This window comes from Oreochromis aureus, linkage group 3, assembly GCF_013358895.1.
Source record: "Oreochromis aureus strain Israel breed Guangdong linkage group 3, ZZ_aureus, whole genome shotgun sequence".
NCBI lineage: Eukaryota > Metazoa > Chordata > Actinopteri > Cichliformes > Cichlidae > Oreochromis > Oreochromis aureus.
In genome coordinates, this window is record NC_052944.1 from 32,108,167 (window position 1) to 32,180,038 (window position 71,872).

Below are 71,872 nucleotides of genomic sequence, written 5' to 3' on the forward strand. Positions count from 1 at the left end.
CGACACATCACTAGTTGGTTTGTTTTAGTTTGCAAGCTGGTTATTAGATGCCACTCCAGCCTGCCAGAGAATCCCCCGCTCCTCGCCTAGCTGTGTTTGGCAAGCAGCAGGCGGACCTCGCAAACAGAGGCCGCCTTCACTCCGCACAAATGGGCAGCAGAAAACCGATCGGTGCCTATGCAGTCCCCAAAATGCGCTGGCATGATGTCGGGGCAGCGTGGATACAAGCAACCTTTTTTTTGCCGATTCCATGATACCGCCCCCACCACGACGCCGTCCGGGGCAACCGCCTATGTCTCCCATTTTAAAAAACGCTACTGCTTGCACCCTTTATGCAGTTTAATAATTATCTGTTAATTATCAACATATCAATAGACTTAAAATCTTTTCTGTATCTGTTTAACTGCTCAGATCAATAAGGAACTAGTAATACATTTACTTTCAGTGTAGCTGTCACTGTGTATGCTCGAGGATTAAAAATACATCTCACCAGGTCACCAAAACCACTCTGACAATAACACCTTCCATGGTTCAGACATTTTTTTCAGTTACAGTATATCACACAGAGGCTTGATTTCCAGATATTTCAAAACCTTGAACATTGCGTAAATAAATGGCAGATCTCATGAATAGCCAGAGTATCACTCTGCTTCCATATGCCTTGGCTTCAGTCCATATGCAATCTTGCAGCCATCTCTTCTGCAAATGACAGAAGGTCACAATCCTGGTTTTGAAATGTGAAGTTAGAAAGTTTTGTGAATTTTGAATTCTTTACTATTAAGCATTTTTAATTTTGATTATAATTTGAGTTTTGATGTTATTTTGGTGTTATTGTAATGCTTCTGTCGTTAGTACATCTTTAGTTGTTTTGTATTCTAGTTTTTGTTTAGAGTTGTGTTTGAGTCTGTTTATTTCAAGCTTCTCCATTATTCTCTTGTATCTTGTTCAGTCGCCGTCTTTACTCAGCTGTTCTGTTTTCCATCCTGTCTTGTTTTGATGCTCATTTATTTTTTTTCCTCTTTGTATTTAGTTTTATTCCTCTTGTCGTTTTAACTTGATTGTTTGTGGGTGCCACCTGTGTGTTTTCCCAGCTGTATCCACTTCCCCTAATTAGCCATTTGTGTATCGGTATGTATATCGGCTCGGTCATTCATTTGTCCTTGTTGTGACATCTGTTTGTCTCTGAGGAGACAAAGAACAGACTTCTTCAAAAAGTGATAAGAATCATGTATGAAAAAGTTGCTGTAGTCAGAAAGAAGCTTCAGTCTGTTATTATCAAGTTCAACAGTTTTATTGTTTTTCTTATAAAACACACTTAATGCTATTTCATGGATTTTGCTTCCACAAACATGTATTTGTATCAAACTGCATATAAGCACTCAATGACTGCTGGAGTACAGCATTGCTTCCTTCAGCTACATGTGCAGTAGTCAGAGGTCCTCGTGACAAACTGATTGCTCTAAACGAGAGATCATTCCAAGAGATAAAGTCTAAACAGATTTTTTATATAGCTATAAACTTTGCCATCATGTATGTCTAGTTGTATATTGACTGAAGGGTTAAAGTTCTCCATCTAAACCAGTTGCTGCATTGATTAAAACCCTATTTTCTTCCTGTTATTGTGCCATTTTATTATTTTATTATCAGATTATTGCATTTTTGAGCCTAGCCTCACTCCCAACTCTTTGATGTCACATTTTAAGGGCCTGAGTACTAAATGTGCAGATGTAAGTTTGGGAGCTGGGGTATATAAACACAAACCAGGGTTTTGCCAAGTGTTACCAATTAAATTTGTAGGTTATATTTAAGTGATTAAAACCAATATTTTCAGGTGTGTTGAAAATATCAGTACTAATTAACTTGCAAATAAACAGCTTGTAAACATTGCGAGTATTCATTATCACTGTTTTGTTGTTGTATTTGTGCAAAGATCCAAGTTCTACACCAGTTGCTGCATTAAATCTTACCTTGTTTTCTTCCCAGATAAAGCATAGACCTATCACTGTGAAATTTTATTACTTTATTTTCACATGGTTGGAGTGAGGTCAGGCTCAAAGAAGCAAACTCATTGACACAGTCACATTTTAAAGGTTCTGAATAGCCCTTACTGTTTGTATTTAAGCTTGTAAACTAGTTTATTTTAAACTATGAACTTTTCCTCAATCTAACATATCAAATTTGGAGGCTAGTTGTATTTGTCCTACACTATTATTTTCATTGTTTACTGTCATGGTGCCAAACTCTGAGATAAGTAAACAGTCACTATAAGTATGGCTGAAGTAAATCAATGTAGTATAAAAGGCTATACATGTGGGCAAGCTATGCTTCAGCATGGTATGTCTCAGTGGAGCTCTATTGCCAGAGAACTCCTTGACCTTTGTGGGTGTAAAGACACCAATTTTTTTTTTTTTTTTGTAATTTAACAATTTAAAATTTTAGAATTTAAAATAATCTACAAGTTGATTGATATAGTGACAAAATAAATTGCACACATTACTGTGCATAGATAGGGTTCTCAAAGAAAAGAAGAATGAGCAGAGTAGCGTAACCTCAGTTGCTACAATGTTGGAAATGTTCAGAAAGTCCATTAAGTCCAGAATGTCTTTTACTATACATAGACATCATCACATGCACCACTGAGTCACTCTCCCAAGTGAGGGATCCGACAGCAGGGGTAGATCTAGAGAAATTTTATTAGGGTGGCATGAGGGTGGCAAAGAAATCAAATGGGGTGGCAAAATCAAAGCCTTTTTCTTCAAACACATACGCAGGTGGTTACATATGGTTAAAATGATTCAAATGTAGTAAGTATACACGTTTTTCATGTAAATATAGTATATATATTTTTCTATATAATATATTATAATATCCATCCATCCATCCATCCATTCGCTTCCCCTTATCCTTTCCAGGGTCGCGGGGGGCGCTGGAGCCTATCCCAGCTGTCATAGGGCAAGAGGCGGGGTACACCCTGGACAGGTCGTCAGTCTGTCGCAGGGCTAACACACAGGGACAGACAACCATTCACACTCACATTTACTCCCGCATTCACACCTATGAGCAATTTAGATTTTTCAATTAACCTATTCCCACTAATTGCATGTCTTTGGACTGTGGGAGGAAGCCGGAGTAACCGGGGAGAACCCATGAACCAAAATTTAAACCTAATTTTTCATGATTTGTTGGATTAACCCTCTGGTCCAAATTATAACCGGCCATTTTTGACTCCCTTTGATTTTACATTTGTATTTCACCTTCAAATTGTTTCATTTTGTTTTTTGCCCCTTGCATTGTTTGGTATCATTCTTTCTGTTTGTCCACCAAAAGACAGAGGAGAACAGCACAGGGATAAACCTGCAGGCCTGACAACAGGAGGTGTATCCCTCCGCTGGTTTTCTACTTAGTGAGAGTGTTTACATTGCAAATGTGCCTTTGTGACATTCGTAGTGCCCTCACTGACACACAAAACAAAACAATGACTACACAACAGACTAACTACACACTCCATGCTAAACGTCACAAATCTCCCACATCTAAAAACTCTCTCTCTCTCTCTCTCACTCGCTCGTTCTTTCTCGCTGCTGTTACCGTCACCAGTGGCGGTCCTAGCCTGTTTGGTGCCCTGGGCGAACACAACAGTGTCTACTGTTTACTATCATAGCCAAGTGGCTAACAAACGTAAACTGACATTTTCACTATCCCTACTAATTAATATTATCTTATTGTATCTCTGTTGTGGCCAGTGCTATCCTCTGTGCTGTTGCATGCTGGGGCAGCAGGTCGAGGGTCACAGACGCCAACAGACTAAATAAACTGATCCACAAGGCCAGTAATGTGTTGGGGATGGAGCTGGACTCCATTAGGGTGGTGTCTGAGAGGCAGATGCTGTCCAAGATAAGGACAATCATGGATAATACCTCCCACCCACTCCATGACGTACTGGCTAGTCACAGGAGCACGTTCAGTGAGAGACTGAGATTAGCAAAAAGCACCACTGAACGACACAGGAAATCATTCCTGCCCGTGGCCATCTTCCTGAACAACTCCTCCATCTAACACACTGTAAACACTGCAATAGTTACACCCTTTTTACACATGCTCTTTTCTACTCTGGAATATTCTTGTCAATTTTCTTGATATTTATTTATAACCACCTCTGTTAATCCTTGATATTTATCACTGAGTGATCTGTATATATTAGTGCTATTTCTTAAATATGTAAAATCTGTAACATGATGTATTGAAACGCTGGGTCAGCGACCCAGGACCATGACAGTCTCATCCATCCAACTCAGGTGGCGGGGTTAGCGCTGCCACTTCAGCTTGACTAACATTGGATTCATTACTGTGCAAAGTAAGTCAAGACAGGTCGGTCCTAGATAATCGATTGCTATGAACTGGTGAACTATGAACTATTTGTGTGCAAATAAGTATAACTACATATATGGGAAACAAACAGCTTCACTCTGCATTGTCATGTTAAATCTATTAATTTTTTCTCTTACAAAAAAACAGTGAGAACCATTTCATATCTGTGGTTTCCTTTGACTTCTCTATCATGAAGCAAAACTCTAAGATAAGTTAACCATTACTGACAGGGGATTTCTAAAAATCACCCCGCAGTTCTTCAGCTAAGACACCTGAGTTAGAAAACACAAACACTGCAGCTGTCTTTCACTCGCGAGGGCAGTCATGGACGCAAGACCTGCGTCTCATTACTGTCTGCGTGGTTTATTTATACTTGTCTGTGTGTGTGTGTGTGTGTGTGTGTGTGTGTGTACAAAGATAACAGCGTCACTCAGAGCAGCGGGTTTTTCCCTTTTCTACATCTGAATGTTCTCTGAAAACAGGAAGCGGTTAGTAGCTGAATAAGTTCATCATCACAAGAGTTATTAGGTGAAAAGTCACGTAGACATGTGGTTTGCTTAGTGATCCATAAAAAGAGCACATTTCATGTAGCTGATCACATTATGTACAATTTTCTTTTAACAATTACTTTAATAACATCAGTGTGGATGTGAGCTGTTAACCCTTCATGACCTATTTAGTATTTGATTAAACAGGTGGTTTCATGAAGGACCCTGGTCTGCTGCTTCCAGTAAAGTGGTACCTCTTAGCTCACAGTAGATGCACCTGTGGTATGAATTTCAAAATCCTATGTTGTGTCATTCTAAAGTTATTGCATTCACAAACTTGTGTGTCCACACACCCAACGAGTTGACTACAATACTCCAGCAGCCTTTTCTGGCTCAGTGTAACAATCAAACAAACAAGCAAAAAAGCTATTCATTTCATTTCACCTGAGCTCACTGTCTTTGTGACAGCTCCGCCTCACTGGATTCACATTAAACTATGAAAGCATAATTTTCACCGTTGCTGTTGTGTTATCAGTTTCTTTGGAGGTTGCATGGAGATAATGTCTATTAAGACATATACTATCTATTCACGGGCACGCTACAAGATAACATTTCTATTGCAGGTCTGTTTTTAATTGTAGCTGTGGGTGAAATGCTCACATTTACAAGGTGACATGGTGAGGTATAGAGCAGTGACTTAAACAAAGTATTGAAACAAAGGATTTTTTAAAATCAGGTTATTCTAGCTCAAATCGTTGCAGCCTATTAGCCTAATTAGTAGTGCAATTGCCTGCGGCCAGGGGGTGGCTGGGTTTCTCCTTTGATACACAACAAGCACCTTCAAAGATACTGCCTTGTTGCTGTGTAATATATTAGTCACATGTTTGTAGATTTTATAGCATGTTGTTTCTGAGTGGAAATCTCAGTGGTTGGAGCTTTAAATACTAGTGGATGAGTCGCTCCCTCTACTGGAAGAAGGGCACATTGCATGACATACATAAACCATTAATCTTTTCTTTTGAGATCAGTCAGTTGTTGTTTTAGGAACCTCTGCGCTTGAATGCCCAAGAACCCAACAGGTCCTACCGACTTAAAATACAAAATCATTTAGAATCATGAAGGCTCTCATGTTTTGATTTCTTAGGTAAACATGACATGACTATGTGATAACAGATGTTTATCTGTGAAACCAAGTTTTAAAAAAACCCGCAAAAAAAACCTTTGTGATCTGAAACAAGAATTAATCATGTATTTATTCATGTCAGCTAGACTGTATATATATTCTTAATTGAGCTGTTTAATTATTTTTTTTGCTCCTAGTAAAAATGGACACAAAACACACCATCCTGCCTCCACTTTGTAGCGTTTCATTGTAGAGCAGCATAAATCATGCTACTGGCGTTAATGTAATGCTCTCAATATTGCTGAAAGATGCACTACAGGCAGCAGCAGGTATACTGAACCAACTATTTATTACGCCTCTTTTTTTACAATTCTCTTGGAGTTACTATTTTCTGGCAACTGTAATAGGTCAACAGCCACTTTTGTAGGTGTAATCCAAGCATGACTGCATCTCGTTACTTTGAATTGTTACTGGTTTTCCTCTGAGACAGAGACACACCAAATCATGTTTCAGTTTTATCCTGTTTTCAGAGATAGGAAAAATGGCTTTTATGAATCTTCCCCGTGAACTGTTTCCAGACATAATGCTGTTCTTCCAATAGCTATAAATAAATCAAAGACAAGTTTGTACTTGTACTTGTACACATTTAAACAGTCTTTTACTATTTTGACCAGCATTAAATCGTTTACCAACACAAAAGTGAAGTAAACACCATGTTCAACCGTAGGTATGATTTAAATGTGTTTTATTGGAGCACACACAAGAAACACTGCAGCTAAATACAACTTCAAAGACATGTACATCTATTTTTAATTGTTTTGTTTGACCAAAAATCCACTGAAATTTGTTACTGTGCCGGATCTATAGACATGTGAATTTGCCTTTAAGCGCACATAGACTGTATCACCCTGCTGCAGCTGCAGGAACACCGCATTTCCTCCATTATCAGCCCCGTCAGCTGACTGGTGATCATGGATGTGCAGTATCACCTCATTGTTCTTGTACAAATGCAGCGATGTTTTACGGACACCTCCAGAATGACAGAAATAGGTAAAATAGTACACACCTGAAACAGGTGCTGTGAAGATACCTGGTGAAAAAAATGAGAAAACTCTTTTAATTTTTTGTGATTTTCTGAAGAAGCAGGTTTTACACGTGCAGATCCAAGAAACACCTCAGTTAAACATTTATAATATCTTTAAATCTGTTTTATTTTTCAAAATCTGCAAATGTGAACCTAAATTTCTTATTATTGACTATAAACATGCAAAGTTACACAATACATTTTTCTTTTTTGGCTTTATTTACTTCACTTACACAAACATCAAGAAGAATCTTACCTGTGAGTTCGTTGTAGGCATTTCCAGTGTTTATAAACACTTTATCGTAGATTATAGTTTGGTCTGTGTCAAAGGGACCCAATGGTAAACGTCCCCCAATTCCAGCACTGAATATGACCATGTTTCTCTCTAAGGAAAAAAGAAATGCTTATTTCAGATTAAAAGTGTAAAATTGTTTATTTATTTTCTAAAAAAAAAAAAGTGTAAGGTCACAAAAATAAACTTCTGCTTGAGTTTTGTTCTTTACCCTTTTGTTCCACCTGCAGAATGCGACTTTCGTAGCCTGTCAGCCTGTTTTCAATGTTCATCATCTTGGTTTCCAAAGAATGTATTTTTTCTCTCATGGCACCAAACTCTTTGGCGTTATTACATGTGTCAACGCATGAAGGTGATTGTGTTTCGATAGTGTCCTGGGCCAAAGTCAGACCACAACACAACAAAATCAGCAATAAACTGCTGGGATTCATCGTCCAAATGATCCAATTTCACCACTCAACAGAATTCTGATGAAAGATCTGCTTTGGTTTCTTATATGTCATCTCCTGATCAGCTATTAATTATTAACATCTACACGTGTGCTTTTTTTTTTACACGTTTTTCTAAGTATATGTTATCTAACTATGTCAACTAAGATCAATGAAAGAAATCAATGAAGAAAGAGTGACACGTTTACTCATAAGAGCATGGACTAACTTAACATAACATGAACCATTGCCGTTACTTTTAAAATACATACGCTTTCTTTTAAGTATCATCAGCTTTACTTCAAATTGATCTCTGCTACACTGTGACCTACACTGTTCTTTACTTTAAATCCAACGCAGCAGAGCAGTGCTCTCATGCAACCTTTACATGACACAGTTGGTTTGCCTTAGTTTGTTTTGCAGCACGTTTCATAATATGAAAAAACATGTGAAATGTACAAAACCAAGGTCTGATTTAAAAACTTGTAGGACGACACACAGCCTGGACTTCTTCTTCCACATGAAGGCCAAAGATCATCAGACATTCTGACCAGTGAAGACAAATCATATGTCAAATCATATGTAGTTCAAGGTTCAAGGTTCTTTATTTGTCACATGCATAGTTATACAAGTATAACACACAGTGAAATGTATCCTGACATGCTCCTCGACATGTGCAAAAACAGGGGGTGTAGAGGAATAACATTATAAATATATATAGTATATACATTGGGTGAATGTGCAGTAGAAGCCTGTACATGTGTGTGTGTGTGTGTGTGCGTGCGTGTGTGTGCACTTATTGTCTTGCACTGAATTCATAGTTAAAACATTGTATCTCTGAGACACAATAGTCTGGTTCTTCTGATCTCAGACAACAAAATGGCAAAATACAACTTTGTAAACTTGATCCTGTGTTACTCACTGCCCTCATCTCTGATTATTAATAGTTCAAATGGCTGCATTTATGTTATTCATGATCAACTGTTAATTATTATTATCCCTGTCAACATATGAAACTACAGTATGTGCAGCAGAGCAGAATTTTGGACCATTTTAACATAACACAATATGTTTACACAAAGCAAAAAATGAAAGCATATGGATTTCTGCGGACAAGAATCAAGTCAGTTATTGCATAAATGTAATTTGGATTGCCATGTTGTCAAGAGTGAATATTATGTCTATGCAAAACTAAATTATGTGCTACAACAACTGAGTAAAATTTTAGATTTAATAATTAAATATATAATTGGTACCCTACAGTCATATAAATGTGTAGATAATCATTCTGTACATACGATAATTTTTAATCCCACAACTGTTTATAACTTACATAGTTCACATTCTGTATAACTGTATATCTCAGATTTCTGTATAGTTTTTATTTCATATTTATACCCTGTTCATAGCCTGTACATAGCTTGTACTCACTACAGCCTGTACATACTTATAGTTATAGAATATTCATAACATACTTCACACTGTGTACATTATAACATACCATAATAGACCCATTTCTGTAATATACTTACACATCTCTATTATTGCTAATTTATATTGTAATATATCTATATCACGACTAAAGCACTTTCTGGATGGATGCAAACTGCATTTCGTTGCCCTGTACCTGTGACATGTGCAATGACAATAAAGTTGAATTCTATTCTATTCTATTCTATTCTAAATTATCTCCCTTCTGCAGAAATTCAGTTTCTTTCTGTGTCAGAGTCTTCTAGCATGATCAGTGACCTTGAACTTTAAGTTATATCAACAAACTGTTTACTATAACAAAGAGCAAGCACAGTATTTTAGCAGCCAAAGCAAACAGCTAAAACATAAACCATCTACTAGACATGATTCCAGTGGGTTATACTGGTGGTGAAACAGCTTGAACAGAGACCATTTTTTCTACTTAGAGAAAAATGTTCTGTTTGTCGTTTAGGGTTGTTATAATATAAGTAATTCTTTACAGTTTTAGTTACTTAATACCATTTGTCATCTGGTATAATGTTCTCTTTTAGATTAACTATTGATAATGTGGTGAAATCATTATTATTTTTAAGCAGGATGCCAATAAAGAAGTATCTAAAAGTAACATTTTAAATTCTTTGCTAAGTTGTAGTATTAGCTGTTAGTATGAACTGTATGAAGCCTCCCATAATCTTTAAATGATCTCCATAGTACTGAAAGTTACAAAGACACACCAAAGATTTAATCTGTTTTTGGTATGTGCTGTGGCGTGTCCAGCGGGGTGGCCTCAATCAGACTGGCCACCCCAGGTGCCACCCCGAAGCCAAAACAATAAAATCCAATGAAATATCAAATGTACGATTATGTCTTCACAGTGAAGCTCAGATATCCGAGTGTAAGTGAATGCAGCATCGGCTTCTGCGCTATGAGCATCATGTTAGCAAAGGTAGGAGAGCCAAGCACGAAAGACAGCGCCACAGAAAACAGTTTTTCGGCGAAAGATTAACAGTTTAACATAGCTGGACTGGCCATCGAGCATGGCGGAGCTTCCACGGCGGCTAGCAGGTGGATGAGGGAAGGGTAGGCAGGAGGAGGAGAGACCCGAGGCAGCCGCCAGTCCGAGTGTCAGGTGAACTGAACTTCAGGTAAGAAGTTATGACCTGCAGTCTATCTGGGTCAGATATAAACCAAGTTTTGGTGGAGTTTATTTTCGTTGTGCTGACTTTTTACAGTCAGTTACAATAACTCTTACTGCGTACTAGCTAGCATGACGGAGTTTCTATACAGCTGGGTGGGTGCTATGATGTAACCAGTGTTGGGTAAGTTACTTTAAATTAGTAACTTAGTTACATTACTAGTTACTTCTCTAAAAAAGTAACTCAGTTACTTCAAGTTACTCGTTACTTTCAAAGTAACGAGTTACTAGGAAAGTAACTTTGGTTTTACTCAGAATTCTCTTGTTAATGTGTTGCTTCCGTAACTGGATACCCAGCCAGACTGCCAGTCTTCTAGCTTGCTTACTTGCCACAAGTGCACTGTGCCACCTACCAACAGAAAGGAAAAATAATGTGCACATTTCCACGAGAGAAATCCCACGCCTGGACTATCGTTGACTGCCGCCATGATTCTAGCCTGCTTTTACATCCAACACAAAAACTGCAGTCGTGGTGCTTTTGATTGTACTCAGAACTTGGAAATTCTGCCTTCTGAATAGGAAGATGTAGGTAACACCAGACTGCAGATGAGCTGCATACAGAGCTGGACTGGGACAAAAAATCGTCCCCGGCATTTTGACAAGAGACCGCCCACCATTATAGGAAAAATCATAAAGCCTTTGAATGAAAATAAACACTGTTGTGACAGTGATGTACACTGTTCTGATGGTATATATGTATCAATCTATCAATCGTTTGTTGTAAGACTCAGATAATTATTTTTTAAAAGCGAGACATTTTCAATGAGAATAATAAAGAAAAGTATTTCCTTGTGCCCCCTTTCCTGTTAATGCCCTACCTGGCCCCTGGCAACACTTTGCTAGATCCGCCCCTGCACAGTTACCAGCTGTCAGCTATGTAGAAAAGGATCCTGGTGTTATTTGTCTCTCAGAAACAGTTCATAACGTCCCTTCAACTCATCCATGTCACCTAAAAAGGTAAACCTGTTTCTCCATCATCTGTTCAGCTCTGATGATTCAGTAAGGACATCTCCTGATTTCATCTGCATGTTTCCCTCTCACCAGATATCCAAACCAATATCATGACCAGCAGCTTTACAGCTGTGGCTCCAGCAAACATCAGCTGATACTAGAAATTAATATTAAATAAATTCTAACAACAGCTGATCAAGCTTAAACGTGCTGCTGTTGTTTAACGCGACATCCGCTGGTTTCCTCTTTCTGGCGCAAAGTGGGCGATAAATAAACAAGAGAGAAAGCCGATCAGCTGATCATTGATCAGTTTCATGATTGAAGTAGAAACGGGAGAGAATGAGAGAAGAAGAGGCAGCTGTGCAGCTTCAGCTTTGTGTCTTTTCATTGTAGCTGAAGTCCGGGACAAACTGTGTTCCTTTTCACCTCAGTATGAAAGCGCGTAATATTTTCTCTGAATACGAGACGATTCTGTTTTTAGGGGACGGTTGGAAACTCTAATAATTAACCGTATGAACAAAATAAAGTTCAACATCAGTAACATAGCACCCACACAGCTGTATAGAAACTCCGTCATGCTAGCTAACACGCAGTACGAAAATGTCAGCATACCGAAAATAAACTCCACCTAAACTTGGTTTATATCTGACTCCGATAGACTGCAGGTCATAACTTCTTACCTGAAGTTCAGTTCACCTGACACGCGGACCGGCGGCCGCTTGGTCTCTCCTCTTGCCTCCTTTTCCTTCATCCACCTGCTGGCCTCCACCACTTGCTAATGTTATTGAATCTGTGGAAGCTCCGTGATATCCACCACCACAAGTAACGAGTAACGAGCCTATCTAAATCCCAGTAACGAGTAACGCGTTCCTGGTTTTGGCATAATAACTAGTTACCGTGCTCGTTACCACAATAATAACGTAGTTACTGTAACGCGTTACTTAATAACGCGTTAGTCCCAACACTGGATGTAACTGATGTTGAACTTTATTTTATTCGTAAGGTTAGTTTGTAGAGTTGCCAACGGCTCCTTAAAAAATGGAATGGTCCCTCATTCAGAGAAAATATTACAGGTTTTGTCTTGAGCTGAGAAGAGACGCAGTTTGTCCCGTACTTGAATGAAAAAGACACAAAGCTGGAGTTATTCTGTCTTTGCTGCACAGCTGCCTCTTCTTCTCTCATTCTCTCCCCCTCTCTCTCCTGTTGCTACTTCAATCATGAAACTGATCAATGATCAGCTGATCAGCTTTTCTCTCTTGTTTATTTATCGCCCACTTTGTGCCAGAAAGAGGAAACCAGCAGATGTCGCGCTAAACAACAGCAGCACGTTTAAGCTTGATCAGCTGTTGTTAGAATTTATTTAATATTAATTTCTAGTATCAGCTGATGTTTGCTGGAGCCACAGCTGTAAAAGCTGCATAGAAAGTATTTACTTGCTTTCATGTTTCATTCAAATGTTAGTCTTTTCATTTGTTTCCCCACTTTTTTCCTGTTTCAAAATCAAACACCAATTTGTGAGAAGATTATCTGCCTATTAAAAAAAGAAGATAAAGTTTTGCATTGGCATTGGCTAATTTGCCAATTGTATGTTAAAAATGTTTGTATTTTAATATTCAAAAATGTTTGTGCCCAAACATATGTGCACTATATGTCAGTAAAAATACTATGCAAATATTGCTGTCCTTGAATGCTGAGTAAACACTGACAAAGCACTGATTGTATCTCTTGTACTTCATCAGCGTAGTATCTAAAAACTTTGCACCGTAGTGGTTAAAACCTCATTCTAATAAGAGTCAAAAGCAAACTCAGTTATTAGGTTTACAAGGTTATTGAATGATGGTTAACTGTTGGTAGAATTTTTTTTAACATTATCTGCCAATTACATCTGCCACCCTTCTCCAAATCCGTGCCCCTACCTGGCCCCCCCAACAAAAATTTTCTAGACACGCCACTGGGTATGTGTCCACCAGGTGTGGGGGAATGCCAGTTCTCAAAGGTCACTGTCCTGCACATTTTAGATGTGTCTTTGATCCAACACAGTTGATTTAAATGGCTAAATTAGCTCCTCAACATGTCTTGAAATTCTCCAGAGACCTGGTAATGAACTAATCATTTGATTCAGGTGTGTTGACCCAGGGTGAGATCTAAAACCTGCAGGACACTGGCCCTTGAGGCCTGGAATTCTCTGCCTCTGGTGTAGACACTACACTGATTCATCCTTTGAATTAGGTACTTTTTTATGGTTATAATGGCAAATGGACAAAATATAACTTAAAAAAAAAAAAAATACAACCTTTTAAGGGACTGAAAAAGTCTCTAACGTCGCTCTGCTTTTTTAAAAAAAAAAAAAAAAAGATACATCATCTATCAATAATCAGCCTGTGGTCTGTAGCACAAACATTCCCTCCAATTTAAAAAAAAAAAAAAAAAAAAAAACCCCAAAAAGCCAAAACAAAACCATCTGGGAAACACTGCAACAACTAAAACTTGGATAAGCAGCATTTATATATTTTTTTTAATATTTCCTTTACAGCTTGTCTTAATGTCTTTTGTCTTATATACATCTGCCTTCCCTTGGACTGTTCTGATTGGCTGTTGTTTAGGGAGGATGTTTGGTTGTGATGAAAGCTTATAAAAGAGGAAAAGAGAAATGGAATTTTAACAGACTACAGCCCCACTTCATTTCCCCAACACCACATCAAAGAAAGGTAAGCCAACTTTTCTGTCTCTTATTCTGTTGCTCTACATATTCATTTAATGTTGTTTATGATTCGTCTGTGTGTGTGTGTGAATGTGAAATTTTTTTTTTATTTTCTAAATGTGCCTCTTCATTAGGAACACTTGGAAGTGCTGTCCTACTTTACAGGAATAATAAAAAGCAAATATGGAAAAGGAAAAATGACTGACTCAGTTATTACAAAAGTTCAGTTTTCATCAGCCCTGCTTGTTTGTCTCAATGTACAAATAATAATGATAATATCAGATGTCTATTGTAAAAGAATAACACAGACTAGTACTGCTATTCATCATCCCAGCTAAATTGATTTTAAACACATTACTCGGTCAATGTTGTTTTCTTTCTTTCACTGTAGACAAAATGAACATTGCTGTCTTGACTGCCATGGTCACTGTAGCCCTTGTCCATCTGGGCACTACGAACTCTTTACCTTGTCAAGACAGAAGCTCCCGAAGTCAATATGACGAATTTATCAAGAGACACATCCTTCAAGATGAATTTAACCGAAGTATGCCAAAAGAGTGGGAGAAGTGAGTTAAAAAATTAATAGTTCCCTCCTTGTAACGACCAAACGAATATAATATGCAGACAGCTAAAAAAAAAAATAACGTGATGATGATGATTATTATTATCTTTGTTGTCATCAAGAGGATAACTGATTTGCGATTTAACTAGGTCACGTGAAGATGTTTAATGAGTAATGTGTAATGTATCCTGATTACTGTGTAATGGAATACTGATTTTACAGATATTTGAAAAAGAAAGGCCTCTGGTGCAGAACTCCAGTGCAGTCCTTCATCGAGAGCAGAGATCGGGTGAATATCGATGGGATCTGCAGCCGAAATGGTCGACGCCTAATTAATGCCTTCCCAGATAACTTGTGCATCAGCAGTTCAAACATACTGGTACATGACATCCAGTTTCTAAATGGTTGTGAACTTAATGTGATATCACAGCAAAAGCCTGTGATTGTGGCCTGCAATAATGTTGAAAACCGCTGCCGCCCTGTGCATTTTGAGAAATACCAACAGCAAATGCCAAGCAATATGCCCTGCATGTAGCCACAGTTTTGCACTAGTTGATGTACTAATTAGTCAATTGGGCTTTTCAAGTATAATCTCAAGCTCAAAAGTCAAACAAATGAATAAATGTATCCTACAGAGCTTGCTGAATGGGGCAGCTCTGAGTAGCTGTCTTCCTGTTTATTAAATGTAACGGTGAGTTCCTGTTCAAATAATTTGAGTAAATGTTCAAAGTCATCATTGTCAGTCATTGTTGTCATTTTTAGAATGTTGGCTTTAGTCTTTGTCAATTTGGTTAAATATTTCAACACAATTAACATAAAGAGTGAATCTTACGCATGTTTTATTGTAATTGGGAAGTCTTCATTACTGTGATTCAGTCTTGTTCTCCACGTGCTGTGCTATAGCTACTCTGGCCTTTAACTGGAATCCATTTTTAAGCACATGTAAAACAATTATAAAACAGTTGTCAGCATTTTCTTGTCTTTCAGCTGTTAATACCATTAAATATAAAACCATCTGCAGTCTGAAGGTGTGATGAAGGTGCATACTTATCTGTAATTATTTTATTAGGTGGTTATGAAGGCCCGGTGTCATTTTTGTGTACTACTGTTAGTATGTGAATGTACAGGGTGTTTGCATATCCTGAAATAAACATATGACACAATTATACTTGTGTCTGTTTGTGCAGTGTGTAGATTTGAGGTTGTGAACTAAGGTGGCAATCAAAGCTAGTACTTTCAGGTGTGGTGGTTGGCAGTCTTCTGTTTCTGACAATTCCACCAGAGTTAACTCAACCCAACTCATACCATGTTTGGAAAAGCCCAAAGGTGGTGGTGGTGGGGGGGGGGTTGCACAGCATGTGTGTAAGACCCAGTGACTATGAGTTATGAGTTTTGCATACATCGGCCTAACTTTGGTGGTCTTGCTGCAGCTGCAGGAAAACTGCATTTTCCTCTGTGTTACATGCACAAGTAAATTATAAATGATACTTTTCCATTTATCTCTCTTTCTTTAATCTTTCAGTTTCACCTTCAAGGCACCAAACTTGTTTAGGACATGTCACACGTTAGGACAGCATGCCAGACTGCTTAATAATTATGAACATCCTGTTAGTCTTTACTATACAGGAATATGCAAAGTCTCAATCAGACCTTCATTTCTTCATGTTTTGATAGGAAAAGGGGAATTTATGAAGCGTGCAAAAATAAATGGAAAATAAAGGAATAAGTAGAATTACAGAACACAGAATACAATTCTTACTATTCATGTGTGCCTTTCCAGGCACCTACCCACATCAAGATAGCTCTACCAAAAACTTGAAACAGTTTAGTCCTGTTGTTTGTGCAGTTCTGGACCTGCCTGACCTCCTTGAAGCACTCTGTGTAACAGTATTTTTACATTTAGAGGCTATGAAAAGTGAAGGTTAAAAGTATACCCTCTCATACCTGATGAGCATTAGCTCAAAGACTTGTTTTGTATCCAGTGGTGTGACTGGCGACCTCTGCAGACTGTATTGATTGATGCAATCAAGAGACTCCTATTCTTAAGAGAGACTTGTCTTGTTTCTGACAACATACCAGATGGCTCACAGACTGGTCTTGTTTTTTCCATGTATTGGTCACAAATTGTCAGACTCTGACTGCCAAAAACCAATGGACTGAGAGACACAACAATCTATTTCTTCCAATCTCTGTCTTTCAGACTCAACTCAAGCCACAGAATAAAGAAATAAGCCTTAAAATGGCAAAATTCATCTTTGTAGCTGATTTTGTATCACTCTCTCCCCTCACTTCTTATTATAAATAATTCCCGTAGCTGCTTTTCTGTTGTTCATGATAGCCTAGTTGTTATTAATATCTCCTTGCACCTTATGTAAGTATTGCTTGTGCAAAATTGCAGACTTTTAGACCATTTCAACATAAGCGATTACATAAAGCAGGAAATGTAAACATAGATGTGCAGTAATCATGACACTGAATTATTAAATAACTGAATAAAATGAAATTTGGTTTGCGATTATGTTGGCAGGTGTAAATATTATGTCTTTGTAAATCTCAATTCTGTGTTACAACAAAGAGATATTGCTATTTAATGTAAAACTTTAAAATATATCTGCAACCGTAAATTGTCATGGTCCTCCGATCCTCACTGGTCGATCTGCCATTGTGTTTTGGTTTTGATCCTGTTGTTCTTCTCTTCTCCCTCTCCATGCAGTTGTGCATGTGTGTGCGTGAGTGGCTGAGCTTCAGTCCATGCTGGATCACGGAGGTGAATGATTTCCTGCCCTTCATTGTGGAGAGAAGGGCAGGAAACTCTTGTTTTGTTTTGCCAGGAGATCAAACGGGAGAGTGTGGAGCACCACTTGTAAATATTCTGAAGGAGTTTTGAGCACCACAGATCGAGGGAGGAAATCACATCACAGGAGTCGGGAAATCATCACAGAGAAGATCACGTTTATTAGAACTGTTTTGCACTTTGCACAAGTTTTTTTCCTTTTCACTGTAAATAAATGCACTGTTGCTTCTCAGGAAGTCCTGCATTTGGGGCCTGTTATTGCCTCAAACTTGACATAAAAACATAAAAATGATCTTCTTTCTGCAGCTCTTCAGTTTCTATCTGTGTCAGTCCAACTTTTATCATTTTCACTGACCCTGAACTTTAGGTCCTGTCAACAAACTGTTTATCAGCAGAAAGAGCAAACATAGAATTTTAGTAGCCAACACAAACAGCTTAAATGTAAACAGTGTATTCGATATGTCTTATCCAGAGGATTATATTGGTTTTGTATATTGAACAATTATACACAGAGGGCAGAATTTTTCCTACTTATAGAAATGTGATAATCAATGACATCCAAAGAGGTTTTAGCAAAAAACCACGGTTTGCCTTCAAATATTTCAAATTAGTCTTAAACTTTCACATTAGCAAAACCCAGTCAAATACACATTTGAAAACAGCATTTGTAAATTACTGGGTGTGTGTTGGTCACTCACATGTGAGAAACGATGAAAAACTGTATATTTGCTTTATATCATTATATCACATTTTAGTCTTTTTTATAATCTTTAGTTTAGTTTTTGTTGTTTAGGATTAGTACTTCCCTGAGACAACTGGGGAAGTACAGTCTTCCACAGGAGCTGCTGATCCAGTTCTACACTGCGGTCACTGAGTCTGTCCTGTGCTCCTCCATCACAGTCTGGTATGGTGCAGCCACTAAACAGGACAGGAGCAGACTGCAGCGGACTGTACGGGCAGCAGAAAGGATCATCGGCGTCCCACTGTCCTCCATCCAGGATCTGTACCTCTCAAGAACCAGGAAATGCGCAGGGAAAATCATCACAGACCCCTCACACCCTGGACACAGATTTTTTGACCTGCTGCCCTCTGGCAGACGGTACAGAAGCCTGCAGACCAGGACCACCCGACACAGGAACAGTTTCTTTCCCCTCGCCATCTCCCTTCTAAACAGTTGAACTGTCACACTGCTCCCACTGCCAGACTGCAAACTGCACCTTATGTACATTCTGTAGTATTCATTCCACCTCATTTCATTTCTGTATTTTATGTATATAAGATTTAGGTTATATACACCTAAATCCTAGGTTATTTAAGGTTGGTTTATACACCTTTGTGTATGTATGTGTGCATGTGTACATATACATATATATATATATATGTATGTATAGAGAGAGAGAGAGTGAGAAAGAGAGATGTGTGTGTGTGTGTGTGTGTGTGTGTGTGTGTGTGTACATTGTGTTGTTTACATATTGTTGTGATTTACATTGCTGTGCTTGAGAGTCACCATCTACCGGAACCAAATTCCTTATATGTGTTTGCACATATACGTGGCCAATAAACGTGATTCTGATTCTGATTCTGTTTGTTTTTGTGATTCTTTGTCATATGTAAAGAACTGCCTCTGTGTTGGAAATGTGCTCTCTCAAGTCTAAGACCTTGCACGATCCCTTATGCTTGAAGATAAGTTTGAAAAATGTGAGACCACAACCATAGCAAGATACCAAAGATGTTAATCAGCAGAATATTTTTATGCAATACAATAAAGACCTGCAATAAATGCAATATGTATATTAATAGTTTCATGACAGGAAAGGAGGCTGACTGCAGTCCATCGATCACATTACAAGTAAATGACTTGATTAGATAGACATAGATTCGTTACATAATTGATCTTTCAGGATTAATAAATTTGAAAATTTAAGTTATGTTTATGTCAGGTAATGATATGTCACTGTTTGGGATTAGAATCTAAAAGAGGTGCCTACCACTTTAAGTATGTAAGTGCAATGGCAGCATGAAAAGCTGTGTGGTTTAGAAAGAAGCGGGGCATGGACAGAGAGGTTAGGATTCTCATGGTTTTCTGACCGTGTACACAGGTAGTCCTGGATAAATTTTTTGGAACTTTCATGCTTATTCAGGAAAAAGTTCATTGTTTCGTCTTCAGTTTGTAATAAATAAACAATCTTCAAGTCATACTTCAACTGGAAGAATTTCTTTTGGAAACCAGGAACATGCGTCAGCCATAGACTCCGTTTTTGAACTTGGTTTATTGGAAATGCAGTTGCTGTGCCTACTACCTGTCTGCACAATCAAACAGAAAATGACAAATTTGAATTTTACATTTCACTACTTCATGAAAAATATTCACTCTTAGTGGGAAGCAGGGGCTGTACTTTTCATTTTTGTATGTTTGTGATGTGTAGACATAACACTAGTTTGTCCATTTATGAGGTACCTTTTTTATTTCCTAAATGATTCAAAGTGAGTGTTACTGTTTCAGACTTTGTAATAATGTTGATGTTGATTGTTGTTATTCATGATTTTGGTTTTCTTTAGTTCTCAGTGATCTTTGTTCTCCCTCCCTTAGTGTTCTTCTCAGCCTCTGTTTAGCCTCTGTTCCCATGTCTGCTCTATGCTTTTCCTGTGTCCCACATTTCATGTCACCCTTGTCGCTATGTTCCCTATGTCTCCCTAGTCCTTGTCCTGTGTGCAGTGTATCTAGTCTTGCTTCCCTCGTTAGGTCTGATTTGTCCCAGCTGTGTTCCTACCTGTTCCCCATCCTCTCGTTGTCCTGCTTGTGTATTTAAGCCCTGTGTTTTTGTCTGTCCATTATTGCACTGTACCCTCACCGTGCTGTGTTTACTCCCTTTACGGTCCTGGCTTAGTTCTAGTTCTCAGTTCCTGGTTTGCTTTCCCAGTTTGTGTTGTTTTATTTTGTAGTTTCCAGTTTAGTCTGTTTCCATGTTCAAGGTTTTGGTTTGTTTTTAAGAGTTTATTTTCTATAGAAAGTCTTCCCAGCAATAAAAGCTGCCGCTTTAAGTTCTCATTACATGTATGAGTCCTGCGTTTGGGTCCTGTTGACCTTGACAAAGTGGCTTAAACAAACAAACAAACAAACAAACAAACAAACAAACAAACAAACAAACAAACAAACAAACAAACAAAAACACATTCTTCTGAATATGGTCAGGTACAAAGATTGGACTGAAAATGAGTGAAAAAATAGCCAATATCCAGTATCCAAAGTTCTGGATTTTTTTGAACTATTGTTTAAGACCACTGTTAAAAATACAAGACAGGAAGCAAAATAAAGAAACAAAGAAATAAGGGATGTCTCAAGACTTTTACACCGTACAGCAAATCCAAGAATTGGTAGTGGTATTTCTGAGATCTCTTTATCACGCTGTCAGACTAGGAAACCTGAAAATAAATTATAACAAATATACTACACATTTAGAGGAAGTGTGACTTCTCAGCTAAAGATACTCATATTATATTTCATGTTTCTTCATAGCTGAAGTCTGTATTTGTGTAAGCCATTGTGATGCTACACTGCAGCCAGCTCTGAGGCTCATCAGAAACTATGTTTGTCATTGAATTGAAATCAATTAAAACTCTTGTGGCATTTCTACACAGTACACAGAAACTACCAGAAGAGGTCAGTATCACATTTGGACCTGCTAACCAAACACAGACGAAACACACAGAGGGAGTGTGACTTATTCCCTAAAGATACCATCTCATATCTCTACACAGCACACGTGCTTTGATACCAACATCAAGCACAGCTGCTGCTCTGTCTTTTTTCACCCACACTGTGACAAAGACAGTGATTATCATACTTACTGAGTCTTCTCACAATCTTCATTTATACAAATAACATTTACAGTATTGGTTGCTAATCACAGAGCTGAAATGATTGAATGACTTTGCATGTTTTGACATGTGAAAAAGGCTTTCATTGTTTTAGTGCATTTTACATAGGTGAGTCTATGAAAAATGCTTTAACTTCATCCTGTTATTGTTATCTTGCATGTATGTTTGCGGTTTCTCACATTTGAGTGACCAAAAAACCACTGAAGGTTGTTTGGCTTTCGGATGCCCAAACACGTGAGTTTGCAGCCATGCGCACGTACACTTTGTCCCCTTGCTGCAGCTCCAGGAACACCGCGTTGCCTCCATTATCAGTTGCGTCGCTGTGTGTCACGTGATCATTTGTCATCACAATCACTTCACTGTTTTTATGGAGAAACAGATATTGTGTATGACTTCCTCCAGCATGATAGAAGAGGGTAAAGTAATAAACACCTGGAATGGGTGCTGTAAAGACACCTGAAGAGTAGAAGAGCAGTGGTCACATTAAAAATAATCTGAAAACTCAAACTGGAGATCATTTGTGCAGTATTTTATTTCCTTTTTATTGTCCTTCAACCAAATATATATGTCACAACTGTCTGCTTTTTAAACTGCTTTGTAAAATTTAATAAACTGATTACATGTGTTATTTTTGCTTTGTGTAAAAAAAAAGAAGAAGAAAGAAATGCTGCATAACGCTTACCTGTTACTGGACTGTAGGCATTGCCAATATTGGTAATTACTCCTTTGTAGACTAGGATTGTATCTGTGTTGAAAGGTCCAGTATGTCCACTGCCACTTAACGTTGCACTGAATATTATCTTGGTTGCTTCTGTGGAAAAGAAATCATAAAGATAATATAATACATTTGTGTAAAGTAAATCTATGATTGTCTCCTCACAAAAACATGTATTTCATCTTAAGTCTCCTGCAGTTTTGTGAATAATGACTTGTCATAAAAAGACAGAGTATCTTAGTATTTCAGTATTTGATCTCTGAGTTTTTGCGTTATGGCATCAAACTCTTTTAGGGTGTTAGCACAACTATTTTCTGCCATACCATCACCCTGAGCCAAACTTAAGAAAAAAACAAAAAAACAAAACAAAAAAACAAGCACTGTAAGTAACACATGGCTGTTGGTCATTGTTATTAAAAGTTGCAATAGTTACAATATCATATCAATAATATCCTTCAACATACTTGTAATTTCATTAAACCTAACTAGTCCATTCACTGATACCTTCTAATCAGTCATACCTGTGAATTCTTGGTAGGGACTAATATCTCATTCTTCTATATAGTAACTGTGTGTCTGTTTTAAAGACCCTAAAGTGTCCACCTGTTCGATCTCCCAGTCCTATTATTAAATTGATTATATCTGATCTTTCTCAAAAAAACAACTTTTCTTGAAACCATTTTCAAAAGATTTCAGTTGCTCATGACAACCAACTCTCTTATGACAAGACACATCAGAAAGGCATGACTGGTCAAGACACAGAGCAGTGAAATTCATCTCACTTGATCTTAAAATCAGATCAGATTTTTAGAATTAAATTTCATTGTTCATTGGCAAGGTAGAAGTACAAAAAATGTGCTGCCAGCTGCAAAGAGAGCATCCTGTGTATATGCATAAAATCCAACTTAATTTCACTGGTGCATTTTGAAGTACATTTGTATAGTACTGGGTAAGCATAATGATAAATCTCAAACAGACAAGGAAAAAAAAAATCATTTTCTGATCATCAGAACTTAACTGTGCTGGAGAAAGTTTAGGATTCTTTAAAGTGGTTTAAACTTGCAGCTTTGGACCTCAGGAGAGTACCTTGAGAATGCAGTTATTCTGTGTCCCACTCTACATTTGCATTGCTGAGCTAGACTTTCAAATTTTATTACTTGGGCAGTAGTTTTCCAGGTTTTGTAAAGATCTTTCAGGGATTTTTTTTGGACTGCTTTTTCATTCATTGTCAGTCCAGTCGTTTCCCCTGTCCACCGCTGAAGTTGCAGTTCGAAACTGTACCTTTATTACTCTCTGGCAATAAACACATTTTCATGCAGCTTCTGTCTCTTCACATTATTCCTTGATGATTACGTAAGTTTCAGTCAAACTAAGGATTCAACCAAAGACAATTATGAAAAAAAAGGTGTTTAGTTTAATCAATACAATTGCCCTTGATGTACCTTTGTGTTGCAGTTCCAAAATCTGGTTTTCACTCTCCTTCAGCCTGTTTGCAGTGTGGTTCAGCTTTGTCTCACTGTCCTGTTTCAGCTGGGTTATAGTCTCCTTTAGGCTCATTTCAGTGTCCTTCAGCCTGGTTTCACTTTCCTTCAGCTTAGCTTCCATACAGTTAACTTTTTCCATTATGGCCCCAAAGTCTACCAGGAATTTGCACATGTCAGGATTGCATGACTTTGTTTCAGTAGCATTATTATGACTGTGGGCTAAACTCAAGCCACAGAACAGCACAATATAGCATATAATGTCAAAATCCATCTTTCAAGTTGATTCAGTGTCACACACCCTGCAGAGATCTGATTAATGTGATTGATCTACCTGCTTTTATGCTGTTTAACATTCACATGTTAACTATTAACAGACTAATAAACTTTTGTTTTTAAATCTTTTGTACGGCTGTTATCAGTCTGTACTAGTTAAACTCAACAGAAGCGTATTGAGGAAATAATAACACATTTACTAGGAAAACAATCTCAGTGTAGTGGCCATTGTCTAAGCTCAAACTCTAATATATAATGGATATATCTATGTTTATATCTATATCTATATGTATATATGTGTTTGAGCCTGAGACTACACACCTTTGGAGTGGGAGTCACGAGTTGGATTCCCACCCAGTATCCAGTAAGGGTCCTGGTAGTCCCCCCTGAAATGGCACGGCTACGTCTGCAGCCTGTCCGCAGCTTGGACCCAAGCATTTTACTACATGTTGCTCTTTGGGTATTATTTGTGTACAAATAAGTATAAATGCATATAATTATCACAGTACTACTAACATGGTACTCCTGTCTGAAGACGAGCAGAAACAACCAGCTCTGTCTGATTTTACCACGTGCTCTTCACACTGCCTTAGTGCTTAACCATTTGGATTAGAGGGGAAATTTGAATGGTTGCTGAAAGATGATATTATTCTATTTTTGTTATATTTTCAGCCAAAATTACAAAACACATGTCCATCAGGGGAGTATAAATGTTGACCGATAAATTGTTATTGGGTTTTTCAGAGACATACAAAAATCTAATTTCTGAAAAGCTTCAGTTTCACATATTTTGCATACATGCATACTGTTTCATACTCAGTGTATTAATATTTCTAATTGTTAATCTACTGTACTCTAAGCAAACACTGGCAGCATGACAGAAGAAGACAAAATAATAAAGAATTTTAGTACATGCTGTAAAGATACTTAGAAAATAAAATGCTGTTCATCACGTTTCATTGAAAGTAATGACTGAAACATCAAATAGTCTGTCAGCAATATCATTCAGTATATGGTTCCAGTTTATTACCTCATGTGTTTCTTTATTGACTTTCCTGGCTGGAAATGTGTTTATAGTTATTCATATTTCAGCTTCTCTTTTGTTGTTTTATAATCAGCTGTTAATCAATAGCATTTCTTAAAACTTTATTATCTGTTTGTGTCAAAGTATGCGTAATAAACAGTAAGTAATTACAGGGAAAGAACAGTTTGGAAATAACAAAGTGTATTTGCAAAGTAGATTTAGTTTAGACAGGTTTTTTTGGGTTAGGTTAACATTTAGGAACATTTTAAAATGCATTATATACGTGATAAAAAGGATTAAGACAAGAGAGAAATGTGTTACTATTGTTACAAAATGACACTTGACATCTTGACTCTAATATTACAGAGTTGTGTTGAACCATCCTTATATGCTTGATAACCCTGTATAAACAATCAGATGTGATATCAGGAAAGCATGACTGTGTTTCAGTAGCACTATGACCATCCTCAACCAAATTTTAAAAAAATATATTCAAAGTCACTTGCTCCCTAAAATTGCTAGTAATGATTTATCTGGTTACTTTTATGTTGTCTTTAACATAGTTCTGTATCTGTTATCATCTTGTATCAGTTGAGCTCAGTTGAAGAGCAATGAGGAAATAATACACCTCCTGCTATGATATTAGAAAATGATTACCCTGTATGACACTTATGCTTTACTTAATATAAGAAAATGTAGGTCAGGCGTAAGATTTCACACACATACTTCTGTTTACTTGCAGCTTTTTGTAGATTTACAGTCTGCATACTTTTTTTATTAATGCAATTTACACTACTCTGTTGCACAGTCTCAGTCTTACTTTTTGCTGTTCTTTAACTTAACCTCATGTTTATTTATTTATTTATTTACTTTCTGTCTATCTAGTTATAAAATATAAAATAACAGACAGAAGATTAAAACAGAAGAAAAGTTAAACTAAAGGTAAAAGAAAGAAACTAAAAGGCAGATACAATGAGCTCTCTCCTCACTGAAGGAGGGGAGAGAACCATGGTTCCATTTGCTTTCCCTGAGCTTATAAGCCAGTAATAATTAGCTTTATTCAGTTTCTCATATTGGAGTAACTAAATATCCACTGAAAGTCGTATGATAGTTTGATCCCCAAACTTGTGAGTTTGCACCCAGGCACACATACACTTGATCTCCTGTCTGCATCTGCAGGAATACTGCATTTCCTCCATTTTTAGATCCATGTTGTTCCGGCTGGTAATGATGGGTCATGGCAATCACATGATTGTTCTTGTACAGTTTCAGCATTCCGTTTCTTCCAGAATGATAAAAAATGGAAAAGTAGTAAATTCCTGCAACAGGTGCTATAAAGACTCCTGAGGAAAAAGCAGAATTCTGATCACAGTTTGTAAATTAAAAGTAGAAAGTTAACATTGCAAATCAACAGTATACTTCAGTACTATATCATTATTTATTACAAGTAATTAAGTCAGCATACAACAGTACTTGTCATTTACCTTTTCAGTTAAATTGAAAAGTATATGTATATGTAAAATAATACTCTCATTTTTTTCTAATTTATTTAGTTAACACAAACAATGTTGTGAGTCGTACCTGTGAATTCATTATACGCATCTCCAATATTTGTAATCACTCTTTTGAAGGCTAATGTAGTTTCTGTGTTGAAGGGTCCAATTGGTATATCTCCTCTTCCTCCTGCTGCACTGAATATTACCTTTGTTCTTTCTGGACAATTATGAACAAGATCATTAGTTCTGGTTTCAGTACCCCAAACCAAAATATGAGTGTATGTTTTACCTCTTGCAGACATAAGTTATGACTTCTTTGACAAGAGACAGCATTCTGTCTTTTGACATTTATCTTGGATGAGTAGTCTTTCATTGAAATTGATTATTTGTCCACAATTTTACCTTTGTATTGCAGCACCAAAATCTGTTTTTCACTGTCTTTCAGCCTGGTTACAGTGTCGTTCAGCCTGGTCTCACTCTCCTTCAGCCTAGTTTCACTGTCCTCCAGCCTGGTTGTAGTTTCCTTAAGCCTGATCTCACTGTCCTTAAGTCTGGCTTCCATAGATCTCACTTTTTCTGTCATGACTCCAAATTCTTTCACGAAATTATAAATGTCAGGATGGCACAACTGTGTTCCAGTAGCATTTTCACAATCACTCTGCGACAGACTCAAGCCACAGAACAGAAAAATAAACCATAAAGCGCTCATCGTCTAAGCTGAATCAGCATCACACTATCTTCAAACCTGTGATTAACATGGTTGATGCTCCTTTTATGCTGTTTAATCTGTTAATCATTAACATATCAATAAACTTGTTTTTAAATCTTTTGTGTATCTGTTTAACTGTACAAGTTGAGCTCAGATCAATAAGGAACTAGTACACTTACTGGCAAAACACTTTTAGTGTAGCTGTCACTGTGTATGCTCAAGGTTTAAAAATACATCTCACCAGGTCACCAAAACCACTCTGACAATAACACCTTCCATGGTTCAGACATTTTTTTCAGTTACAGTATATCACACAGAGGCTTGATTTCCAGACATTTCAAAACCTTGAACATAGTTTAAATAAATGGCAGATCAGAGTATCACTCTGCTTCCACATGCCTTGGCTTTAAGCCATATATAATCTTGCAGCCATCTCTTCTGCAAATGACAGAAGGTCACAATCCTGGTTTTGAAATGTGAAGTTAGAAAGTTTTGTGAACTGAATTATTCAGTATTAAGCATTCTTAGTTTTGATTATGATTTGAGTTTTGTTATGTTAGTTTGGTATTATTGTAATGCTTCTGCTGTTAGTACATCTTTAGTAGTTTTGTATTCTAGTTTCTGTTTAGAGTTGTGCGTTGAGTCTTTGTTTATTTCAAGCTTCTCCATTATTCTCTTGTATCTTGTTCAGTTGCCGTCTTTACGCAGCTGTTCTTTTTTGTATCCTGTCTTGTTTTGATGCTCATTTATTTTTTTCCCCTTTGTATTTAGTTTTATTCCTCTTGTCGTTTTAACTTGATTGTTTGTGGGTGCCACCTGTGTGTTTTCCCAGCTGTATCCACTTCCCCCCATTAGCCCTTAGGTTCAGTCATCCGTTGTCCTTGTTGTGACATCTGTTTGTCTCTGTGGAGACAAAGAACAGACTTCTTCAAAAAGTGATAAGAATCATGTATGAAGAAGTTGCTGTAGTCAGAAAGAAGCTTCAGTCCATCATTATCAAGTTCACCTTTTTTATTGTTTTTCTTATAAAACAGACTTAATGCCTTCGTTGCCACCAGTTACCTCCTTTACATTTCTGTCTGCCCCCTCATATATACCTGTCTAGAGTGCAGCATCGCTTCTTTCAGCTACATGTGCAGTAGTCAGAGGTCCTCGTGACAAACATATTGCTCTAAATGAGAGATCATTCCAAGAGATAAAGTCTAAACAGATATTTTTAATACCTATGAGAGAGTGTAAACATTGCCACCATTTATGTGTAGTTGTATTTCTGCTGAACGGTCAAAGTTCTCCATCAACACCAGTTGCTGCATTGAATACAACCTTATTTTCTTTCTGTTATTGTGCAACTTTATTATTTTATTATCAGATTATTGAGCCAAGCCTCACTCCCAACTCATTACCTCAGGACTCTTTGATGTCCCATTTTAAGGGCTTCAGTGTTCAATGTGCAGATGTAAGTTTGGGAGCTGTGGTATATAAACACAAACTGTGATCTTTTCCTAAGTGTGGCCAATTAAATTTGGATGATATACTTAAATGAAGTGATTAAAACTGATATTTTCAGGTGTGTTGAGAATATCGGTACTAATTAACTCACAAATAAACAGCTAGTAAACATTGCAAGTATTTATCATCACTGTTTTGTTGTTGTATTTGTGCAAAGGTCAAAGTTCTACACCAGTTCCTCCATCTAATCCTACCTTGTTTTTTTCTCAGATAAAGCATAAACTTGTCACTGTGCAATTTTATGATTGTGAATTTTAGCCTGACCTCACTCCCAACTCATTAACTCAGGACTGTCACGTTTTGAGGTTCTAGATAGCCTTTATCATTTGTATTTATGTTTCCTCAATCTAACCAATTAAATTTGGAGGGTAATTGTCACTGTCCTCCAGTATTATTTTCATTGTTTACTGTCATGGTGCCGAACTCTAACATAAATAAACAGTCACTAAAAGTATGGCTGAAGTAAGCCAATGTGGCCTTCAGTTGTTATCAGTTTGTAAAGGAACAGTTATACATGCGAGCAAGCAAGCATGGTATGTCTCAGTGGAGCTGTATTGCCAGAGACCTTGTTGACCTTTACGGGTGTAAGGACACCAAAAGACAGTTTCTGTAATGTAAGATGTTTTACAAAAAGAATTTAAAATAATCTACAAGTTGATTGATAGACAAAACATTGTTCGCATTAGTGTGCATAGATAGGGTTTTCAAAGAAAAGAAGAATGAGCAGAGTAGTGTGACATCAGTTGCTACATCCTTAGAAATGTTCATACACTGCAAGATCATTAGGTCCAGAATGTACATTAAGTTCAGAATGTCTTTTGCTATAGTAGACATCATCTGATGCACATGCAGCACTGACTCACCCTCCCAAGAGAAGGATCCCACAACATGTATATGCTGCTATTAGGGATTATGGTGCTGCTCTCAAGAATCTGTAGTGGTGGGAATGCATTAATTTTGATGTTCCTTCCACCAGGCCAGCAAAAAAAAAAAAGGAACCCAATAGGAGTTGAGATGCTTGACAGATTAAATGTGCCTCAACTCAAAAAAGCCAAATTAATAGCCAAAAAGTTCATAGTTACCCACATCATAATTACGCTGTCTGGGATCAGTCATCATGAGAACAAAGGTCATGCTTGCAATTTGATATCAATTTGCTGTGATAACACTACATCTACTCTAGAATCAGAACCATTCACCTCAACAGTTAACTGATGTGTTGGGTCTGATTAGCTGAACATGGGGGCAGAAGTGAAGCTTGCTCAGTGAAAGTATCCCAGATGAAGGATGTGCATCTGGTGAGTGGTTCAGCTATTCTGAAAGTCTTTGCAGGACCTGTCTCACATGTTGAACATGTTCCTCCAAACTGTTAAAGAAAAGTCTAAATGTCATCATGTGAGTATTGACGGCTGCCTTCCACTCATGTGTTTCTTATTAGTACCAGGTGTTGCAGAGATTTGGCTCTGGGTACTTTTTCTTCACAGTAATGTTAAGTCTTTGATAGTTCATACAGTAAAGACATTTAGAGAGATACAGAAGGCAGGCAGGTAGTGGACAGAGAAGCAGCTGGTAACAGATCTATAATGCAGTCACATGGTTAATGGCGAGGAAGACAAAGTGCTACATACCTCAGCCAAGTCACAGTTTGGTACAGCAGTCAAATCTGGAGTTTTAACTGCTAGTGGACGAATGGCTCCCTCTACTGGAGGAAGAGGAGATGGCATAACATAGACCAACCAGTAACCTTTTTTGAAATTGTAGGTTTAGGAACCTTTACCCATTAATGCTAAGCAACCCAAAAGGTGCTACTGACTTAAAAGGCAAAAAAAATGAAGTGGCTTGTGATGGTTAGAGGACTAGCTGAATAAACTAGACTGTGGTGGGTGACCTGGGCTAGGATTTTTTTTCATTTCAGAACAATATTTCTAATAGCCCAGGAAGTTATTCTGTAGGGGATGTTAATCTGTTTCAGCACGCTGGACAGAAAGAAGGTCCAGGTTTCTGCAAAAGCAACAAGGGCAAAAGGGCAGTAAAGTTAGAAGTAGGATTAGTGTGAAGTTAAGTGACTTACTGAGGTATATTTTAGCTCAGAGGAAAATGACTCATTTTTTAGAAGAGTTGTGGCTGAAGCAGGTTCATCAGTGTCATGTTAAAAATAATACAATTTTATTTTCAGAGACTAAGAACACTTTGCCCTTTTGTGGTTGTTTAACTTTAGCATGATGTGGGACCATGAGGGTAAAAGCAAACTGTTTTAAAATTATATTCCAATTTATAATTTGCATTATACCATGAATGCTGCTGCACATTAAAGAAATAATTCAAAAAATTAGTAGTGTGGTGAATTTACTGCTCCTATAATCAGTGTTGGGGAGTAACGGAATACATGTACCGCCGTTACGTATTCAGAATACAAAATATGAGTAACTGTATTCCGTTACAGTTACCGTTTAAAAAGGTGGTATTCAGAATACAGTTACTTTGTTGAAATAAATGGAATACACGGCGGTACTTCCCTGTTTCATATTGTCGCGGGTCAGGATTGTTTGGGTTTGTTTGACAGCTACGTTCTGTTGTTCCAGGCGGCAGCGTTACGGTTGCCATGGTTACAGGGTGACGCGCTCTCTCTGTGCGTGTTTCCTGGGTGAGAGCGCTTTTTTTGTTGTTGTTGTTGTGCTAAGCTAAAGGCAGAATGCTACAGGCATAGCTCTAAAGCATGTAGCCTGATGGGCAGTGTAGTCCGTGCTGCAGGGAGAATGGACCATACCCGTTATGTGTCTGTGAGCGAGGGAGGGAGAGAAAGGAAAAGTCCGAGCTGTCACGGAGCAAAAACGGGAGCTGGAAGCATGTAAATATAATAATAACCACAGCAGCCAAGAAGAGTGCCTGACGAGCCCAGCTGTAAGTAAGCTATTAAGACTCAACTGTACACTGTGTTCGTGTTTTCCTCCGGAAAAATAAGTTCCGTTGGAGAAGCCTTTCAACGCCTCTCTGTCTCCCGCAAGCAAAGTTGACCCAGACAACAAAGTAAAGCTAGTTTTCGGCTACCAGCCCGACACGAACCCGACGTATTAGCCAGAGGTCCCTTTACTACGTTTCGGAGCCGCGGACCTTCAGTAACAGTAATAAATCACAGCAATAGGACATTCATGTAGTTGTAAACAGCATGATAATATATTAAGTATTCCAAAGTATTCAGAATACGTTACTCTCATTGAGTAACGTAACGGAATACGTTACAGAATACATTTTGGGGCATGTATTCAGTATTCTGTAGTGGAATACATTTTAAAAGTAACCTTCCCAACACTGCCTATAATGCAGTAGCCATTATTCAAAGCAACACAACCCGCCCCCAAAGAATATACTCAAATTACAACAAGAAGCCATGGGAGCTCACTTGCTGGGCAGCATTTTACATTTATTATTATTTTGTATATGTTCATGCTGTTTTCTTTGCACTTGCTTTTACAATTCATGCCTGCACTTTCAGACTCAAGATAAAAATCATCATATGCATGTTTTATCATCGGAGAAGGAGTCCCCTTCAACCAGAAATGAAAAAATGACGTCACCAGAATCTTAACAAAATATGAACCTCTTTCTCCTCACCTGATGTCTTTACCCCTCTGAACTGAAGTGAGGGCTGTAACACAAGGAAAGGTGTGTAAACATGCCAGGACAGGTTTTTGACAGGGGTCCCACACAAACGCAAAGCAGAAGATGAAGCATTGCCAAATATGTTTCCAAGCAAACCTACTTCCAAGCCAAAGACTAGAAAATATGATGACATCTTGCCTTTCGCTTCATCTGCACAGCGGTGGTGCCAAGGTAGGTTTCCCCGGCAGAATTTGTTTCCCCTGCGTCAGGAGCACACACTGGGCTGTCCAAATCACGGACAAACAGTATCCCACGTTCTTGATTTGTAGTTCACATACACTTCTTAAAATGACCTATTACTCCAACAATTTTGGAGATGTAGCTCTTTATACAGTAAAGTTACAGTGGGATACACATAAGATTTTCAAAGATTTTCTTGTCAAACAAAGGGGCGCCTGTTTTGGGGAATTTTGTCATTCAAATGATTTTTAATAGAAAAAAAATATTGAAAGAAAAGTGAATCAAGTGTTTTTAAGATTAATGTCCTTTCTAACAACAGGAATGACAATAAGTTTTAGGACTTTAGGACTGTTTTCTCAACTTATAAAATGCCCTACAAACCTTTTGTTTATCTAAAACTAAAAATCACAAATGTCAGTGGAGAGGTGTTATAATTGTAATATTAAAAGTAAGAGCTGCATAACAAGTGTACTGGAGTATAATATAAAGTTTAATATAGTGCATTTGTCTTGATCATATGAATAATGCATAAAATGGAAATACTTAATAGAGTAAAAATATGTAGAATCTATACTCAGGTAAAGCACTCAAGTTAAGCATGTTATGTTCAAATGATGTTAAATAGTTACACATTTTATGGAAAAATATCAGAATCATTGCAAGACATTAAATCTACACCCAAATGAAAGACTTCACACATACTGGTTGCAGATGCATTGCTTACTTTTATTTAGTGATTTCACATTTTCTTTACATCAGTCTTCAAAGTATCAAATGATTAAGCGAGGTAAGTCATCTTCAGTTGTATAGCTTGTTTCGATGTGTTTACATATCCAAAGAAAAACATTAGAGTGATATAGCACAGAAAACACAAAGTGGTGAACTTAAATCAAATCAGAAAAAATCAAAACACTCAGATAAAATGCAAACGTGAAGGAGTTGCTGAGGCACATCTGAGCTCAAGAGAAGCTGATTCCATCTAATACACTTAACTTTAAATTAGCTTTACCTTTTTAGTGTCACATACATGTTACACATACATTGATTGTGTCACGGTTCTGGGTCGGTTCGACCCAGCATTTTGGAGTTGTTATGTTTTGATTTTGAATGATGGATTATTCCTGTATACTGGTGGTGGTGGTGGTGATTATGATGATGTTTATTATTAGAGTTCCATGTTTCTGTTTGTTCATATTTAAGGATTTGTTCTTCGGTTGTGTCTGCTTAGTATAGGTCTAGTTCCATGCGTCATTTTCTGTCTCTCTCTGTGTCAAGTCAGCGTCTTAGTGTGATTTCTTATTTCTGGTTTCTTGTTCCTGTTTTATTGTGAAGGTCTGCGTCTCATGTGAGTGTGTTCAGTTTTACCCCTGTCTTGTTGATTATTCCCAGCTGTGTTCCCCACCTGTGTGTAATCTCCCCGTGTTTCTCTGAGTGTATTTAAGTCGTGTCTTCTGTGTTTGTAGTTGCTGGTCCGTCTGTGAATCTACCCTGCTTCATCTGTGTACCCACCATGCTTCTCCTGTGTTCTACCTGCTGTCAACCGTCATTTACCTCCGTCCATCCCCTTTCATGTTCATGCCCTGGTTTGTGTTCAGTAGGTTAGTTGTTCTCAGTTTAGATACTCTCCTGTCCCGTTTGCCGTTTCTCTATTTGCTTTGTATTCAATAAACCACCTTCTCACCTTCACGAGTGCCTGCGACTGGATCCTCCTTTATCATCTCCACACGGCCCATCTCACTCGCCGTGACAGATTGCTTCTTACAGCTCAGTGACCAAGGAACCACTGAAAGTTGTCAGCAGGTCACATCCCCAAACATGTGAGTGTGCACCCAGGGTCACATACACATGGTCTCCATACTGCAGCTGCAGGAACGCTGCATTTCCTCCATTATCAGTTGCGTCATTATCCGAATCGTGATCATATGCCCCGACGATGGCCTCGTCATTCTTGTAGAGAGTCAGCTTTGAGTCTTCTTCTCCTCCAGCATGATAGAAGAAGGTGAAGTAATAAATACCTGAAACCGGTGCTTTAAAGACACCTGGGGAGATAAAAGTATAATGTTAACAAAAAATACACCTGAGTACTAGCATCACTGCATTTACCTGCAACCAGAGAAGAACTGAAAGCTTTTTAAACATTTTTTTTAATTTAATCCATTACTTAATTTAACATTTTACTGCAATTAATACTGTCTGAAATAAAAACAAACATCCACTCCAGTCTTTGTCTTATAATTTACTCACAATCTGCAACTAAAACTAACCTGAAAACTTCTTGATGCATTCTCAATCATCCAGGAAAGTAAATCTCCAAAAGTTGAATCTGTTCATCTGGACGTAGCTTTTTGTGGGAGAAACGTTTCGTCACTCATCCAAGTGACTTCTTCAGTCTCAGCTGACTGCAGGTTTCCCCAAACCTTATAAACAGTACATCCAAGAAGTCACTTGGATGAGTGACGAAACATTTCTCCCACAAAAAGCTACGTCCAGATGAACAGATTCAACTTTTGGAGATAACCTGAAAACTAAAACTACATGTGAAAAAAACATTTTATTTAACTAAATTAAGAATATAAACTGGACTTTTGAGAAAAAATTAAACTGACACAATTTTGTGAATTTTGAAAACATAAAAATAAAATTGCATTTAAAATATAAAAATATTATTTGGAAATATTTTTAGCTTTAGTATTTACTAGTTTATTAACACTTTTATGGCAGCTTGCCTGATGAGAAGTTGATGGACGTGTTTATTGAGACTGCTTTTTAGAAGTTTTATTGTATTATCTATACTTATTTTCCTAAATCTAGCCTTAGACATTTGTCCTCTATACAATAGTATAATTATAATATGAAAGGACTAAATCTAACACTGAAATGAATTAAAACTAAACTGAATTAAATATTTTCAAACAATAAAAACAGATAGAAGCAATAAAATTAACTCTTAAAAAAACAAAAAGTCAAAAAGAAATTGAAATAAAAACTCATTAGAAAACACAAAACTATAATAACTCTCACTGGGTGCAAACTGGGTGAAATCTAATACTACATTTCTGCCTTAAATTCTACTTTACAGTTATCAGTGAGGTCACATTTTAATGATATTTTGTCCAAACCCTTTAACACATAAAAAGATGAAGACCAAAAGAAACAATTTTAATCTAATGCAGCCTAGTACAGCATAGCACACCTTCATCACCAAGCTTATAATTAACAAAAATGAAAAAAGACTAACAAGTCTTTTAAAAGTACATTTTTGGGGAACTTTGAGGTTAAAGGTTACCTGCTCACAGTTTGTTTACCTTCACATGAGTAACATGGAGACTTTATACAGAGGAGATTGTGAATCTTACCTGTGGACGGATTGTAGGCTTTACCAATGTTTGTGAACACTTTTCTGTAGATCAAGGTTGTGTCAGTGTCGTAGACTCCAACTGCTTGGCCTCCTGCTCTGAGTGCTGCACTGAATATTACCTTGGAGCTTTCTGGAAGAACAAAAGCACAAAACAATCCACTGCCATTACAAATTTGTCCATCCATCCATCCATTTGCTTCCGCTTATCCTTTTCAGGGTCGTGGGGGGCGCTGGAGCCTATCCCAGCTGTCATAGGGGGAGAGGCGGGGTACACCCTGGAGAGGTTGCCAGTCTGTCGCAGGGCCAACACACAGGGACAGACAACCATTCACACTCACATTCACTCGCACATTCACACCTATTGGCAATTTGGATTATCCAATTAACCTATCCCCACAAGCTGCATGTCTTTGGACGTTTCTGTATAGTGTTTCTGTACACATACAAATAAGATCAAAAAATTTACTTGCTAAAGACCTCTTTCAACTAATAACTGACTTCAATATTACAACAAATAAAGCGCTTAGTTAAATTCACCATTTGAATCTCTCTTTAGTTTATCCTCACCTCCGTACTGCACTGAGCTGTGGGTCTTAACGCCTTTCCTGTTGATGGTGATATTTCACCAAGTTCCACTCTCCTTCACGCCGGTTTCCACTTCTCTTATCACAGTTTCACTTCTTTGCAGCCTGGTCTCACTTTGCCTCAAGTTTGTTTCAAAGGTCTTCAGCAGACTTTCAGCTGTGTTTCAGCAGTTATCAGCCTGGTTTTAGTGATTACCAGCTTGTTTTCAGTCTCCCTCAGCCTGGTTTCTGTGCTCTTCAGTCTTACCTCGAAGTTCTTCAGCTGGGATTCATTCAGTTTCAGCCGAGTTTCACTGGCATTCAGCCAGCTGTCGGTGTACTTCAGCCTTGCTTCAGTGTCCTTCAGCTTGATTTCAGCTTTTTGCACCCTGGTTTCACTGGTCTTCAGCCAGGCTTCAGTCTTCGTCAGCTTGGATTCACTGGCACTCAATAAAGTTTCTGTCTGCTTCAGCCTGATTTCAGTGCTTTTATGCTTGACTTCTGTCTCGCTTAAGAAGGTTTCAATTGTCTTCAGCTTTGTCTGACTTTCTTGTAGCCTCTTTTCGGTGCTACTGAGGATGGTTTCAGTCTTTCTTCTGTATTCTGTAACTTGCTTTCACTTAACGTCAGTCTGGATTCAGCTTCTGTTAGCTTGTCTTCAGTGTCCTTCAGTCTGGTTTCACTCTCTTTCAGCTTGGTCTCAGTGTCACTCAGCACGGTTTCAGTTGCCTGCAGCCTGGTTTCGGTTTTCTTCAGCCTCTTTTCACTGTCAGTGAGCCTGGATTCGGTTTTCTTCAGCCTGGTTTTGTTTTCTTCCAGCTTAGATTCACTGATCTTCAACCTGGTTTCAGTGCGTGTCAGTTTGTCTTCACTGCTCTGCAGCTTCTTGTCACTTTGTACCAGCTTACTTTCAGTCTTACTCAGCCAGACCTCTCTGCTCTTCAGCTTGGATTCACTGTTTTTCAGCCTGGTTAAAGTGACATTAGCAAGACTTCGCTCTGTTTCAGCCTGGTTATGGTTTGTTCCACGAAGGCTTCACTCTCTTTCACCTTGGTCACGGCGTATTTCATAAAATCTTCATTCTCTTCCATCTTGGTTTTGCTGTTTTCCAACAAGGTCTCAGTTTTCTCCAACAGTGCCTCAGTGTTCTTTAGCCAGGTTTCATTTTCCTCCAGCTTGGCTTCAACGTCACTCAGTTTGTCTTCGCTGGCTTTCAGTCTGATTTCACTTTCTTCCAGTTTGGCTACATTGTCACTCAGCATGGCTTCGTTGTCTTTCAGCCTCTTTATAGTGTAGTTCAGCAACTGTTCGCTCTCTTTCAGTCTGTTTACGGTGGATTTCAGCCGGGCCTCGCTTTCTTTGATCCTGGTTTCACTCTGGGTTAGGGTTATTAATAATCAGTTATTAGGTGCAGTTCCTAGTTATTTTGTTTAAAAAAGGTGATTATTGCAAAGAAAAAGAAATGACTTTTTGCAACTTCTAGAATTACTTTTTTAAATGCCAGCTTCACTTCTCTTATGATGTACACATAGGTATAGAAATTTTTTTATGCCATTCCTCGCTGCTTTTTAAATGACTGCATTTTTTATGATTTCAGATTTTCAGGAAATTGGCAAGACTAAATTCTAAATGTCTACAAATGCGGTTTTTGTTTTCCAAGCATACGAAATAGTAACAAACTAGAGATTGTTCTATTTTACTTAAAGGAGCACATATTATGTAGGACATGCTAAATTACTCCTTAACCCTTAGATACTGTTCATATTTTATGACTTTAGACCAGCAGTCCCCAACCTTTTTTTGCGCCAAGGATTGGTTTAATGTCAGAGAATATTTTCACGGACCGGCCTTTAAGTTGTCGCAGATAAATTCAACAAAATAAAATGATACGACCAAGACAAAAACTGTGGTATTTTGTAAATATAATAATAGACGCAAATTCACAGTGTAATTGTGTAACTTTATTAGCAGCGTTTTTAAAATAAGACACACAACTACAACACGGGAAAAGACCCAGGGAAACCGAGTTAACGATAAAAAACCATAAATTTTTTTTGAAAACCATCTGTTAATGGTGCTGTATGATACTGCAAATTTTGGTATCAATCTGATACCAAGTAAATACAGGGCCAGTGTTACTGATACCAGTACCAATACTTTAAAGGTTAAGTATAAAGGCAGCTTATGTAGAGGAGAGAAGTGTGTGTATACATTTTAATGACCAATAAGTCACTCTGACTTTTACTTTCTGTAACACTTAGTTTATACAACAAAACACACCTTTCAGCTTGTCATGAATTTCGAAACTGAGTGTTTTTAGAGGCCTGGAAAGTAAATCTGCCTGTCTCTAAAGCACTTTGGGTCAACTTCTGGTTTTTAAATGTGCTCTAGGCCAGCGGTCCCCACCTGCCGGGCCATGGAGCGGTACCGGTCCGTGAGTCGTTTGGTACCGGTTCGCAAGAGTTGAGGCTTGGGTGTGAAATACCGTCCGTGGCAGAAAAAAGGTAGGGGACCGCTGCTCTAGGCTATTAAATAGAATAGACCTGAAAGACAACACAAAAAGGTTCAGATATTTTTCATAGAGCATGTTTGAGATATACTGAGCACCATTCAGTGGGCTACATAGTGAACTTAAAGCAGGGATGTTAAACATAAGGGGACCAGAATTCGACTCCAATCCGGCCCATAGGATGGCTTTGGAAAATGTCTAGGAGAACATACATTTTGGACTTTTAATTCTATTTATACAAGTTTTAGAGCATGTCTTACTAATAAATACCCCCCACCCTCATGACCATTCACATTTTAGCTTTCAGTAATTTTACACATTTATTTCCTACAATGTAAACCCAAAGAGCAGAAAGATGCAGAAAGATTTCTCTAATCTACTACAACAGCATTACTTATCACAAAGAAAAACTGAGACATATGGTTGAAACTGTTCTTCTTTGTATTATATGAAGCTATCTTAATGATTACATGTGTAGTTAAACTACACTGACAGAAATTGGAGTTTCACTCAAGTGTGCTATGTATGACCCTCTATACCTCTGCTACATGGATGAAATCAAGCTGTATGCCACGAGTGAGCGAGACACTGATTCACTGATCCACAACACTAGGACAACCGTGAGTTAGGGGATGCAAACAAATCTGGCTTACTCTGTGGAATCCTTTAAGAAGCAGTTAAAAACGTATCTTTTTAAACAAGCCTTCTGTTGATCAACACGTTTTAAATTTTAAATTTTTATTTACTTTTAATTTTTTATATTGTGTAAATTGTCTATTCTGTGACTTAACTTTCTGTTTATTTTAATCTTTGTGTACAGCACTTTGTGACGGCCTGTCTATGAAAAGCGCTTAATAAATAAACTTCACTTACTTACTTACTTACTTATTACACTAGAAACAAAGTACACTAGTATTATTCCAATTCCAATAACAGTTTTGGTATCGATGCTATCAGTATTTGGATCTGCCCACCTCTATCTGTTATCACGCAATATCTCTGCATTGAATCATACTTGTTATTAATCTCTGTCTCTCTTCCACAGCATGTCTTTCATCCTGTTTTCCTTCTCTCACCCCCAACCGGTCGCAGCAGATGGCCGTCCCTCCCTGAGCCTGGTTCTGCCCGAGGTTTCTTCCTGTTAAAAGGGAGTTTTTCCTTCCTACTGTCACCAAAGTGCTTGCTCATAGGGGGTCATATGATTGTTGGGTTTTTCTCTGTATGCATTATTGTAGGGTCTACCTTAAAATATAAAGCGCCTTGAGGACACTGTTGTTGGGATTTTGTGCCATATAAATAAAATTGAATTGAAAAAAATTGAACTGAATTTCTTTTTTTGATATTCATTTCTGTGGATTTGCACTAATACCAGGCACATTATCATAGGTGTATTATGGCATTGTAATCCACACAAATATGTGGTCACAATTTTGAGTTAAGTGGCGTGATATATGGAGATTATTATGCATGTTTTATGTTGCTGGTTTATTGGTGTAATTTAAATCCACAACGTCATGTAAGTTCTCTGTTGCCACGAGAGTGTATCACACTTTGGACAGTAGGGGGCAGCAGCGTGCTTTGGGAACTGAGTCGGGTGCATAGCTGCCGTAAGCTTGCCATTCTGGCTAGTGATGGTAAATTTGATTCTTTTTACTGAATCGAGTTTTAATGAGTCACTCACCAAAGTGAATCGGGTTTTTTGAGTCATTTGATTCACTGAGTCAGTTGACCAGAGAGTGCAAAAAATGTACATTTTCACTCAAACTTAATTTGTTTCTCTTTTCATGTATATCCTACTGCTAAGATGAGTGATTCTAAAAGAAAACAACTATTTTGTAGAGCAAAAAAAATTTCTAAAGGGAACATTTATTTTGTTTATTTTTATTTTATTAGTATTTTCCTAAATGTGTCAAATTTATATTTTCTCATCTAAATGTCCACTGAGCTGTGAGCCAGGGGGCGGTAATGCGCCTTAACATTGGTTGCCAACCGAGAAGAAGAAGAAGCTGTGAGCCAGGAGGGAGGGGGTGAGTGAGTGAGTGAGTGATCCGTTCGCTCTATGATTCAGCACAGGAGGGAGGGGATGAGCGAGTCCTGAGTGATTCGCTTACCCTACGATTCAGCACAGGAAGGCAGGGGGTGAGTAGCTCAAATGTGCTGTTAGCATGTTAGCAGAGCGATGCTACTGTGAACCGAGGAGCTATTGTCTTGATGTGAGCTTCTACTCAGGGCTTTTTCTTCCAGTTCAGAGCAGAAATTTTTTTGTTAAGATACTGGATGTTGTGTTTTTCTCCACAATTTTAATTATAAGCTAGATATATTGCTGCTAACAGCAACAGGGATGAGTCAGTGAGTCAGTTGGGCTTGTGAATCATGATTCATGAGTCAGTAAAGTGATTCTCGAGTATTGAACAATTCGTTCATGATTCGCGCATCACTAATTCTGGCAAGACTGACCATGCGAACGGCAGCGTGTCTCCAGTGTTCACTTTCTCTCCTGTTTTACAGGTCAGTAATGTGGTCAAAACCATAAAGAAATACACAGCTGGACACTGTTATACTTAGTCTTTCATGACATAAGACGGGTCTGTGATATGTGATGTATTACACTGTCGCTATGCGAGCTACTTTAGCTCTGTGGAATGTAATAGCTAGGCTGTATGCCTGGGTAATGCTAGCAAGCTGTTGCAACTGCGCTCGTCTCCATATATTAATAAGAAGCGCCAATCTGGTTGGGTTTACAGTTCCTGATAAACTTGTAGCTTTGTATTCATGACAAATGTTTTGTATAACGTGTCTCTAAAGTAGGGTGACCAACCGTCCTCTTTTCCCCGGACATGTCCACTTTTCACATTCCGTCCGGGCCGTCCGGGGGGATTTTCGAGATTGATAAAAATGTCCGGGTTTTCCTATATTCCGACAGAGGACCTATGTGTGAGACTTCATCCCCGAACTGCTGTTTTGTGAGTGCTTGTTCTGCGCTCACAGGACAGACAGCGCGCAGCAACGCGCCTAATGATGTTTAAAAGATCTCAAAGCGCAAGTGCATCTTTTCAGGCGAACTGCAAAAGAAATTTCCCTCGTACCGACCATAGCTGGACTGGCCATCGGGCATCCCCGGTATGCCCGATGGTGATTTTTCGTTTTTACGGGCCAATGGTTTTGTTGTTGTTGTTGTTGTTTTTGTAACGGTATAAACAATGAAAGGTAGTGGATTGGCCAGATGCTGGCCGATGTGAGCTTCCACAGAGGCCAGGTGGATGAGGGAAAGGGGAGGCAGGAGGAGGAGAGACCCGAGGCAGCTGCCGGTCCGAGTGTCAGGTGAACTGAACTTCAGGTAAGAAGTTATGACCTGCAGTCTGTCTGGGTCAGATATAAACCAAGTTTAGGTGCAGTTTATTTTCGTTGTGCTGACTTTTTACAGTCAGTTACAATAACTCGTACTGCGTACTAGCTAGCATGATGGAGTTTCTATACAGCTGGGCGGGTGCTGTGATGTTACTGATAGTGATATGATATCCGTTTGGTTATCTGGTGAGAGGGAAACATGAAGATGAAACCAGGAGATGTCCTTACTGAATCATCAGAGCTGAACAGGTGATGGAGAAACAGGTTTACCTTTTAGGTGACATGAATGAGTTGAAGGGAAGTTATGAACTGTTTCTGAGAGACAAATAACACCAGGATCCTTTTTTATGTAGCTGACAGCTGGTAACTGTGCAGGGGCGGGTCTAGCAAAGTTTTGCCAGGGGGCCAGGTAGGGCATTAACAGGGAAAGGGGGGCACAAAGAATTATTTTTCTTTCTTATTCTCATTTAAAATGTCTCGCTTTTAATAAATAATTATCTGAATCTTATAACCAAAGTTTTTATCTGACGTAAAATGTATAGAAATCATACATATACCAACAAGACTGTACATCACTGTCACAACAGCGTTTGTTTTCATTCAAAGGCTTTATGGCTTTTCCTATAATACCTGGTGTGCCGGTCTCTAGTCAAAATGCCCTGGTCAATTTTTTGTCCCAGTCCAGCCCTCATGCCGACCCAGTACTGGTAAAAATAAATTTATGCAGATGAGGCATTATTTCTGTACCATTATTTAATTCCAGAGGTTTTTAAGTTATTTTTTTTGCACTTGTTGACTTGTAAAAGCCTATATGACATATTTTATTTCATAATTCATTAACCGCACAGAGAAGGCATCGTTTAAATATGTTAAATATGTTTCTTTAAGCAAGTTCTTCATGATTGAGCTAAGTGTCCTCTTTTTTGGAAATCAAAATATGGTCACCCTACTCTAAAGTGTTCCAAGTCGGCCTGAAGTCATGTGTAAACTCGCTGTTTCAATGTTAGAATCTAACTGATCTGGGAAAAGACATATAAAGCGAGAGTGCTAATAAGAGTACGACCAACAAAAATGCTGGCAAGGACAAGAAATGTAGTAATGTTGAAGCTAGAGTTTCTATTCTACGACAAGACACTACCATGATGATGTGAATTATTTTCCTTATCTGTTTTATGGGAAAAGAGGTGTATTTGTCATTTGTGTCATTCATTTCAACCTTTTGTTGTTTTATGCCAGTAGTGTTGATTAATATTGAAATGTACTGGTGGAAAACAAGCCATGTGAGGGAACGCGCAGTTATGGTGAAACTGAGTTACAAAAAGAGGGGAGCAGTTATGCTTGTGTTGTATGAATAAATTGAACGGCAGCGTGTCTCTTGTGTTCACTTTCTCTCCTGTTTTACAGGATCGTAATGTGGCTGCATGCCCAGCCTAGAGGGGCCTGTAACAGCATCATTATAGATTTTTGATATTGGCAAGACATCCTACTAAATCTATGGAAAAAATAAATTTTGTGTTAAAAAAAGTCAGAGTGCAACTGGTGTCATGGGGCCATGAACTTTATAGCAAACCAAAAATTATAGCTAAAATAATGTAAAAAATGTAAATAGTGCATTAGATATAGGCTTTCATGTAATTTAATCAGAATTGTGGGTTGTTTAGTCTTTTAATGAATGATTCTAAGAGTCACCAGCCTAATTTCAAATTAATCTGTGCTACACTGTAACCTACACTGTTCCTTACTGTAAATCCAACACAGTACAGCAGTACTCTCATGCAACCTTTAGATGACACAGTTAGTTTGCCTTAGTTTGAATTGCAGCACATTTCATAATATGAAAAAACATGTCACATGTACAAACCCAATGTCTGATTTAAAAACTTGTAAGCTTTATATTTCCAGTTAATCAAATGCCACTGAGCAGTTCTTATCTTTAAATAAACCCCTCTAATTCCTTTCCTGTCCCGTCTTTTTTTATCATTCTCCATCTCTGAGTGAAGTTAGCTCTTTCTTTTATCTCAAGTAAAGCAGCTGAAACTTTAGCTAGCAACGCGCTACACACAGTTTGTGTGTTTGCTGTTGTTTTTTGAGTTCATAGAAACGTTGCATTTGAAATTACCTGCCACTTAACAAAAAGTTACTCTCGTTATGCTTGCACCACTTCAGTATTTCTAGCTGGATACTGAAGCATCGCAACGTCATGTCTTTTTATGCGGCATCCCCTGGTGATCAGTACATGAATAGGCTTGCCTCTCATGTGTAACTGTTCAGGCTTAAATGAGTTTGATGTATGAAAGTTCTCGGTGGCATGAAATAACTGCCCTCAAATGCATTAAACCAAAAGTTACAAGTCTGTTTTGAAAATGTAAGAAGTAGAAAGTAAAGATATTAGTTTAAAAAGGTAGTAGTGACACTGGCAGACTCTGTGTTAGTGAGTTTGACAATTTAATGAAGAGCAACAGAATCAGCTCCTAGAAAATTGTATCAGATGACACACAGCCTGGGCTCCTTCTTCCACATATAGGCCAAAAATCATCAGACATTCTGACCACTGAAGACAAATCATATGTAGTCTGTATGTGTTTGTGTGCACTTATTGCCTTGCGCTGAGTTCATAGTTAAAACTTTGTAGCTCTGAGACACAACAGTCTGGTTCTGTTGAGAAATAAACAACAAAATGGCAAGATTCATCTTTGTACTCTCGATTCTGTGTTACTTACGCCCTTCATCTCTGATTATTAATAATTCATGTGGCTGCATTTATGTTATTCATGATCAACTGTTAATGATTAATACCCCTGTCACTTTATGAAACCACAGTATGTGCAGCAGAGCAGATTTTTGGATCACCATATAATTACACAAAGCAAGAAGTGAAAGCATATGGATTTCTGTGGACAAGAATCAAGTCAGTTATTGCATAAATGTAATTTGGATTGCCATGAATATTATGTCTATGGAAAACTAAATTATGTGCTACAACAACCTTTATCATGTTCCTTTGTTTTGATCCTGCTGTCCACTCCCTGTCACTCTTCTTCCTCTCTGTGTGGTTGTGTTTATTCCTGTCTTTGTGCAACACCAGACCTGGAGCGCTTTCCCGCCCTGAAGCCAGCCACACCTGCCGACAATCACACTCACCTGCTGCTAATCATCCTCGTCACAGGCACACTATTTACCAGAGTGGCTGTGCATCCATGCTAGACCGTCAATGAAACACTGGCACAAAGGAGGTGACTGATTTCCTGCCCTTCATTGGGCAGAGACGATCTAACTATTGTGTCTTGTTTTGCCAGGAGATCAAACAGGAGACTGTGGAGCACCACTTGTAAATATTCTGAAGGACTTTCAAGCAGTGTCATGGTCCGGGTGAGTGCTGGGCCTTCCCACTGGGCCGGCATTTCCACCCCTGGGCGGAGCCACCACATCATGCTGACAGGCTGCACCTGAGCGTAATTGGAATTGCCGGCTTCTTAAGACCAGCGCTCAGACTCACACCTCGCCAGATCGTCTGCAAACCTTTGTCAGTCAGGGCTTCCACATTTTCATCAGTTCGTAGTTGTTTCATGTGTTTTCTGACGTTTGTGCTTTCTTCCCTCTCAGAGGACCTCCGGACGTTGTCAAGCCGCTGCCGTAACCTGTTTGGATTTCAGCGCTGGTCTGCTCGCAGTTTCTCCGTGCCTGCCTGCCTGCCCAGCGCTCAGGATAATAATCTCCCATCACCCGGACCACCTCCCCTCTAAGCTTTGCCTCCGCCTGCGCATGAGTAAGACCTTTTACTAGTGATGGCCAAATGAAGCTTTCTGAAGCATTGAAGCTTGTATTGAAAAACGGTTCATTACTCGAAGCTTTTCAACACGGTCCTCTCCGGTGACATCTGGTAGCGAAAATTAACAGCAGCTTGAATCTGCAAAATAAAACGGACTGCTTAATTATCACTGCTCACTCCAGAGTGGAGTTCACTCTGATATTTGGGCCACCGTTGCGTTGCTTTGAACATGTAATTGTTATTTTTTTTTTCCTCGATTGGGGGACTGAAAAAATTGTAATGCTTATTTGCTTAATACATTTTGATCAATAAATTTTCTTATGTAAACATGCACCACGCTGTGGCCTTTCTTTGCTTATGACTCCTTGATGTTGGTAAATACAATAAGTGAGCAATATATATATAATATACATATGATAACGTACAGCACATTATGGAGTATGCCCCTGCTGTGAAGTCCTGCCTCCATCTACTTGTGCATTTAATCACTGGACAGCTGGACAGGTATGTTCATACAAAATATTAGATTAGGCCAATTGTCCTATACATATTTTTGACCTAGGGGTAGGATTGATTGTGAACTGGAAAGGGAAAATGCTTAGGGGGCTGAGTACAGCTGGGTATCGTCACTGATGTGTAGAATCATTTTGATTCGATACAGGATCCGATTCAATTTGATTGGAATCTGGAAAGTTTTGCCTCAGACATATTACAATTCTGATCATTTATCAGTATATATCCATATTTTTGTATCTATTAAAAGAAAGCTGACACTTGTGAGACTTAATTAGAGATGTAAACAGAGAGTTATGAAACCTGCAGCTGCAGAAGCCAGCGGGAAAAATAAAGGTAAACAGCGCGAACCCGCCGACACATCAAAATTTGATTCTGACGTGTCGGGTCCGCGCTCTGTGTTTACCTTTGTATGTTTTAGCTGTTTGGTGTTTGACGAAATTTTGTGAGGTTTAACCTGAGATGCTGGCGTTTCAGGCAAAATAACGTTTAATTTACAAATCGACTCAGGATTTTAATGAATCAATATCACCTTATTCAATTTAGAATGGATTGTAATCAGAAAAGTGATGATCAAAACCCACCCCTAACCATGAACTTGCAAAGTAAAAACATGATCTATGTATAAGGTAGCCCTTTTGTTATTTTCATTTAAAAAGAGGATTAGTTTTACTGTGCGCTGGCCGAGTCTGTTTCTTTTCGTAGAAATAATTTCTCCTGCCCAAGAGAAAATCCTCTCGCATGGAACAGAAGAGGCTGGAGTGCAGAAACTACACTGCAAGTTGGTAGATATGCAGGTATGTGGTCTTATGTGTCCTGCAGACTATCACCTAAAAACAATAAACAAAATGATTTTCTAAAATGTGTAGCAATGTAATTTACGTATAGTGTCAAATACATTTTTTTAGTCTTTATTAGCTTTAATTCACATGGAAGTATTTCTAAGGTCATATGCTGTAATGATATTTACACTATGAAAAGATGATTTTGGACATTTCAAGTTTTTCACTTCTGCAGATAAAATAAATTGAGCAAAATCAACTCAAAATCCCGCGAATGATTCACTTCCTTATAAACCACTGAATCACTTGTGTTCTAAATGAAGCTTCGGACGTCACTGATCACGTGACTCTGGCCAAACCACACAGTGCTTCTGCAGTGTGTTGTTTTTTGGGTAGGCACCGGAGCGCCAGCTTCAAGCGGGCCATCATTAGTCTAATGGATAGATTTAATCAATAAACCGTTCTTATGTAAACATGCACCATGGTGTGGTATTTCTTTGCCTGTCACTTCTTGATGTTGGTAAATAAAATAGATGCAAAATACATATAATAACATACAACACATTATGGCGCATGCCTCTGCTGTGAGGTCCTGCCTCCAGGTACTTCGCTATCTGTCACCATCAACACACTCCACAAATCCCGTGAATGATTCACTTCCTCATATCCATTTGAATCAGGTACCGAAGCAGTTACGTGCGTAATGAAGCTTCGGACGTCACTGGTCACGTGACTTTTGCCAAACGAAGCAAGCCTCGACACAGTGCTTCTGAACCAGTGTGTTGTTTTTTTCGACACACGCTCCGGAGTGTCAGCTTCACGCGGGCCATCACTACCGTTTACTGTCACTACGAGTGTTTTTGGACCAGCTTGTCGTGTCCTGCATCTAACACCTGTTCTCCCCACTTTCAGTGACTAAACCCTTACATCTGCCCCCTTCCTCGGGAGTTCCTGCACTGGCAGATTTCCCAGTGTCGGGTTCTCCATTCCATCCACGACAGCCCTATGGCTTCCCCACGGACACTTCTAGTGCTCCTTGTAGTTTTGTTTCATAGAAATGCCAAGTCGGCCATGTGTGTTTCAAAGTAAAAGGTTATGAATTCCTGAGTTAAAACTGTCTCCAAGCGGAGTATTATGAATCACAGTGTGCCTCTAAGCTAAATGTTATGTTTAAATTCATGTTCCAGAGTAGAGTTTCTAGCGTGTTTTAGGCTGCTGCTAGCCCTCGGTTCCTCATGAGTGTTTTTGAGTTATTCCTTGTTTACGTTGAGCAATTCTAAGTTATGGTAAGCACTTTGAGCACCTCTCACCGTTGTTCGCTGTTTACATTAATTGCACCACTGTAAATAAAGCTTTGTCACCCTCAGTCCCAGCGCCTCCGAGTGTTGTCTGCCTTAGAGTCGTTTTCCCACTGGCTTCAGGCCGTGACAAGCAGTATGGATCGCGGAAGAAAATCACTGCACAGGAGTCGGGAAATCGTCATGGAGGAGATCACGTTTATCAGTAGTGATATTTGATTTGTGAACGAATCGTTCAATACTCGAGAATCACTTTACTGACTCGTGACTCATGATTCACAAGCGCAACTGACTCACTGACTCATCCCTGTTGCTGTTAGCAAGCTAATTCCATTAGTAGAAATATATCTAGCTTATAATTAAAATTGTGGGGAAAAAAACAACAGCCAGTTTCTTAACGAAAACATTTCTGGTCTGAACTGGAAGAAAAAACACTGAGTAGAAGCTCACATCAAGAAAATAGCTCCTCGGTTCACTGTAGCATCGCTCAGCTAGCATGCTAACAGCACATTTGAGGTACTCACCCCCTCCCTTGCTGTGCTGACTCATAGCATAAGCGAATCATTCAGGACTCACTAACCCCCTCCCTCCTGGCTCACAGCTCAAACGAGTTGAACGAATCACTGACTCACTCACCCCCTCCCTTCCTGTTACGAATCACTCACTCACTCACCCCCTCCCTCCTGGCTCACAGCTTCTTCTTCTTGGTTGGCAACCAATGTTAAGGCGCTTTACCGCCCCCTTGGCTCACAGCTCAGTGGACATTTAGATGAGAAAATATATATTTGACACATTTAAGGAAAATACCAATAAAATAAAAATAAACAAAATAAATGTTCCTTTAGAATTTTTTTTTGCTCTAAAAAAAATAGTTTTCTTTTACAATCATTCATCTTAGCAGTAGGATTTACATTAAAAGAGAAACAAATTAAGTTTGAGTGAAAATATACATTTTTGCACTCTCTGGTCAACTGACTCAGTGACTCAAATGACTCAAGAAACCCGATTCACTTTGGTGAGTGACTCATTAAAACTTGATTCAGTAAAAAGAATCGAATTTACCATCACTATTTATTAGAACTGTTTTGCACATTACAGATTGTTTCTTTTTCACCGTAAATAAAAACACTAATTGCTTCTCAGGAAGTTCTGCATTTGGGTCTGTTATTCCCTCAAACTTGACGTAAACACACACAAATGATCTTCTGTAGCGTTTCAGTTTTTGTGTCAGTCTAACTGTTATGATTTTCAGTGACCATGAACTTTAGGTTCTATCAACAAACTGTTTACTAGCAGAAAGAGCAAGCACAGAATTTTTACAGCCAACACAAACATCTTAAACGTAAACCGTATATTAGATGTGTCTAATCGAGGGGATTATATTGTTTTTTGTATGTTGAACAGTTATACAGAGAAAGCAACATTTTTTTTATACTTACACAAAAGTCATAATCAATGACATCCAAAGAAGTTTTAGCGAAAGCCAAAAAATAGCACCAACATTGTGGTGTCATGGTTTGCCTTCAGATATTTCAATTCAGTCTTAAATCTTCAAATTACCAAAACCCAGTCAAATACAAATGTGAAAACAGCAATTGTGAGGGTGTTCTTTGGTCACTCAGATTTAAGAAATAATGACAAACTGTATCTCCAAAAATTGAATCTGTTCATCTGGACGTAGCGTTTTGTGGGAGAAACGTTTCGTCACTCATCCAAGTGACTTCTTCAGTCTCAGCTGACTGCAGGTTTCCCCAACCTTATAAACAGTACATCCAAGAAGTCACTTGGATGAGTGACGAAACATTTCTCCCACAAAAAGCTACGTCCAGATGAACAGATTCAACTTTTGGAGATTTACCTTCCTGGATGATTGAGAATGCATCAAGACAAACTGTATGTTTGCTTTGTTTGTTTTTTTAATTTGAGTTTTCCACAGTGAATATGCTTCCAGTTATATTTCATTTTAGTCTTTTTTTCTAATCTTTTCTTTAGTTTTTTTTTTTGTGTTTAGGTTTAGAATGGTTTTGTAAATCAATTCTGACATTTTTCTTTTGTCGTATTTAAAGAACTGCCTAACCCTAACCATAATGAGACACCAAAGATGTTATTAATCAGCAAAACATTTTTTATGCAATAGCATGCTTGGTGCAAGCATGCAATACAATAAAATCCTTCAATAAATGCAATACATATAAAAAATAGTTTCATCACAGCAAAGGAGACTGACTGCAGGCAATCAGATCACATTACAAGTAAACAACTTATAAAGTCTATAGAAGAATAGAAGGTGTCCTATGGTGTTCAATCCTGCCCTGAGAGACAATGAACTTGTGTGCTACTGAATCTGTTTTTGTTATGATGGTACCTTCCCACAGCTGAGCCTAGAGGGCACTTGCCACCAGGGATCCCTGAAAGAAACCAGTAGAAATGAATTGTCTTTATAGAGTAGAATATGCGGTTTAGTTTATTGGGGGAAAAAAGATGATTATAAAACACTACGACAATGTTATAATTTATTAGAATCCCATAACAATGTCTAGAAGGTTTCTTTACTCAAGAAGAACATATCCATATTAGCTTTATAGTACTCTGTTTATGCTGTAGTGTCATGTCTTTTGTGTCACTTTTTGATTTTAATGATGAAAAAGAAAAACCCAAACTGAAAAATCGAACTAAAAGTCATCTAAGAGGCCAAAGCAAACCATCACGTTTCACCACTGTTGAAATTCTAAGTACAAAGTCTTGATTTATAAAAGAAATGATCATCAGCTTTTTTCTATCAGAGAACCAAAGACAGTCAGTAAATAGTTAAGTAAAAATGCAATACTGCATTTAGACACTTCCTTCAGTGTCCATATGTTGAATTCTGTTAGTAGTTTAACCTGGACTTAATTACTTCCTTTCACTGCAACTGGTGTTCAGAGGAAGGCACCTACTGATGATATGTTTAGGACTGATAACAAGTGATAAAGCTTCAATGAGCTGGTCGCCTACTAGAAACACAGAAAAAGTGGTGTCTGGGACTATGCACCACTGTTTTTGATTATAAAAGTGATCAAAGTGTTTAATTTTATTAGGAAATTGTATTTTAAAATACTGTCATGATAAGCACAGCTGGTGCTTTGTTTTATTAGTTTCTATTTCTCACCCACACTGTGATTCAGGCAGCAAATACTAATATACACAAGAGTGTACTTCTTCATTTGCACAAATATCATTCACAGTATTGGGTACTAACAATTAATTCATTTATCACAGAGCTGAAGTGATTGAATTGATTTGCACTTTTTGTCATTTGAAAATCGTTTTGATTGTTTCAGTGTGTTTTACACAGGTGCATCTGTGAAAAATGCCTTGAGAATTGTATCTTGAGTGGTGAGAATGATGTCCCTGATGAGAACTGCACCATGAGTATGCAGAAGCATGCTTCCCTTTCTCACATTGGAGTGACCAAAAAACCGCTGAAGGTTGTTTGGCTTTCGTCTCCCCATACATGTGTCTCTTGTTCCATGAGCACATAAACTTTGTCTTCTTGCTGCAGCTCCATAAACAGTGCGTTTCCTCCGTTATCTGTTTCAGAGTCTGCTGTTAAGTGATCGTTGATCATGACTCATGACCATCACCTCGTTGTTCTTACACAGAGCCGTTGTGAATGACCTCTTCTAACATGACAGAAGATGGTAAAGTAATAAACCCCTACAATGGGTGCTGTAAAGACACCTAAAGAGTAGAAGAGTGGTGGTCAAACACAAGCTCGTTTGTTTGCACAACAACAACATAAAATAAAATAGTTACAAAGACCACTAATAAGTATGTCACAACTGTCTGGTTTATAAACAGCTTTTAAAAATTTTAATAATTAATTTCATCATCAAATAAATTGCCAGAAGCTGTTTGGAAATAGCTAAGCTGCTTACAAGTGTCATTTTGCTTTGTGTAAAAAAACAAACAAAAAAACAAAAAAAAACAAATGCTGCATTACTGAATATAGAGAAGACTGTAAATCTTACCTGTCACTGGACTGTAGGCATTGCCAGTATTTGTAATTACGCCCTTGTAGACTAAGATTGTGTCTGTGTTGAAAGGTCCAATATGTCCACTGCTTCCTAATGTTGCACTGAATATTATCTTGGTTCTTTCTCTAGAAAACAAATCATAATCATAACATAACAGATTTTTATAAAGTAAATCCACAATTGTCTCCTGACAAAAACATTTATTTCATCTTATTCCTCCCGCAGTTTTGTAAATTCGATTCAATTTTATTTATACAGTACCAAATCAAAAGCAGTAGTCATCTCAAGTCACGTTAAAGTTTAAGGTAGGCCCTATAATAATGCATACAGTCAAAACCCAACAATCCAACAATCATAAAATCCCCTATGAGCAAATGCTTTGGCGACAGTGAGAAGGAAAAGTTCCAGCAAACCAGGCTCAGGGAAGGGCGGCCATCTGCCACAACTGGTTGGGCAAACTGGCTCAGGAGGGGAAAGTGGTGCTCTACATGCACTGTGCATAGTGTGGGCAGAGCACTGCTGACTTCGACTGAGAACATTGTTGGGCGGTGGAAGGAACACTTTGAGGACCTCCTCAATCCCCACTGGCACATCTTCTGTGGAGGAAGCAGAGTCTGTGGGCTGTTATATTCTGGTCTCGTTTACGACAGACTCCAGAATATCTATTTCCTACACAACCAGGTAGTACGATTTATTGACAAGTCATGTGGCTCAGATTGACTCCGCTGCTATACAAAACAACAAACAGGCTAATGTTCCGACACACACACTCATTTCCTTGTGTCACATTCCAAAATGTCCGTGTAGCAAAACACCCTACTGTGTAACACAGCTCAGCCTCTAAACAATAACTCACATTAATACATCCCTTCTCTTTTGAAAAAAGTCTTCTTTTTTTCTTTACTGAGGGATAAAGCAATCTGAAATACTCAAAATATACGTACCATTTAAACATGTACATTTCTTCAAACTACAGGGAACATCCATTTTCACAGAATACACAGCTGTTCCCCTCAGACAATACAGGCTGGCAAGCCCTGATTATGTAACATAGTCCTTGTACCAAAGTGGTGGAACCACTCTGAGGCCTGATCTCGTCCTGACAGCACCTGTAACCACAAGTGTCTGACTGAGCTGTCACTGAGCCGCTCAGCGCCCAGTTGTCTGTAATGGTGTTTTCATGATCTATTATGCCTGCATGCCGCAGGTGCCTTCGGTTCCTCCTCAGGACACTCCCAGAGTCCAACTGCACCTCATAGGACTTTGGGTCAACAGTCCTAATTACCAGTCCTCTGCTTCAAGTAGAATGGCGGTTAAAAGGCTGAACTCTGACACCGTCCTCTGGCTTCAGTGAGTCCATGTCTCTCGCTGATCATTCATAATCTGTTTCATCTCCAACTCCCGCAGGGCTGGAATGACTTTCGACCTCAACAGGCTCGTCCTGGTTGGCAAAAGCGTCCGCGTCCTTCTGCTAAGCACCTTCAGAGCTGGGTTGGTCTCCACACCTTGTTATAATGTGTTGCGATGGTCCAGAATCTAGAGATATGGGTCCTGCCCTGCCATTTCTGCCTTGAGCAGTAGCTTCTTTGCTGTCTTCACTGCCGATTCAGCTTTCCCATTACTCTGAGGCTAAACTGGTGAAGATGTTTTGTGCTGAAAATTCCACAGTCGACTAAATCTCTCAAACTCACCGGATGTCTACTGTGGTCCGTTATCTGAAACAACAATGCCAGGGATGCCCTGTCTCGCAAAGTGAGCCTTTAACTTTCTAATTACTGTGGTGAACTTGGTGTCCCAATTTCCCAAAAGTTCGAATAATAGTCCACTGTAATAAGGTAGTCCATGTTGTTGAACATAAATAGGTCTGTGTCCACCTTAGCCCATGGTCTTACCCTGATCAGACCACTGCAGCACAGTACCAGTAATACCTACATCATGCTCTAATTGCTCTAATAAGTTATTATGGTCAACAGTATCGACTGCTTCACTTGGGTTTAGCAGTACAAGCACAGAGATGAGTCCACTGTCACAGGTCATGAGAAGATCATTTGTAACCTTCACTAAAGCTGTTTCTGTGCTGTAATGAGCTCTGAAACCTACTGAAACTCTTCAAAGAAGCCATTCCTCTGCAGATGATTAGTTAACTATCTTACAACTACTCTTTGAAGAATTTTTGAGATAAAAGGAAGGTTGGAAATTGACCTATGATAATCTAAGACTGCTGGGTCTAGAGATGGCTTTTTAAGTAAAGAATTAACTACTGCCACCTTGAAGGCCTGTGGTACATAGCCGATTATTAGAGATAGGTTGATCATATTTAAGATTGAAGCATTAATTAATGGTAGGACTACTTTGAGCAGTCTTGTAGCAATGAGGTCTAAAAGACACGTTGATGATTTGGAGGAAGTAATTACAGATGTTAACTGTCGGGGGAAATTTCCCAAATAGAAGGCTGCCAAGTAAAACAGAGACACAGTGAGACAATATAATCAATCACATGTACATGGGTGAACGTCTCGAGAGAGAGTCACACAGTACTCTTCTTTATTGCAGGTTATATAGGCATGTAGGTTACTCAACAGGGCGGAGGCAGTCTCCGCCTGTTCTCAGAATATAGATTGCAAATGCATATCTTGCTAAAGAATATAGATTGCTTAACAGACAAATGCATATCTTACTAAACATTCTGTCCGTACTATACTAAACATCTGTTTAAGTGGAACTTTCCGTTCCTCTTTACACAGGAACTTGTCTTCACAGGCATATGATAAGCATAGGCAAGGCTTCATGTTTATCAGGGTGAATCGTCATTCAGAGTTTACACAATCACAAGCAAAGCATATTTGAATAATAAACAAAATCTTTTCACATTTCCCTCCTGTTGTTTAACTTTCACACTAGTTAAAACACCATTGGTTTATTATCTGTGCATGATTTCTTGCAGCGCATTTTTAATCAGCACGTCATACATTGGTGTATCACAGCATTTCAGTGTCAGGGGGATTATCATCATCTTCGTCCATGGGCAGTGTCAGGTATGCCTGCACATGAACTGCAACAACTTTATTAATCATTGATTGTACACACGGCAAGATACAAGAAGTAAAACAACGGAGTAGGAGTAGAAGAACTCCTACAAAAACCAGTCCTTTTATTAAAAGAGATTTCCAGGAACCACTCAACAGCCAGGTAAGCCAATCTTCAGTGTTCGTGACGTAGTCCTGTTGCTGAGCGTCCCTGAGTTGTTTCAGCGTGTGTAAGGCGTCGGTCATGTTGGAAGAGTGAACATTATCTGGAATGTATGTACAGCATGTGTTGTTAAAGAGTATACAGAGTCCTCCTTTTTCAGCCAGAATCATGTCCAGTGCGACTCGGTGTTGCATCACAGTTATGCGCAGGGCATCAATCTCTTCATTTTGTTGATTGTTGATTTTGCACGAGGCATTCAGGAACAGTCCAAAGCGGTAGTCCAAAGTTTCAATTCTTAACATGTTCTTTCCGGTGCCCACCCATGGAAACAGTGAGTGGAGGACCTTTTGTCCGGTGGTCCAAAGCTTAAATTCCTCTGGCACATCACTGCCATAGATGGGGTCATGTGGTTGCACTGCGGAGACGTCTCGTCGTCGTCTTGTAGTCTGAGAGCTATTTACAGCTGACATCCTGAAGGTGTGGTCTGAAATGAAGATTGGGGCACAGGTGCCCGTCCATCCGGTGGCAGTATGAAGTAGGCACGTTGTCCACACAGCCAGGCCATTCCCTGCACCCAATAGGTGCCGTTGCTGGGCGCGGACGTGTTTACAGGTGCGCCCTCTCCATTGGCTGCGGTTTGGTTACAGTTGGTGGTGTTGCCTAGGGGTCTGTTACTGTTGTCTTGTCGGTAACACATGGAGTGGTTCTTCCCTGGGGTTTGGTCCAAGAACACTGGGAAGTGTATAGACGTGTTCCGATTAAATCACGTTGAAGTTGATCCAGAAGAGCTGGTCACACGTTCCGTTGTCAAGTCCAGCGTTTTCGACGGTGATTACCTCGTATTGGGGTGGTCCCTGGAAGATACTAAAAAGGTTAAGCGAATAGATGATAGAGCTTGTCTCATTAATGATGATTTTCTTATGTTGATAGCCAATGCCCGCGAAGCTGGCAGCGCACTTGGCTTGTGTTTTATTCATGTAGTTTCCATAAAAGGTGGGATGTGTTGAGGTGCATGGCATGTGGGAGCAGACGTAACATGCAGTGTTATTAGGCTCTCCCTTAGTTCTGTCATGTACGTAGCGGTACCATGCGTTATTCATCCATGGGTGAATGTGGTCTTGTGTCATGTCACGGAGGTGTGAGTTGTCATGCGTCCACCTCGTCCGTAGGTGGTGCTGTTCGTCTTCTGTACCATCCTCTAGAAACATGAGGAGTCCTGCTGAGAGTAGGAGGACAGCCACGAGGACAACAAGCGTCTTCATGGCGACCAAACACACCTAGGTCCTCAGGTGAGTAGACTACTGGCAAGAAGCAGAGGGCGGGATATACCCAATCAGCCCTCCCTTCACCAGTCAGATCACCTGAGGGTAGGGGTGCCGGCGTCTATGAGTCTGGGCTGTCACTCACTTTCTTGCAGTGGCTTTGGTGAATCCAAGATGGTCTTTCTGCTATCTTACAGGCGGTTGGCGTGGTGACGAGCACTTGGTAGAGTCCTTCCCAACGGGGCGAGCTCCAATTCTTTCTGTGGAGAACTCGGATCAGGACCCAGTCGCCTGGTTTCAACCTGCAAGATACTGGAGAGTTGTTTAGAACAATCTCTTTATTTTCAAGTAATTTCAAGTTGTGAGTTTCTGAGAACTTTGTGTCAGTCTCATCCACATTTTTACCAGGCCTATACACTCAGGCCATGGTCTCCCTGTTTCTTCCATGCATTTTCTCAGTCTCTGTTTTATTTCCTAGTGCTTCAGAGACCTTACTGATTACTTCATTAACAAAATGTGTCCCATTGTCTGATCTTATCAGAGTGGGGATACCATATATTGAAATAAAATGGTTGCACGAACATTTTGCTACTGGCATCTGCTTTTTTTACTGGATAGATTTCTGGCCATTTTGAGAATACGTCTATGATCACTAGGGCGTATTTTGAGCCTTGACATTCATTTAGTTCAATAAAATCCATGTGGATTGTGTGAAAAGGATGGGGTGGTGTGGGAAAATGACCTCTCTTTGATCTAAGATTCCCTTGTACATTGTGTTTTTGACAAATCATGCATGTTCTTACAAATTCTTTTGCTGAAGTTTCGAAATTTAGAGTGTAAAAGTGTTTTGGAGATTATATCTCCTATCCCTCCTGTTGACGCATGGAGAGTAACTCCATGTGTCACTAAGGCTGCTGTTTTGTGTAGAGATTTTGGAAGTATTGGTTTTCCTTCACAAATCATCAAGTCATCTCTTAGTTGCGCTCCGCATTTCAGCCATTTCCTTTGCTCAGCTGTGGGAACTGCTTTTTGTTCATCCTTTAAAACATCAAGTGGTATTTGTGAGGGTGATGTTGACATTAGTGTGTCTACAGTTTGTTGTGCCGCTGATTTTGCAGCTTGATCTGCGAAGTTATTGCCTTTTGTTATGCTTGGGTTGTCTCTTTGGTGTGCTGCACATTTACATATTGCTAGCTGTCTTGGCAGAGTTATTACTTCTAAAAGTGTTTTTAGAAGATTTCTGTGTTGTACTGGATGTCCTGTGGAGGTAACCATGCCTCTATTTTGCAAAGTGGTGTACTGTAAATGTCAACTCGTGGTTTGGTTTCTTCATCTAGCTTTCTTATGCAGCAATGTGCGTCGCCATCTTCCAGAGTGGGAAGAAGTGTGCTAGGGTTTAGCTGTCCACACTTCGGAATTCTGATGTGTGACTGTGAGAGTAAAATGCCTACATAGGAAAGTTGTCGTGCATGTGTGAGGTATGATAGATTTGCTTGCAGTAAGATGGAGGTCACAGCATGTGGGACTTTAATGATCAATGTGTGTCCTAAAACAATATCAGCGGACGTTTTAACTGCCTCTGCTGCGGCTGCACAAGCCTGCACGCACGTAGGCAGACCCGATGCAACGGAGTCTAATTTACACGAATAAAATGCAAGTGGGAGTTGTTTTCCCCCAAAGGCCTGTGTTAGAACAGCCTTCATATAACCTGCACCTCCATCTACATGCAAGTAGAAAGGCTTATCATAATCAGGCAAAGCCAAAACTGTATTTGTCTGTAATGCCAGTTTCAAGTTACTGAATGCTTCTTCTGCTTTCTCCTTTGTAGATGCAGCACTACATTTTGACTTAGGGCATTTTAGGCAATTCCTTTTTTCAAAGAACTCACACATCTTACATATTTCAAACTTTTAAGTTAAGGAAAAAACTTTGCATTGCTTACAGCTCATAGCTCACAGCTCTAAAACTAGGCATTAGTAAATCATATGCCTAATCATTATATGTCACTGTGATCCGCAAGTATGAGCACAAATTTGTTTTTCAAACCAACAAAACAAACAAACAAAAACAAAAAACAAATTGCCGATGGCATCAAGGCTTTACACACATGAGTCAGGACACAAAAAGAAAAAAGAAAAAGCTGCTGCCAGAAACAAAGCAGAAGTGTGAGGAAAAAAAACTGAGCTCACAAACAGCTGCATGTGTGACCTTTAATATGCAGCTTCTGCTCTAGAAAACAAATAAAAATGTGTAACTTGCTCATCAGCTTGGTAGTGTCCACATATTTAATTCATTTTATTCAGCTTCTCAAACCTGTAGCTTTAGCTGTTGTATACAGGGTTTGGCTCATTAGTTGTTAGTATAGGTTTGCTCTTCATCTCAACAAGGTCTCATCTAGGATGACAGGTTTACAACCAGGTCAAGTGTCTCTATGCACCTGATTAGTGTAGTTATTTCCTTATTTTCTTCATCTCCTATATCATTGTACTGAGTTTGAGCAAACCTTAAGCTTGAATCGGACTACTTTAAACAATCTTCCACCTCACATCATAACTGACTGAGGTGCCTCTTCCTATTAATAGTATGTCATTATTAATGTTATCATTGTATTGTTTTTCCTTTTTTATAACAGCAACAGTATATTACAATACACTACTTTACTACTAATATACAATAGTATATTAGTTTATATTTTATTATGTATCCATCACGGGTCTGTGTGAATCTGCAGCTCCACACCTTCCCAAGCTGGAGACATTTTCCTTGGCTGAACAATGACACAGCCTTAATATGCCTTATGCATCTCTCTTTTTTATTTGATACATTTTGTGTGAATTATCTGGTTTCACGCATTCTATTAATTCAGCTTGGTTGTCTTCCCAATTTTGTTTCATTGCTTTAATTTAAGTTAACCTTAATTTAACCTTTTGTTTATTCCACTTCATTCTTCTTTCCATGCTTTAAAATATTACACCTCTTGTGTATGCTTTGATTTCTTTTTAGCTTCCTTTTCAGTATTTATTTCTGCTTGGAGGGTTTCTTATAATTTAGTTAATGCATTTTCCCTCCCATGTCGGGCATTTAGTTTTCTTTGGATTTCTCCATCTATATGCACTAATTTGTCCGGCGCCTGGACATTTCTTTTCTAGCCACTGCTCGTCAGCAGTGAGATTTGTTGCTTTATTTCCCATTTTCTTATTTGTTTTATATGTTTATTTCTACTTATTTTATTTATTTCTTTATGTATTTAGCGCTTAGTAATACACACACACACCTGCGGCGCTTTCACTGGCACGAGAACAGAGAGAGGTGGCTGACACGCCCTTCTACTTTGGAGCTATTCTCAAAAGCGGTGTCGACTTTATGTGATAAAACACGACCTTCCTCTCAGTTCACCAGTACTTCAGCGACCAACAGTAAACAAATCAGTGGAATAGTTCAGCCTCCTTATTGTGCTGTAAAAATCAACTTATTCCATCAAAAAAAATAGACAATAAAAGACAGACAGTTTCAACGCGCGTTCACGCTACCAGCTTCCTTAAAGCGAGCGTAGTGCTTCCAGCCTCTCTTGGCGAGCTAATAGGCCTATTTTTACCCTTTCGGGGAGCTACCAATCATTCTAGACGAGCTCAATATTTATTTTACTGCTTCCAACCCTCTGCGGGCGAGCCTTCTGCTTCCAGCCCTTCTTGGGCGAGCTATTTTCTTTTTAAGTTTCGTTTTCGTTTTTGCGCAAACCTTTATTATCTCAAAGTAGTCTGTCTTACCTTGGCGCTGGTTTCTTCAGATGCACCTGATCAGCCCCCGATGGTGCGGACCGCTTGTAAAACGTTGACCAAGACCCGAATTCACGCTCTTGGGTTTTATCACACACCTAGTGCGTGAGCTGCCGGCAGACTTCAACGTGGGCTTCTCGCACCGACGGGACCTGGTGAGGCGCCTCTTATGGGAGCTGCTTTAAATAGGCTGTCCCATCCGGCTTCGAAGGACCAAGAAATGTCGGGGGAAATTTCCCAAATAGAAGGCTGCCAAGTAAAACAGAGACACAGTGAGACAATATAATCAATCACATGTACATGGGTGAACGTCTCGAGAGAGAGTCACACAGTACACTTCTTTATTGCAGGTTATATAGGCATGTAGGTTACTCAACAGGGCGGAGGCAGTCTCCGCCTGTTCTCAGAATATAGATTGCAAATGCATATCTTGCTAAAGAATATAGATTGCTTAACAGACAAATGCATATCTTACTAAACATTCTGTCCATACTATACTAAACATCTGTTTAAGTGGAACTTTCCGTTCCTCTTTACACAGGAACTTGTCTTCACAGGCATATGATAAGCATAGGCAAGGCTTCATGTTTATCAGGGTGAATCGTCATTCAGAGTTTACACAATCACAAGCAAAGCATATTTGAATAATAAACAAAATCTTTTCACATTAACTCAGAAAGATCAATTGCAGATAATGTTACATGTGTGAGATGATTATTAGTATTTTTTCTCACAAATTTTATTTGCGAAGAAGTTTGAGAAGTCATTACTAGTTAACATTAAAGGAATGGTTGACTCAGCAGAGTTCTGACTTTTTGTCAGATACAGTGTTGAAGAGAAACCATGGGTGGTTCTTATTTTCTTCAATAGTAAGATGTTCTAGCTTTATGGAAGACTTTTGTATATAGCACCAAAGTATTTTTACAGGCTAAATTATGATCTTCTAAATTTGTAATATGCCATTTCCTTTCCAGCTTATGGGTTATCTGCTTTAAGGTAAGTGTTTGAGAATCATAGCAGGGAGTCAAGTACTTCTGTTTTGAGGCCTTATTTTTCATAGGAGCTACAGTATCCAGAGTCGTACGTAGTGAGGAGGTAAAATTAGTAACAAGATCATCGACCTCTGTTGGAGTAGTGTTCAGGTAGCTGTTCTGCTCTGTGTTAGTACAGGGCATTGAAGATGATAACAGTGGGTGAATAATATTCTTAAACTCAGTTACAGCACTTTCAGAAAGACATCTACTGTGATCATGCTGAGCCAAACTCAAGAAACAAAACACCAAGCACTGTAGGTTACACAAGGCTGCTGGTCATTGTTATTAAAAGTTATAATTCCATATAAGCAAAGTCCTTCAAGACACTTTCATTTCCATTGACCTAGCTAGTCCATTCACTGATACCTTATAATCAGTCTCACCTGGGAATTGTTGGTAGGGATTAGAAGATGAAGTCATTCTTCTACATCAGGGGTGCCCAATCCCAGTCCTTGAGGACTACTGTCCTGCAGCTTTTAGATGCATCCTTGTTCCAACACACCAGAATCAAATGAATGGCTTGTTATCAGGCCTTTGCCAAACTTGATGGCATGCTGAAGAGGTAATCAAACCATTTGATTCAGCTGTGTTGGAGTAGTAGCTCTCAAGGACTGAGTGGTGCCTGGAAAATAACCTGACTCTCAACATCAGCAAAACTAGAGAAATGATAGTGGACTACCGGAAACGACCAGTCAGGGAACACCAGCCCATCCACATCAACGGTGTCAAGGTCGAAAGGGTCAGCAGCTTCAAGTTCCTTGGAGTAAACATCACTGAGGACTTCTCCTGGACCCTTCACACAGACACTGCTATCAGGAAAGCTCGCCAGCGGCTTTACTTCCTGAGGAGGCTGAGGAAGTTTGGCATGAACGCCAGCATCATCTCAAATTTCTACAGGTGTGCAATTGAGAGCTTGCTGACGAGCTGCATCACAGTTTGGTACGGAAGCTGCTCTGCCAGCAGCCGTAAATCACTACAGAGGGTGGTGAAGGCAGCAGAGCACATCACTGGCACGAGGCTTCGCCATTCAGGACATTTATCACCAGCGATGCCTCCGTAAAGCACACAGCATCATCAAGGACCACAGCCACCCAGCACATCAGCTGTTCTCCTTGTTACCATCTGGCAGACGTTACAGGAGTCTGTCTGCTCGGACTACAAGACTTAAAAACAGTTTCTACCATCAAGCCATACGACACCTCAACCACAACACTTAAACACACACAACACAGGACTCAGAAGCTACCCTGCAGCTTCACAAGTACTCTGTTTAATCTGCACTGGTCACTTCACTTTATTGTTATTGATATTTATATTTAAAAGTGCAATACTGTAAATTTCTGCTGCTCATTCCTGTGCAATATCCCATCTGCCCTCCGTCATATTTCTTTTCAAGATTTTCTTATTTAATCACTAGTGTACATATATTTATATTTATAGATACATATATATTTAGTCATCTTTTCTCTTTACCATGTCTCTCTAATATTTTGTTCTTTACTATTTTTCTATTTGTTATTTTATTTTATTATATTATATTTTATTATATTTTTTCCTACTGTATCATGCTGCTGAGAGACCGCTGCTCGTCAAACACATTTCATTGCGATGTTGACCCTGTGCTAACTTGCATATGACAAATAAAACTGAAAACTGAAAACTGAAAACTGAGTTGGTCATCACTGTTCTACATAGTAGCTGTCTCTGTTTCAAAGAACCTGAAAGGGTTCACCTGTTCACTTTCCCAGTCCTTTTACCACATTGATTAGATCTGTTCTTTCTCAAAAAAAACTTTCCTTGAAACCATTCTCAGAAGACTTTAATTTTTCAGTTTACTTGCTCATGACAACCAACTCCCTTAGGAGATGAGACACATCAGAAAGGCATGTGTGGTCAAGACACAGGACACTGCTAGTTATCTCACTCTGTCTTAAAATTGAAAACTTGTTTTAAAACTTAAAAACATTTTCTGACATATGATAATGAGAACTTAACATTCTTGTTTGACATTCTTTAGCGTGGTTTAAACGAGCAACAATGGACTTCCAGAGAGTGCCATGAGAATGCAGTTTGTGCAAAAGAATTAATTCTTTTTTAAATTTTTGGCCTTTATTCGTCAGAGACAGGAAGACATGCAGGAAAGGCCCGCGGGTCAGATTCAAACCTGGGTCTAGTGGTCACCGGCCATGCCACATATGGTCATTTGCTCATCCCATTGAGCTAAACCAGTGCCCAAAAAGCACTTTTTCTGTGCCTCACCCTACATTTGCAATGTTGTAAATGAACAAAACTATGCCAAAGCCTTGAGTCAACCAAACCTCATTTCTTTGTATTTTACTTCCAAAGAGCTAGACTTTCTAATTTTTAAGTGACCTTGAGAAATAGTTTTCCAGGCTTTCTGAAGATCTTTCAAGGTTTTTCTTTGGAGATTAGCTGCTTTTTCATTAATTTTCACTCCAGTGCTTCTACCTGTCCACTGTTGAAGTTGAAATTCAAAAGTGTACCTTTAATACTCTGTGACAGTAAACACATTTTCATGCAGCTTCTGTACTTTGATGTTATTCTTTGATGATTTTTAAGTTTCAGTCAAATTATTTGACGATCAACCCCCCAAGATTATGGAAAAAGTGTTTAATACAGTTGCTCCTTGATGTACCTTTGTGTTGCAGTTCCAAAATCTGGTTTTCACTCTCCTTCAGCCTGTTTGCAGTGTGGTTCAGCTTTGTCTCACTGTCTTCTTCCAAGTTGATTCAGTGTCACACACCCTGCAGAGGTCTGGTTAATGTGATTGATCTAGAAGTTTTTATGCTTTTTAACATTCACATGTTAATTATTAACATACTAATGAACTTAAAAAAAATGTTTTGTCTAGCTGTTATCAGTCTGTACTAGTTGAGTTTAACAGAAGAGTAATGAGGAAATAGTAATACATTTACTAGGAAAACAATTTCAGTGTAGTTGCCATTGTCTGTGCTCAAACACTAAAACTACACTGAAAACAAACTCCATCATGTCACCAAGACAGCTCTGACACAAAGGACCTCTGAAGGTGTTCCACCTACTACTACATATTATTCCTTTGGTTACATTTTCAGTTCTATAGATTGCACACATTAAATGGGACTGACCGAAGCAGTATACTGCATTCTAGAACAGCAGTCCCCAACCCCCAGGCCATGGACCGGAACTGATCCGTGACTCATTTGGTTGGTTGGATTTTCAGGGTTTTTATTGTTAACTCTGTTTCCCTGGGTCTTTTCCCATGTTGTAGTTGTGTGTCTTATTTTGAAAGAAATATTTATGCGCTACCATAGCGACCAGAGAGCATTAAGAGGATGAGAGGAGGACGTTAATCTCAATGTTGTTGGCGCACTTCAGGAGGACACTGCTAATAAAGTTACACAATTACACTGTGAATTTGCATTTAATATTATATTTACAAAATACCACAGTTTTTGTCTTGTTGTATCATTTTATTTTACTGTATTTATCGGCGACACCTTAAAAGCCGGCCCTTGAAAATAAAGTCTGACATTAAACCGGTCAATGGCGGGAAAAACGTTGGGGACCACTGTGTTTGAACACTGTAGCAGACTTTGGACCATGCAAGGCATGGTATCATGGTGGAAACAAAGCTTTCCTGCTTTAACTTTTCCTGCACTAAATCAAAATAGTGGAACGGACTACAGCATTGATCGGGACATTACTTTTATTTGTTTTGCACAAAAGGACGAGAGCACAATGTTAAAGTGGAAACTGTACTCAGGACAGAAACAATGCTGATAACACAACATTGATTCTTTCCTCGTACCAGAACAGACATTATGCTAACACAAAGCTAGCCAAGTGATGCAAAAGCTGACTGAATGCAGACCTCAACCCAGCACCCAGACCCTGAACTTCAACAAGAGGCTGCAGCCTCCATTTCCACCTGTTCATATTTCTAAAGTAGAATCTCTGTCGAAAACTCTAAAGTAGCAAACTCTTTGTGCTAAATGTATTATGTACTTATTGATATGCCAGACCAGTGCTACTGTGAGGTTTACATTTTTAAAGCAGAATAGTTTATTTTTCTTTAGTGATAAAACATAAGGGTGGGCACTGTCAGGAAATCAATATCCTTAGTATCCTTATTTTCCTATTATATTGTTTTATGTACTTTAATAATGAAGGCTTGTAGAGCAAGGCCACCTTTGACTCACAAACTAAGTGCTCAGCCAGACTGAAAAACAGGAAGTTTTAGTGCACAGGTATATTAATAGATAAGACACAGTGTTACGTCTCCCCGAGGGCGGGAGGTAATAACACAACAACTCCGGAACCTCAGTAAAGGTGTTAAGAAAAAGATTTAATGGCAGCGCTCCCACAAAATAAATAACCCAAATTCAAACAACAAATGTGGGGGAGAAAGGGACCGTTAGGTTGTGCCAAAAAAAACACCAAAAAGACAAAACCAAAACATAGCTGAGCTACCATCCTAGAAAAAACAAAAACAGAAAGTCCCTAAACCACAACTCAAAACAAGCTCAAAATTACATGGGTGGCACCAACCTACTTACCTAGTGTTTCTAACAAAGAGTCTCTACGTGAGTAAGTGTATGGGGTCCCCAAACTTACCTAGTCCACTTTTACTCCCACCACAACCATCAAACAAAAGAAACACAGCAGAGGAGCTTTACACATGAGCCAAACATTTCAAAGGAGGGAAGAGAGGCCGCGCCCAGCCACAGGTGAGTCTCCTTATCAAGGTGTGCACTCCTGGTTTGTCCAATCAGGTCTCCCTCCTCTAATTGGTTGGACATCCCCAGATTGACATCAGCCTGCAGTCTGCGACCTAAGGGATTAGCAAACAAAAGGAGAGGAAAGAAAACATGCAGCCTGCAGACACGTAACACCCTACCCTTACAAGTCCAAACAAAAGTTTTGGATCCTTCAAACAAACAAAAACCCTAAACAGACTACAGGGCACAGGATAGTGCATCAGCCAGGACATTTTCTGTCCCTTTTTTATGGCAGATCTGAAGGTTATACTCTTGGATGATTAAAGACCACCTCATAAGCCGACGGTTGTTATTGTACATCCTTGAAAGGAAAACAAAGCGGATTGTGGTCTGTAAAGACTTTTATGGGTTCTACACTTAATCCAAGATAAACCTCAAAATGTTGCAAAGCCAACAGAACGGCAAGAGTTTCTTGTTCGATTGTGGAATACCTTCTCTGAGGAAGAGTGAACTTCTTTGAGAAGTAGCACACAGGGTGATCGAGTCCATCCTGATCTTCCTGTAGAAGGACAGCACCTACCCCAACGGGCGCTAGCATCGACCTCCAACTTGAATGGTCGGCTGAAGTCTGGGGCGGAGAGAACAGGTGAACATGTAAGCAATCCTTTAAGATTCTCAAAGGCATGTTGGCATTCATCAGACCAGAAAAATGGAACTGAGGGACTGGTCAAGGCAGTCAACGGGCAGCTACTGTTGAGAAGTTCTTACAGAACCGGCGATAATATCCGGCCATTCCAAGAAAAACGAGCGTAGCTCCCTTCTTGTAGATGGAACTGGAAAGGTCGAAATGGCACGGATCTTGGCATCCACTGGGCATACCTTTCCTCCGCCAACTTGTTGGCCTAGATAGAAGAATGGTGCTTTTACCAAACTCACACTTGGCAAGATTCAAAGTCAGCGAGGCAGCTGAGAGGCGTTCAAATACAGCTGACAAGGTAGCAAGATGCTCTGCCCATTCACTGGAATACACAACAATGTCATCTAGATACACCCGACAGTTTGGAACATCACCCAGTACTTTGTTCACCAGCCTCTGAAATGTAGCTGGTGCATTACATAACCCAAATGGCATGACTGTGTACTGGAGGAAACTGTCCGGAGTTACAAAAGCAGATATCTCTGATGCCCTTTTGGTTAAAGGAATCTGCCAGTAACCTTTCAACATATCCAGTTTAGTGATAAATGTGGCAGGTCCGATGTCATCAATGCAATCATCGATGAGGGGCAAGGGTATGCGTCAGGAACTGTCACAGCATTCACTTTATGGAAGTCCGTACAGAACCGTGGACTGCCATCAGCTTTAATGTCCAACAAACATGGGGAACTCCAGGGGCTACAACTGGGTATGGCAAGTCCATTCCTAATTAGATATTCTACTTCCTTTTGCATAACCTCTCTTTTGATAGGATTGACTCTATATGCACGTTGTTTAATTGGTGCAGGATTGGTAAGAACAATGTCATGGGATATCAAACTCGTCTGGGTAGGAATATCCCCAAACATGCACCGGAAAGACAAAATCAGGTTCTGAATGTCTTCAGCCTGATCAAGTGACAGGTGAGACAAATAGTGGGGCAAGTCAGACAAAATCTCACTATTACTGAGTCTCGTGCCCTGTGACGCATCTTTGCCCAGGACCACATCCTCCTCACTGCTTTCATTGGCTATCTCTGAAGTTACGCATGCTACAGGAGAGCTAGACGTAACCTTGTGCGGAGTGAGGGGACCATCTTCATTCTCTCTAGAAAGATAATGTTTCATCATGTTAACGTGGCATACTCTGGTCTTGCGACGGCGATCAGGTGTTTGAACAACATAATTGGTCTCACTAAGTTTCTTTTCCACCACATATGGTCCAGAAAACTTTGTTCTCAGAGAAGAGCCCAGAATGGGGAGCAAAACTAGAACCTGATCACCAGGTTTGAACTGGCGAGCAACAGCTCTCCGATCATAGTGCTTTTTCATCCTTACCTGCCTAGCAGTTAAGGTGTCCCTGGCAATAGCGCAAGCCGATTTAAGGCGCTCTCTAATTTTAGCCACATACTCAGGGATGCTCTTTAGTTTTTTAGTTGGAACAACTAGCTGTTCTTTAAGGATATGCAATGGTCCTCTAACTTCATGTCCAAATACAAGCTCTGCAGGACTAAAGCCTAGGGACTCTTGCACTGCTTCACGAGCAGCGAACAATAAGAATGGGATACCCTCATCCCATTTCTTTCCAGTCTCCAGACAGTATTTGCGAGCATGGACTTTAATGTCTGGTGAAATCTTTCAAGTGCTCCCTGACTTTCAGGATGGTAGGGGCTTGATGTAATGTGTTCCACCCTAAGGCCTTCAAGGCCTGAGCAAAGGTCCTAGACTTAAAGTTGGTTCCCTGATCAGTCTGGACTACCTTTGGAGGACCAAACACAGAGAAGAACCCGACCAGAGCTTTACTGATGACAGGAGCGGTGATTCTTCGCAGGGGCACTGCTTCAGGAAACCTAGTAGAAGCACACATCATTGTTAGAATGTATTGGTGCCCTGACTTCGATTTTGGTAAAGGTCCTACACAGTCAACAACAACCCTGCTAAATGGTTCACCCATCACTGGAATTGGTGACAGGGGTGCAAGTGGGATAACTTGATTTGGCTTGCCCACAATTTGGCAAACATGGCAGGTACGACAGTAACGTACAACATCAGACTTGAGTCCTGGCCAAAAAAAATGTTTGAGGACCTTATGATACGTTTTATTTATGCCAAGGTGTCCGGAAAGTGGGTGATCATGTGCTAACGCTAGGACTTGCAAGCGGAAAACCTTTGGCACAACAACTTGATAAACTGTATGCCAGTCATCTAAGTTTCCACCAGCCCAGCGACGTGAAGGGAGGCCTTCATCAACAATGTACGCCACCTTCTTTACCTTAGCTTCCTCCTGGGTAAGTACAGAAGAACGGCATTTCAGAAGAGAGTCCTCTTCATGCTGTGCAACAATAAATTCCTCTCTAGAAGAGGGCAGTTTATCTCTGCATGAGGAAGAGAAACATCTTTCTAGACTCATCTTTAAGCATAGCTTCTGGTCTAACACTATCAGGTGCTTCTTTCATAACGAGGAAAGAGTCAGACAAATCAAAGTCAGTCTTCTTGGATTGAGATCTAGTTACCACACAAGCAGGAAAAATGTTAGCATGCTCCTGCTGTTTAACTTCTAAGCCTGTTTCAGGCTTATCCAGCATCTCAGGTACAGGCATCACTTTTCCACCTGCTAAATCATTCCCGAGGATGAAATCAACCCCTTTTATGGGCAGCGAGGGGAGGACAGCGACCTTACCAACTCCACTGAAAACAGAGGAAGTGATATGAACATTGTGTAAAGGTGCAGACACAAAAGTCATTCCGATACCCTGGACCACAACACTTGACTGACAGGATGACTCAACAGACAAAGGCAAAATACCCTCTCGAATGATAGACTGCGAGCCACCCGTGTCTCTCAGTATTGTTACAGACTGGTCATCAACAGTATCACCTGTTAAAGAAACACAACCCTGTGTGATAAAAGGTTTGAAACAAGGATCTATTCCACTCTGAGATGTTTGGTTTCTGGGAGGAGACATGTTTTTAATCAAACCCACACCCTTGGGTTGTGGTGGTGTGGTCTTATTTTTTAGTTCAAGGCAATCAGCAATGACATGACCCTTTTTGTGGCAATAGAAGCATTCACGTACCTCACGAGAGAGAAATGGTTGCTTAGCTCTGGCTTCAGGCTGACCACGATCAGGCTTTGGTGAGCGTGTGATCAACACTTTATCTGAACGAGGGGATGATGCAAACACACTTTTGTGAGTCAAAGTGAACTCATCAGCCAAAATGGCTGCTTTTGACAGTGAGGCAACCTTTTGCTCATTTAAAAACATTACAAGCTTCTCTGGTAATAGATTCTTAAAATCTTCCAACAGGACTAACTGACGAAGCTCTTCAAAGTCTCTCTTCACTTCACTTGCTGTGCACCACTTGTCAAAAGAACTGCCTTCTCACGTGCAAACTCTACATATGTTTGACCATTAGACTTCTTGTGATTCCTGAATTTTTGTCGGTGAGGCCTCAGGTACAAGCTCATAAGCACGAAGGATGGACTCTTTCAGTACATCGTATTTCATGCTGTTTTCGATAGAGAGATGACACAACCTCCTGTGCTTTGCCCATTAGTTTGCATTGCAGTAGCACAGCCCACATTTCTTTTGGCCATTCTAATGCTGTTGCAATCCTTTCAAAAGCATTAAAGTAGGAATCAACTTCGGTCTCTCTAAATGTTGGCACCAAAGCAATATTTTTGCGCACATCAAACCTACAGGTGCTGCCAGATGAATGTAATGGATCTGAAGTAACCGGTGAGCTGGGAGAAGACTGGCTTTGTGTAAGTCTCATAGCTTCCACGTCTAGCTGTTTTAACTTTACCTCCTTCTCAGCTTCAATTTCCAGCTGACGTATCCGAAGTTTGAGGTCAAACTCGGCCTTACGTGTTTGCTCCCTCTCCTGCGCCTCCAGCTGAAGGCGAGCTAGACGCACCTTAAGTCTAGCATGTCCGTTTGACCCACTGAAGTCTGGGGACACAGGATCGAAACAAGGTAGAGTGGGAGGCACCTTAGGCTCCACCTGGACTTTGGGAGGAGTAGCCATAGCACCAACATCCTCCTTCAGAGGTTGGACTCCTTGCTCGACAGAAAGAACGTTACCATCACCTACATCAGAACCAGTAAAGATTTTCAACTCAACGTTGTAAGATAATACCCTTAATTTCTTTTTTCATACTATATTTCTTCACTGGAATATCAAAGTGTGCCGCAATACTCAACAAGTCATCTTTACGACATAACTCAAACTTCTCAGGACTCGGAGCACGAATGAAATCTTCTAAATCGAAATCCATACTTAAATACAAGGCAGTAACATGATACCAAGCACCAGAGTCGTCTATAGATCCGGAAAATAGATCCCGGATGAGCCCCCACTTGTGTTACGTCTCCCGAGGGCGGAGGAATAACACAACAACTCCGAACCTCAGTAAAGGTGTTAAGAAAAAGATTTAATGGCAGCGCTCCCACAAAATAAATAACCCAAATTCAAACAACAAATGTGGGGAGAAAGGGACCGTTAGGTTGTGCCAAAAAAAAACACCAAAAAGACAAAACCAAAACATAGCTGAGCTACTATCCTAGAAAAACAAAAACAGAAAGTCCCTAAACCACAACTCAAAACAAGCTCAAAATTACATGGGTGGCACCAACCTACTTACCTAGTGTTTCT

The 71,872-nt window shown here is 39.3% G+C and overlaps 4 protein-coding genes across 4 annotated transcripts; all 4 read right to left on the reverse strand.

Moving 5' to 3' along the window:
• Positions 1–6,707: 6,707 nt before the first annotated feature.
• LOC116310077 (complement C1q tumor necrosis factor-related protein 6-like) lies at positions 6,708–7,808 on the reverse strand. Its single transcript, XM_031726815.2, has 3 exons — positions 7,567–7,808; positions 7,320–7,448; positions 6,708–7,069 (listed from the first exon to the last, which is right to left on the reverse strand). Exons 1-3 carry the CDS (start codon positions 7,784–7,786, stop codon positions 6,789–6,791), a joined length of 630 nt encoding a protein of 209 aa, XP_031582675.2. The 5' UTR covers positions 7,787–7,808; the 3' UTR covers positions 6,708–6,788.
• Positions 7,809–21,510: 13,702 nt separating this feature from the next.
• Positions 21,511–23,805, reverse strand: LOC116336456 (complement C1q subcomponent subunit C-like). The gene is made up of 4 exons (XM_031760340.2): positions 23,624–23,805; positions 23,493–23,536; positions 22,018–22,146; positions 21,511–21,791 (listed from the first exon to the last, which is right to left on the reverse strand). Exons 1-4 carry the CDS (start codon positions 23,803–23,805, stop codon positions 21,511–21,513), a joined length of 636 nt encoding a protein of 211 aa, XP_031616200.2.
• A 2,094-nt stretch (positions 23,806–25,899) lies between these two features.
• On the reverse strand, positions 25,900–27,315 carry LOC116334546 (complement C1q-like protein 4). Its single transcript, XM_031757976.2, has 5 exons — positions 27,278–27,315; positions 26,868–26,995; positions 26,730–26,765; positions 26,413–26,544; positions 25,900–26,174 (listed from the first exon to the last, which is right to left on the reverse strand). The coding sequence occupies exons 1-5, from the start codon at positions 27,313–27,315 to the stop codon at positions 25,900–25,902; spliced, it is 609 nt and encodes a 202-aa protein (XP_031613836.1).
• A 5,536-nt stretch (positions 27,316–32,851) lies between these two features.
• LOC116334548 (complement C1q-like protein 3) lies at positions 32,852–35,928 on the reverse strand. The gene is made up of 2 exons (XM_039600155.1): positions 35,742–35,928; positions 32,852–34,424 (listed from the first exon to the last, which is right to left on the reverse strand). Exons 1-2 carry the CDS (start codon positions 35,926–35,928, stop codon positions 34,144–34,146), a joined length of 468 nt encoding a protein of 155 aa, XP_039456089.1. The 3' UTR covers positions 32,852–34,143.
• Positions 35,929–71,872: the final 35,944 nt, after the last annotated feature.

What these genes read in the sequence shown, in the direction of transcription:
- LOC116310077 (XM_031726815.2), bottom strand. Translation starts at nt 7,786, where the DNA reads ATGAATCCCAGCAGTTTATTGCTGATTTTGTTGTGTTGTGGTCTGACT. An exon ending in TCTGCAGGTGGAACAAAAGG is followed by an intron (nt 7,449 to 7,566) that starts GTAAAGAACAAA and finishes TTTTTTCCTTAG; the next exon opens with AGAGAAACATGGTCATATTC. An exon ending in TGCCTACAACGAACTCACAG is followed by an intron (nt 7,070 to 7,319) that starts GTAAGATTCTTC and finishes TTTTTTCACCAG; the next exon opens with GTATCTTCACAGCACCTGTT.
- LOC116334548 (XM_039600155.1), bottom strand. Translation starts at nt 35,928, where the DNA reads ATGGATGGACAAATTTGTAATGGCAGTGGATTGTTTTGTGCTTTTGTT. An exon ending in AGCCTACAATCCGTCCACAG is followed by an intron (nt 34,425 to 35,741) that starts GTAAGATTCACA and finishes TTATCTCCCCAG; the next exon opens with GTGTCTTTAAAGCACCGGTT.
- LOC116334546 (XM_031757976.2), bottom strand. Translation starts at nt 27,315, where the DNA reads ATGGAAGGTGTTATTGTCAGAGTGGTTTTGGTGACCTG. An exon ending in AGAGTGGTTTTGGTGACCTG is followed by an intron (nt 26,996 to 27,277) that starts GTGAGATGTATT and finishes CTGTGGCTTGAG; the next exon opens with TCTGTCGCAGAGTGATTGTG. An exon ending in TTTGGTGCTGCAATACAAAG is followed by an intron (nt 26,545 to 26,729) that starts GTAAAATTGTGG and finishes ATAATTGTCCAG; the next exon opens with AAAGAACAAAGGTAATATTC.
- LOC116336456 (XM_031760340.2), bottom strand. Translation starts at nt 23,805, where the DNA reads ATGGATTTTGACATTATATGCTATATTGTGCTGTTCTGTGGCTTGAGT. An exon ending in TTTGGAACTGCAACACAAAG is followed by an intron (nt 22,147 to 23,492) that starts GTACATCAAGGG and finishes TCTTTTCCACAG; the next exon opens with AAGCAACCAAGATAATATTC. An exon ending in TGCCTACAGTCCAGTAACAG is followed by an intron (nt 21,792 to 22,017) that starts GTAAGCGTTATG and finishes TCTACTCTTCAG; the next exon opens with GTGTCTTTACAGCACCCATT.